Source organism: Arachis hypogaea, chromosome 18 (genome assembly GCF_003086295.3).
Source record: "Arachis hypogaea cultivar Tifrunner chromosome 18, arahy.Tifrunner.gnm2.J5K5, whole genome shotgun sequence".
NCBI classification, from domain to species: domain Eukaryota; kingdom Viridiplantae; phylum Streptophyta; class Magnoliopsida; order Fabales; family Fabaceae; genus Arachis; species Arachis hypogaea.
The window spans coordinates 134,223,961-134,285,735 of NC_092053.1; the positions used below are offsets into that span (position 1 = coordinate 134,223,961).

The 61,775-nt window shown below is 29.9% G+C and overlaps 5 protein-coding genes and 1 long non-coding RNA gene across 7 annotated transcripts; 2 read left to right on the forward strand and 4 right to left on the reverse strand.

Annotated features, from left to right (window-relative positions):
- Positions 1 to 6,689: 6,689 nt before the first annotated feature.
- Positions 6,690 to 13,186, reverse strand: LOC112772171 (omega-hydroxypalmitate O-feruloyl transferase). Its single transcript, XM_025817059.3, has 4 exons — positions 13,121 to 13,186; positions 11,562 to 12,027; positions 8,194 to 8,551; positions 6,690 to 7,469 (listed from the first exon to the last, which is right to left on the reverse strand). Exons 2-4 carry the CDS (start codon positions 12,003 to 12,005, stop codon positions 6,967 to 6,969), a joined length of 1,305 nt encoding a protein of 434 aa, XP_025672844.1. The 5' UTR covers positions 12,006 to 12,027; positions 13,121 to 13,186; the 3' UTR covers positions 6,690 to 6,966.
- A 3,117-nt stretch (positions 13,187 to 16,303) lies between these two features.
- Positions 16,304 to 22,402, reverse strand: LOC112769110 (DEK domain-containing chromatin-associated protein 1). The gene is made up of 11 exons (XM_025813524.3): positions 21,399 to 22,402; positions 21,099 to 21,132; positions 20,440 to 20,519; positions 20,269 to 20,328; positions 19,643 to 19,753; positions 19,457 to 19,537; positions 18,919 to 18,993; positions 17,521 to 17,968; positions 17,040 to 17,137; positions 16,931 to 16,961; positions 16,304 to 16,836 (listed from the first exon to the last, which is right to left on the reverse strand). The coding sequence occupies exons 1-11, from the start codon at positions 22,023 to 22,025 to the stop codon at positions 16,643 to 16,645; spliced, it is 1,839 nt and encodes a 612-aa protein (XP_025669309.1). The 5' UTR covers positions 22,026 to 22,402; the 3' UTR covers positions 16,304 to 16,642.
- A 5,277-nt stretch (positions 22,403 to 27,679) lies between these two features.
- On the forward strand, positions 27,680 to 31,153 carry LOC112770901 (SWI/SNF complex subunit SWI3A). Its single transcript, XM_025815378.3, has 7 exons — positions 27,680 to 27,897; positions 27,991 to 28,568; positions 29,105 to 29,602; positions 29,925 to 30,082; positions 30,203 to 30,249; positions 30,588 to 30,748; positions 30,853 to 31,153. Exons 1-7 carry the CDS (start codon positions 27,807 to 27,809, stop codon positions 31,030 to 31,032), a joined length of 1,713 nt encoding a protein of 570 aa, XP_025671163.1. The 5' UTR covers positions 27,680 to 27,806; the 3' UTR covers positions 31,033 to 31,153.
- A 2,524-nt stretch (positions 31,154 to 33,677) lies between these two features.
- LOC112771952 (uncharacterized) lies at positions 33,678 to 35,315 on the reverse strand. Its single transcript, XR_003187283.2, has 2 exons — positions 35,177 to 35,315; positions 33,678 to 34,120 (listed from the first exon to the last, which is right to left on the reverse strand). It is a non-coding gene; the product is annotated as an uncharacterized lncRNA (long non-coding RNA).
- A 10,578-nt stretch (positions 35,316 to 45,893) lies between these two features.
- LOC112772535 (HVA22-like protein e) lies at positions 45,894 to 48,397 on the reverse strand. The gene is made up of 5 exons (XM_025817505.2): positions 48,012 to 48,397; positions 47,870 to 47,896; positions 47,656 to 47,778; positions 46,702 to 46,954; positions 45,894 to 46,131 (listed from the first exon to the last, which is right to left on the reverse strand). Exons 1-5 carry the CDS (start codon positions 48,062 to 48,064, stop codon positions 46,108 to 46,110), a joined length of 480 nt encoding a protein of 159 aa, XP_025673290.1. The 5' UTR covers positions 48,065 to 48,397; the 3' UTR covers positions 45,894 to 46,107.
- Positions 48,398 to 51,125: 2,728 nt separating this feature from the next.
- Positions 51,126 to 54,351, forward strand: LOC112772986 (ferredoxin-dependent glutamate synthase, chloroplastic-like). Of its 2 annotated transcripts, XM_072224670.1 has the most exons (5): positions 51,126 to 51,359; positions 52,932 to 53,089; positions 53,449 to 53,578; positions 53,883 to 53,930; positions 54,027 to 54,351. In XM_072224670.1, exons 1-5 carry the CDS (start codon positions 51,141 to 51,143, stop codon positions 54,048 to 54,050), a joined length of 579 nt encoding a protein of 192 aa, XP_072080771.1. In that variant the 5' UTR covers positions 51,126 to 51,140; the 3' UTR covers positions 54,051 to 54,351. The 2 variants fall into 2 exon arrangements, with proteins under 2 accessions (XP_072080771.1, XP_025673803.2); XM_025818018.3 differs by lacking the exon at positions 53,883 to 53,930 and having other exon boundaries at positions 51,130 to 51,359.
- Positions 54,352 to 61,775: the final 7,424 nt, after the last annotated feature.

Sequence of the window (61,775 nt, forward strand, 5' to 3'; positions counted from 1 at the left end):
AACTGATAATTTTTTGAAAAGAAATACTATTTGTACACTAAAATCAGCTATTAAATCAGTCATCAATGTATTTATGTATAAATACATGTGTGATTTAATTTATTTTCAATGTATATTTATATTTTAACATGTATTTTATACTAGTGACTGACTTTAGTGGCTAATTTTAATATACACGTAGTATAGAATACGTGACATTTTCATGTCCAGGCCATCCTAATTTTGTTCCAAAATTTTTTTGCCTTATATCATTTGAAACATTTCTTAAAGTTTGAGTTAAGCATGAGATATGTAACATCTAGCTAGGAAAAACATAATAGAAAAATCCCACTTTTCATTCACAATGCTTTAATTAATATCTCAGTACATATTTAAATTGAATACCTTTATTACAACACTTAAATAATAATACTAGTGTTAGACAAAATATTATTTTCATAAGAAAATTATAAAAATAAATAATTAGTTGTTTGGTAATATTCCTATATATAATATTTATATCTATTTTAAATTAAGTTAGATCATTTGATAGTTAGTTATTTATTTAAATTTTGAAATTAACAGCAAGCAAGAAGTGCGGAAACAGCTACAAGAAATTCAAATTTCCTGCAAGTGGTGTACAAAGAGTAACTGCCCATTGAGATTAGGCTAGTCTATAAATAGAGATTTAGGAACACGTTGTAATCAGTTCAGTTCTTCTTGGAAAACACTTAGAGACCCAAAACGCTCTCAGTCCCTTGGCATCACAGAGTAAAATTGGGAATCTTAAGTAATTCCTCTGAACTCAAACACTTGTACTTTGCTTTCTTTCAGTTTTTATTAATAAAATTTCTTTACTTTTACGTCTTTTTCTCTTTTACGTTCATGTTTCTTCTTTCATCTTCTTTTTAATTTCCTGTTTGTTTTAATTTCTGCATTTTACTTTGCCTCCGGCACCTTGTATGTTTTCCTTTTTATCTTTAATTTTACTTTCGAAACTACAATTGAGACTTTGAGACACCCACAAAAGGAGTCGTTTCCGCTCCTTGAATTAAGATTGTGAAACAAAACTCGAAAATTGTTGATTTATTTGTTGTTAACAATGGAACAAAAATTTGAGTAAAACAAATTGGCACGCCCGGTGGGACATTGTCAATAGATTGTAGTTTGTCAAAAGAAAAATCAAGAGTTTTGAATTTGCATGTGGTTGCGCAGTGGTAAATTTGTGCGTCCAGAGCCAAGGAAATCAGCGTCAGTTGACATGTCAAATACTTCTGCAGCATCTTCTTCTACTTCTAGTGATGAGATTAGAGGAAATGAATCCGAGAATTCTCCTGTGATTTCAAATGCAGAGCCTACCTTGATGTCAGTGAGGCATGATGGCGTTGGCCATGCCCATACAGGGTTAAATGCAACTCACATAAATACCATGGGGTGGCCGCCATATGGCTTGCCACCGGGGTATGTCCCCTCCATGGTGACACAAGGATTGCCTGTGCCTCTCTACTCAACTTTTCAAAATCCTCTTTATCAAAATCCATATGGCATGTCAAATGTACCTGTTTTTGGGGTGCCAGGTTCACACGTATCACAACAAAATTTTTCACATGCTATTAATACAGGAAATAACAGTGCATCTAATTCTACTACGTCCACTGTCACTAGGGTAGAAAATTCCAGACCTGTATTTCCTGACATGTCAAGAGCAATGCATGTTAATCAACCTAGTCAAACTGTGGGATCTTTAGCAAATATTAGGCAGCAGATGGATGAAAGCCACCATGATCTAGTAAACATGTTAACTCATCAAATGGTGACAGTTTTAAATCCTCTTCTAGAAAACACAAACACTAGAATTGAACAATTAAATAGGCAAGTCAATAGGATTGCTACTGTGGTAAATTTAGAAGAAAATGATAACTTGGGTTTAAGATTTGATAATGTCAATCAGAACGGTGGAGCAATTCCTAATTATGATGTTCATATGCCTAGACAGGGTCAAAATGCTGATGATATGTTAGAAAGACTTAGACAAAATAACTTAGGGGGCATTATAATCTAGCAAGAAATGTTGAACAAGTTTTAAACCGTTTGGGATTTAATGTTGGTTGCTTGAATAGGCCATATTTTGTGTCTGCTTTTCCTGAGTGTGTCCAACAAGCAGAGCTCCCAAGGGGTTGGAAGATTCCAAAATCCCTTACAAAATTTTCTGGAGAAGAAAATGAATCTACAGTAGAGCATATTGCTCGATATACTGTCGAAATTGGGGAAGCAGCTTCTAATGAATATCTCAAGATGAGATACTTTCCTTCTTCTTTAACAAAAAATGCATTTACATGGTTCTCTAACTTGAGACCAAATTCTATTCATTCTTGGGCGCAGTTGGAGAGAAATTTTCATGATCAGTTTTTCCGAGGTGAATTGAAAGTTAGTCTTACGGATTTATTCTCTGTCAAACGTGCAGAAGGAGAATCCATTGATACCTATTTGGCGCGGTTTAGAAACATGAGGAATAAATGTTTTATTCCGATTCCAGAATCTGAAGTTGTCAAAATGGCCACTAATGGGCTAGAATTCGGAGTTAGGAAGAAACTTGTTAATCAACATACTTTAGATCTTTTCCAATTAGTTGAGAGAGTAAGACAGATAGAACAAATTAAGAAAGAAAAAGAAAATTTTAAAAGGGGTTCAAAAAAGGTTGCATATGTTGATTGTTTTTCCGATAGTAGTGATTCAGATGAAAAAGAGATTTATATTGCGGAATTACGTGGGGGTCCTCCTTATATATGCAAGTCTTTGAAGCCTGTTAAAAGAAAGGAAAAAGTTTCTTCTTATTCTAAAGTTGAAAATAAGACTTATTCTTTTGATATTTCTAAGGCAGATCAAATATTTGAAGTTTTATTAAAAGATAAGCAGCTCATTTTACCGGAAGGAAAAAAGATGCCTACAACTGATGAAATAAAAAATAAGAAATTTTGTAAGTTTCATCAAGTATTTTCTCATACCACTAACAATTGCGTCCGTTTCAGGGATTTGATACAAAAAGCAATTGAGGAGGGAAGACTGAAGTTTGAAGATAAAACTACTATGAAGGTGGACACTGAACCATTTGCTGCTGACTCAAATTATGTTGAGCCATTCGATTTGTCAATCAACATGGTAGAAGTTGATGCCACGATGGTTAGTGCTAAAAATGAAAATAAAGACCTGAGAGTCTTTGAACAAGATAAGAAGCCAGTTTATCCGCATCCTGGTGAGGATTTGTTAGATTTTTTGTTAAGAATTAAAGAATCTGACAGCACCATTGCCATGTGCCCAAAGTGCAATGCTGTTTTTGACAAGGAAGCTGCAAAAGAGTTTGAAAAGTACAAAGTTGAAGAGAAAGAAAAGGCTGAGTTGAGAAAGAAGATTGCTGAAAAAGAGAATGAAACTAACGAGCTAAAGCGGAAGATAGCCGAGGGAAAACAAAAGTTGGGTGGACAAACTCCTTTGAACAAGTGCGTCAACAACACTGGAGTACAACCTGTCAACCAGAAGATGAAGACTGTGGTCATGATTGATGGAAGACCTGATGGATTTTCTCAAAAGACAAGGGTTCCTCCCACCAAAATCTCAAACAATAAATGGGTCCAGAATGTGAGAAATGTGCAGAATCAACCTACTGCTTTTGCAAGAGGAAAAAACAAATGGGTGAAGCCTAGACCTTTCAAGCCCAGGTACTATGAGTCTCAGTTATGGAACATGAACCATGCACAAGACGGAGGTAGTATATATATTCCAAAAAATGCGCCTATTCCCTCTAAGCCAATTTATTCTTGTTATAGTCCTAACATGCAGCAGATTCCTAATTATTCTCCTTGGCCAAATTGTCAAAACATTCCCAAATATTCTCCTTTTACAACTTTTGAGCAGAAAGAGAATATGCCTGAGTATGTTCCTTTGGATCCATACCAGGGACACGGAGTAGATTTTCCTCCTTTGCCAACCATGGCCAAGTCTGTAGAAACAGGCAATTCTTCTAATCACCCTAAGTGCAATAAAAATGTCAAGAAGAATCTTGTTGGAAAGAGGGTGATGGTTGAAAACAAGGGAGAAAATGATGAAGATTTAATTACTGATAATTTTGACACTGGTTTTGATGACAGCTTAGAAGCAATATTTGGTGTTAAGCAACCTATAGCTGTGGTGTCAATACTGCCTGAGGAGTATAGTCAAGTCCAGGAAGTAGAGTCATTAAAAGATGATTGTTATGATGTCTTTCCTGGAAGCGAATGTTTATTGCTAGACGACAATATGTGTGGTGGAGGATTATTTGAGAAGCCTACTGAAAATGATAAGGAACACTTGCGTCCACTGCATATCAAGGCTCGTGTTGACAGAAGGATAGTCAATAAGATTTTGGTTGACGGGGGAGCTGCTGTTAATCTCATGCCTGAAAGAATGATGGGAAGGCTTGGAAAGACTGAAAAAGATCTGATTAAAAGTAGCATTGGGGTGACAGATTTTAATGGAAAGACTTCTTCTGTTAGAGGTGTGGTTCTGCTGTCAATTGAGGTTGGTTCTGTCAATAGGCCAACTCTATTTGTGGTGGTTCCTTCAAAGGCTGGTTTTAACTTGCTTTTGGGACGAGATTGGATTCATGGAATGGGTGCTATTCCATCAACTTTACATCAAAAATTGATTTTCTGGAATGAAGATGGAGGAGTGGAAGAAGTTCCTGCTGATAATAGTACATGTTACTATGATGAGATGCATGTGGAGTTCAGGATGTATAATCCTGGAGTCAAGCCACTAACAGTTGAAACCAAGGCATTTAATCCTGAAAGTATTGAGATGTGTAAAATAGATATGAATGATTTTATTTAAAAAAAAATGCATCAAGTTTAAGATCTTGGACAAAAATAATCTCTCATTGACATTTGGGTATGTACTTCATAAATACAAAAGCCTAATTGACTTAGAAATTCTGTTGAGTCTTTTAGCGCTTGGAGTCAAAACTATTAGAATGTTAGTGTGGAGATTTTATAGGATTAGAAATTTTATCAAATTTAATTGACACCTGGAGTTTAACATATGAAAGAAACGACTTCACGAAGTTAAGATTTTGTTACTTCTGAAGTTAGGAAAATTGTGTCAATTAAAACAATGACAGTGTGTGTAAAAAAAAAAAAAAAAAAACTCTTAATTGAAATATTAAAGGTCAAAACAAAGGTCAATTGATACACATTTAATGTGCCGAAATTAGAACAGATATCATTTGACACACTTAAAAATTTTATACAAAAGAATAGACCCCGTTGACAGTTCAACTATTAATGTAAAAAAATTTTATAGACTTAGAAATTCTGTTAAGTCTATTACTAGTAGGCATTTAATCTGTCAAGCGGATGTGTCTAAAATGTCAATTGAATCTCAATATCAAAAATAAAAAAATGTCAATAAACAACTAAGTTTTCTCACTTTCAATCATTGCATATCTTCAAGTGAGAAATCTTGGGGAGCATCTTGTTAGACAAAATATTATTTTCATAAGAAAATTATAAAAATAAATAATTAGTTGTTTGGTAATATTCCTATATATAATATTTATATCTATTTTAAATTAAGTTAGATCATTTGATAGTTAGTTATTTATTTAAATTTTGAAATTAACAGCAAGCAAGAAGTGCGGGAACAGCTACAAGAAATTCAAATTCCCTGCAAGTGGTGTACAAAGAGTAACTACCCATTGAGATTAGGCTAGTCTATAAATAGAGCTTTAGGAACACGTTGTAATCAGTTCAGGTCTTCTTAGAAAACACTTAGAGACCCAAAACGCTCTCAGTCCCTTGGCATCACAGAGTAAAATTGGGAATCTTAAGTAATTCCTCTGAACTCAAACACTTGTACTTTGCTTTCTTTCAGTTTTTATTAATAAAATTTCTTTACTTTTACGTCTTTTTCTCTTTTACGTTCATGTTTCTTCTTTCATCTTCTTTTTAATTTCCTGTTTGTTTTAATTTTTGCATTTTACTTTGCCTCCGGCACCTTGTATGTTTTCCTTTTTTATCTTTAATTTTACTTTCGAAACTACAATTGAGACTTTGAGACACCCACAAAAGAAGTCGTTTCCGCTCCTTGAATTAAGATTGTGAAACAAAACTCGAAAATTGTTGATTTATTTATTGTTAACAATGGAACAAAAATTTGAGTAAAACAACTAGTAATAAAATATATCATCAAAGGCCTAGTACAATGTGGTAATTTACTACTAATAACCACACATATTTGTATCAGTAAATCTTACATATATGTATTTATCGATATGTCAAATGAAAAATTAATAGATATTTTTTTTTAAACCGCTAAGAATGCGTTTGATTGTATTTTTATTTTTTATCTTTATTTTTAGTATTTTTTATAATTAAAAAAAAATATAATGTAAAACAAAAAATATTTAAAATAAGAGAAAAGATAAATAGATTTTTTACTTTTTAATTCGAAAATATATAAATTATTAACTAATTAAAAATACAAAAATATTTTTTACATTCTAAAATACGAGATATTAAGTCCTTTCGTCCAAAATATATAAGGACAAATCAATCTTTTGAAGAGACTTATATATCTTACATTTTAAAAAATGAAGGACATTTTTGTATTTTTAATGAGAAAGTATAGGAGCCAATGGAATATTTGTACAATATGTACAATTGAGGTTTAGGGAAGTATTAGAGATATAACTATTAGTGTTATTTTTTTTCATTAGCTGAAGTTTTTGGGATAAGTAGTATCATGACATGGTATCAAAACTCTAGATCCAAAAGATCAAGAATTTTGATTCTTGGTAAACCCCAAAATCAACCCATTATACACATTGTACAAATATTCCATTGACTCCCTAACAGAATTCATTTTTACTTAATCGAAAACTTATTTATTTTCGAGATTTACTCTAAAAAAATAAAAATAGAAAACGAAAACACAAATCAAGCGCGCGATATCCGATCAAACTTGGTTAACCAATTCCTGAAAGGTGTTCATGGCAGAAGCAGGCAAACCCAAAAGAACATTAATACTTCTCCTTCCATGGCCATGAGACAAGAACAAAACAACTTCTCTTTCAGGCAAAGTAACAGGACCGGAACACAAAGGATCACCCCAACCAAAATTTGTAGTGTGAAATGACAACTTTGTCCAAGTTGTGATCAATAATGTAGCTGCCAAAGAAGGCCTTGCTCTTGTGACTTCAAAATAATCAATGGCTGATCTCATGTAACTATCATTCACCATTTCAATTGCTTCATGAACCAAACTCACTGAATATGACAAAGGGCTATTCAGTAATTCACCAGCCTTACAAAGAGAGTTTGTTAGAACAATAGCATTCCCAAAGTACCCCTCAGGTATTGGTGGCACAAATTTGGACCTTCCATCAACTGCAAAGAGTAGTTTAGTCTTTTGATCAGGTTTCATTCTTAAGGCTTCAGATCTAGCCCTCCATACAAATCCTGCAGGAAATCGAGATTTTCCGTAAAATTAGAGAAATAAATAAAATATGTAAAAAATAAAATCGTACCAAGATTTAAATCGTAAAATTATCTGATTTAATAAAAATTTTATAGGGTATATAGTTATATTTATTCCTAAAAAATTACTCATTTTCTAAATTTATCTCTAAAAAAATATTTTAATCAAATTCGTCTTTCAAAAATTTTAAATTAATCGCGTTAGTTTTCTATTATTTTTTTGTCGAGGGCGTCAAAATTTGTTAATGTGACACGTTAGGTGATACTACAACACACACAGGAGTCTTAATTGACTATTAACATGATAAATTTATGAAATTATATCAAATCAAAACCTAATTAAGGAGAGAATTTGAAGTATTGGAATCGCTCAATTTTAGATTGATTTGATCTAATTTCATAAACTTATCATGTTAACTGACAAATTGACAATTAGGATTACTAGGTGTGTGTTATAGTGTCATTTAACGTGTCATATCAATAAATTTTAACGATATTAGCAACAGAACTGACAGAATGACTAATTTAAAATCTTTAAAGGATAAATTTGATTATAAAAAATCTTTTTGAGACTAATTTAAAAAATGTGTGATTTTTCGAAGATTAATTTGACTATTTATTCAAATTTTGTGAAATCGACTAACTCATTTAAAATTATAATATCAAAATATTTTAAGAGTTAAAATCGAGATTTTAGCTGTTATGCCTGATAGTGCTTCAAAACTTGTGCATTTCTTCAAAACCCCATCTTGGGTAGCCATTTTCTTGAGGTGTTCAAGCTTGTGAGGGTCAAAGGTGAATGATTTGTAGATCATCTCTTCTTCATAAAGCTTGTTAGTGTTTGATACATCTTCTATCTGCTCAAATTCTGTGTGTTCGAATTCAATCTTGGGAGGGTCGCGCGCTTTGAGCATCGATCGGTCGAGATATGGAGGAACCTTCAAGCTCAAGCCTCTGGCTACATTGCTCCATGCATTCACAAATTCCATGGCACATATTCCATCTTTCATGCAATGGATCATGTTTAGTCCCAAACTGAATCCTCCACATTTGAACTTTGTCACCTGAAACATCATTTTTAATTCAATACCTTTTTTAGGTTTATATTGTTTTATAAGAAATCTACATGTTCAATTCATGAGACCGTTGGAGGAACATAATAACTGAAATCTTTGTTCAAAACAAAGATATAATATAATCGGTCCCGCTACGTTACTAACAGCATTTCTGTCAATTTTTGCCAACTCTTATTTATAACTGTGTTTAATGAAAGTGTCTTCGTGGATGTGTCTAATAAAAATGTCTATTTTATAGATATATATTTTTTGGATATGTCTCTTTATATATGTATTTAAAATACAATAATTAATTATTGTTGACAATAAATTGGCAGATAATATATTAGTATCCTATACTTTTCCTAATATAATATAGTTCATATACGAAAAAATATAAAAAACTAACTTTTACTTAGCCAACTTTATATTTAGGTTTATAATTTGAAATTAAAAATTTATAATTTAAAATTTATAATTTAAAATAAATAAAATAATTTTAAAAAAATTGACTGATATTGACCGAAAAAAAATTAATATAAAAGAAAACTAGTTGGTTGAATATTAGATTTTGTACATTATTTAAAAGAGTAAATTAAAATAGTCTATTTGATATTTCAAAATGTAAATGTATTTTAATTCGGCTTTGAAGTTTTAAAAGCGTTGATATATAATCTGCAAATTTATTTACTTACGTCATTTTAGTCTCTAATAAAATAGCAATTAATCAATTGATGATGTCACAAGTTATGTAAAATTTATTAATAACATGTCACATCATCAATATGTGGAAATGTGCAATATCAAATCACTATTCAGCAATATCATGCATTCATGTGTACTTTAACATGACACAAAATTATTAATAGGATAATTTATATATAAAAAAATATTGGGCTGAGCCATACACATAATGAATTCTATTAGGCACTGTTTGGATTAATAGAAAATGTAAGAAAAGAAAATATAAAGAGGAAAAATAGATGAAAAACTTCATTTTTCATTGATTGGATGACAATGGAAATTGGAAAGAAAGAAAAAAAAATGGTATGGACCTACTCTCAAGTTTTCCTCTCACTCTTGCGATGAAAATGGATGATAATACACAAAGTGAAAGTGAAATTACTATTTTATCCATGGTGTTAAAAAAACAAAAGAAAAATAAAAGGTTTTAATGTAATTTCATTTGGTTATGATTTTCTTTCTCTTTTTTTTTTCTATCTATTTTCTCTTCATTCAAATAACATAAAAAAAAATCAATTTTTCTTTTTATTTTCTTTCTTTTCATTTTCTTTCCTCATATTTTCTTTCCTTCCATTTTCCATCTTCCATCCAAATAAAGTGTTACTTTCGGATTCATTATGTGTAGCCAAAGTGAATTTCTTGTTTTCTTTTTTTTTTATTGTCTTGTTAGTTTGGTTTGTTATGTTAAAAGGATTAGACACTAAAAATAGGTTAAAGAATTAATTTGTGTTGTTTTAGTTATTAATTCATTAGTTTGTTTATGATAGATTAGTCATTGATTTATCAGATTAAAAAATATCGTGAGAACCAAAAGAAATAAGTTTGAAACTCTCACAAAATACAAATAAAATTTTTATAAAACTAATTTTTATTATTATTTAATAAATTTTTTAACAGAAGAATTGTATTGTCTTAAAATAAAAAAATTGATAGTTAAAATATCTTTTTTGTTTTATATAAAAATTACTTTATCTTTCGTGAAAATGAATAAAGACCGAATTGGGTATTTACTCCCAAGGAATGAAAGATGTATTGTGTTTATTCATTCTAAAGTAGTGAGAATTATGTGGGTGAATTGTTGTATATAGTAAGGAGAAAGTGGAGGGGTAAAAAGGAAGAAGAAATTTTTATCAGGAGGGAAGGGATGTGAGAAAAAAATTATGCAAAAGAGTGAGATACAATGGAAAAGAAGAGAAACAAATAGAAAAGTGATAGATATACATATGATTAAGGTATTAAAAAAAATCAAAATTTTAAGTAAAATGAAAAGATTAAATTAAATATATAAAATATAAAATTAAAATATAATTTAAATAATAAAATAGTCTTATTTAATATTTTTTTAGAATCAATTAACTTATTTAATATTGTAATATTCACTCTAATTATCAGATACTTGAACTCAACAAATAATTTATGGAAATGTATGGTTTTTGAAACATTGATTCGATTTTTCATATATGGCTGAATGAATATATTAAAAATAAAAAAAATAATATTTATATCACTTTTTATCAATCGATTTTAATACTAAAAAATAGAAGATATGTAAAAGAGGATAACACAAAAATGGGTATTCATGGGTCGATTGGTTCGATATTAAATTTAATTGATTCGGATTGGTTTTGATTTGTTATTTTTAATGAGTGAATTTAAACCAATTTGAATAGTCACCAAAAAAAAAAACCAATTTGAATCAATTAAATTCGAATTGGATCGAAATAATTATCCGATTTAATATGAAATTTAAAAAAAAAATTAAAAAAAATTAGAAAAAAATCATCTAATACTATAAATATATAATAATAATAATAATATTAAAAAAATAAATCATCGATTCAAACTTAAATATAACTATTATAATTTGAAAGACTTTAGGATTAAGAAATAAATTTGCATATATATTATTAGATTTTATTTATTTTTTTAATTAATATTAAACTAATCGGGTTGATTTAGATTTTGCGATTCCAGAACCAATGTTCAAACCAATTAATATCGGATTTGATTGGGTCTGACCCGATTGTATCGGATTATCTGTCGAGTCCAAAACTAATATAATCAGATTGGATCAAATTTTGGACGGATAATTAAGTTATTTGTACCAAAAACACCCTACACATAATATTTTTTTTAGAAATTTCATTGAAAGCTAAGGAAAATATATAAAGGACCACAAAAACATGCATATTGACATATACTTTTCTAGAAAAATTTGGTGATACTAATTTTGGTGGTAAATAAATTAAATTAAAAAAAAAAAAGTATATCAAACCTGAGCAGTCATAAGAGGCATCTCAAGAATATTGGTTGCACCAGGAACACTATAAACAAGTTTGCCAAGATTATGAGGATCTGGTTTTGTTAAATCTCCAATGTCTTCAATGTTACACTCTGCTTCAGCCTCAACAAACACTGCACCCTCTTCAGTGCAATCCACTATAAGCTTCCCTTCTTTGCTTAGAATCAAGGTACCTGCCATGGGGTAATAAGGGACAAGAATCTTTGAGAGTGAATCTTTGATTACTTGTGGAGCTTCTTCATTCCCCCTTGAACTTGATTTGAAGCAATAAACTGTTTTAACTGGAACAGCAATGTTCTGGTCAAGGTTTGAAAGGAAATAGAGTCCCTTTTGTGTTTCTTCTGAAGGCTTCACTTTTGTTGGTTCTCCTATTTGCCTTACAACAAGTTCAAATTTTGAGCCATGCCCATTTTCCATCTTGAGATAATTAATAACCTTTCTGAAGAAAAAAGGGAAAAAAATGTGTGTGTGAGATTTAAGAAATTATATAAAAAAAAAATAGTTTTGAAAGCATTTAGGCCCGTTTGGGAAGTGTCAAAAATAACTTTTTTAGACTTTTCACTTATGAAAAGTAGTAGTATTAATATCTGGTGCAATTTTCAAAACCAAATTGCAGCTTTCTAAGAAGCTATTTAGGAGCTTATAAAGAAGTTAAAAAAAATGACTTCTCTCGTAATACTGCTATTTTTTATCACATTTTTATAAAATAAGTACTTTTAGAACTAAAAATCCAAACACAAAATAACTTATTATAAACTACTTTTAATATAGTCATTTATTGTTTAAGTTATTTTTTCAAACTGGAATCTGTCGGCCAAAAATCAGCTACTAATTTTTTATTTTGTAAAAATAAGAACATAATATCTAATGATGCATTTAGTTTGTGTTTTTATTTTTTATTTTTAAAAATTTATTAAGCAAAAACAAAAAAAAATTATTATTTTCACTATTTTTTTCATAAAATTCTAAAATAAAAAATAAAAATACAAACTAAACGTAAAATGTATTTATAAAAAAAATTAATAAAATTATATTTTTTGTTTTTTTATAAAATTCTAAAAACAGAAATTACTTTAAAAAAAACACAAAATAAACAAGGCTAATTTTTTTTGGTATGGAAAAAATATTGGTGTTTTTGTTGAAAATGGGAGTATTTAGTGTAATTACAGATGGGTGGATTTTTTGGATGGGAAGCCAACAGGTGGGGGGCGTGTTGCAACACGTGGGGGGCGTGATGGACACGTGGCAGCATTCTGGCCAACACGTGGGGAGCGTGTTGGACACGTGGCAGCTTCTTAGCCAACACGTGGGAGACGTGTTGAATGATTTCCATACTATTGTAATACACTTTAAATATCAATATTCAACCAAAGTCCAAAACACCATCTCTCCTTCCATATTAAAAATAATTTCTGAATAAACAACCCCTAAATAATTCAAATAACTTAGACTTATGGTTCGTTGAATATATACATGTCATAGCAAAAGGAACAGATATGATTGAAATTTGAAAGACAATGTAAGAGTTTTACCGGAATCTTTAATGCAAGCCTTTATGTTGAATGATTTAATGAAGTGAAATTTGTTTTGGACATTTGGTGCATGGTTAGAGAAGTTTATATAATAAGTGCTGAGGGTATTTTGGTCAACATGTTCATTTGAAATTTAATACACTTATGTTTCCGTCCTTTTATTAGTACAGTAGACTTTAAATAAACACTTCAATTAAGGTCGGTTGAATATTCGTTCTATTTTCAAAGTATAACTTTTAATTTTTGGATTTATCTATCATATGTTTTAAGAGTATAAGTTAAAAATTATAAATTAATTTTTTTTATTAAAAATATAAAAAATTTAAGTTTTTAATGTATTTATTTTATATTTATTAAATAAAAAATTTAAAAATAAATTTATCATGTGTTTTAAAGACACATATTAGTTAAATTTTTATTTTTTTATTTTAAGCGTTTTTTTTTTATGAATGGTTAAAATTTTTTTAACATTTTTTTTCTGACTAGTCTAATGATAATAGGAAGATAATTACTATGACATGCATATCACCACCAAACACTATTTTGTTTCATCTTAATTTTTTTCCCATTTTTTCTTAATACACTTATCAAATACTATCTTATGCAATTGAAATTGCACTCATTTCAATTGGAAATGTTTCATTTTTATTTGAGCTATTTTGTTAAAAAAATTGCTAGCTGTTAGTACTTTAAAAGTACTATTTAGGAATTTGAAAAAGAAAAATTTATCATTGAAATGTGAAATAGTGAGACTATTTGATCTATCTTTTTATATTTTAAAAAATAATATAAGATAAACAATATAAAATATTTTTTTTTTCTAAATGCTAAGAACAAAAATATTAAAAAATTTTACTGAATTGTGTCCTGACTCCTAACAAAAATTATAAAAAAAATATTAAAAACTTGTTAAATTTTTTATGTATTTAATATAGGTTTAATTACTCTGTTGTCTCTATAGTTTTGTGAAATTTTTAATTAGATCTCTATACTTTTTTTTTAATTAGGTTTCTGCACTAATTTTTTTTTCAATTAAGTCCCTCTTAGTAGTAATTGGCTTAATTTTATAAGGACCCAACTAAAAAAAAGAATTGATACAAGAACCTAAATAAAAGGAAAAAAATATAGGGACCCAATTAAAAAAAAATTGGTACAGGAGCTCAATTAAAAAAATATATATATAAGGACTTAATTGAAAATTTTGTGAAACTACAGCAGAATAATTAAACCTTTAATATATTAAAAATATAAAAAAATATATTTTTATGATAAATTAATTTATATATTCTTAAAACACAATTAACATGAATAAACCGTACCTACCCTTAAGTTTTCGATATGAAGGCACATAGAGTGAAAATTCAAAAACATAATCTATTTTGTACCATTCTTAATCATTTTATTTTTATTAGGAAAGACCTATATTTGGTTGGACCCCTCATTAAAATATAGGAATTTGGTAGGGACATTAGTGGTATTTTCATGGGTACCAATTTCAAAGTTGATAAGAGCAATTAAATGAACGCAGACATTATGTGCGGCATTGTTTTAATTGATATTCTCAATTTCTTGTCATATAAATTATGATTTCACACTATATAAAATTTAAGATAAAAACATATATATAATATAAGTTCATACTTTATAAAATCATTTGAAAAAAAATCAAGAGTATCAATTTGTAGCATTTTTTAATTTGGAGGCAAAGTTGTAACTGTAGAGAGCAGGAAAACGGGTAATGCTAGGAAGATAAAAAAAACTATCAGAACTTGTCTTATTTAGCATTCATTAATTGTCGTAACAATTAATAAATGTTAAATAAGACAAGTTATGGTTATTTTTGGCTGATTTTTTTTTGTTACCAAATATTTCCGACACACAAAATATTAGATAAGTGGTGTATGGTCTAGGAAGATTGAGTCTTTGACTCTTAATTTTCATATTAATATAGCTACATGTATGGTTTTCAAAATAAATAAATAAATAATCTAGATCTGATTTGTGTAAATGAAGTATATATATATATATATATATATATATATATATATATATATATATATATATATATATATATATATATATATATATATATAGTATTACAGTTAGCATTTATTTGCCCATTTTGGTGTAGCTAGAAATTCAACTTGTTAATTTGTTTCATTTGCCAGCCATACTATCAATTTGTCACATACCCATATCTAACCCAAAGCGTCAAAATCAAGAAATAATTTTATTTTTTTTTATCTATCTATTTTAAAAGCATATTATAAATGGTTAGTTGAAGAGTATTGATCATAAGGTCTCAGTAGCAGAGGATGAGAGTTGAAGTGCACAAATGAATATAAACTTTGTTTATATTTAGACGTCATGGATTTTGTAGTTTGTGGCAAGGCCGCAAGGCACTCATATAAATATTTAATATTTTTTAACCAAAAGAAGAGAGAAATTTTTATTATAAAGTAATTCCAAGACGGTGGATGCATGTGCAAAACTTATGCCTCAATTGCTCAAATGTCTTCAACCGATTGAATAAAAATAAGAATAAAATATGACCCTAGGGAGGTGATCTTTTCTAGTATATATTTTTAGTTCATCTGTTATATCTTTAAACCAAACACTCATCATCTCCTATAAAGAAAAAATTTAAATAAATTACATCTTAATCTATTTTTGATAATCTAAAAGGTGACTTACAAAATATCCCTAAAATGTAAATTTGCTAATCCAACCGACTAAATTAATTGGGGTCACAAGGCCATTAATTAGGCAGATTAGCCCATTGATTGTCCGCTTAAGGTGCAATGGTTTTCCTCCTTTTCTGTTTCTTTTGTGGATAATCTTAATTAGTATCTCACTCATTTTACTTGTTTCTTTTATAAGAAAATCGATCATCGTTTTTTTTTTTGTTTTCGGACATGCCAGTCGATGTTTGACTTATCAAACGGCCCAAGAAACAACAAAAGAAGTCCACTGGTAACAATAATTCAGACAGAAACAAAAGAAATCCTTAATCATTTTAAGTGATTTCACTCCAAATATCAAACCTGCATAAGTGGCCCATTTCGTCCAGCTTATACCACAAGTTTTGAATCCAGAGTTATATTCCAAAATTACGATTATATATGTATGTCTGGGTTAAAAGATTACCATCAATAAAACGAACACATTTCAAGGACCCAAAAATTCAACAAATAAAATTTAAGAACATGACATTGATCTAAATTAGAAGGAAATATAGTTTACAGGCAGGTGAAAAAGAAATTATAAAAAAAAACTATTCAATGAGAAAATAAAATATCACATCAGTAATACAGGGAACTGGGTTAATCTAATATGGTACAAAGTACAAACCTAATTTAGATCATCTATCACAAAATGTCACAACTCAAACCAAATATCTACCATAGCTTAACCTATAGAGACAGCTGATAGGAGAATCATCAAGATAAACTCTAGCTATTGGACTGACCCAATTGCCTCTAATTTCTGCACAGGTCAAATATTATTTATCCCTCTAAAGTTTCAAGCTTCATCATCATCACCCTCATCGTCTTTTGCTCCATCTCCATCTCCATCACCATCACCATCACCATCACCATCATTATCATCATCGTCTTCTCCTTCAACTTCCTCATCAGACATGTTATTAATTACATCTGTAATTATATCCTTCACCTCTGCTTTTCTATGCATTAAATCCAGGCCAAAGTGGGTACCTGCCAACATTACATTAAAGAATATCATTTCAATAATTCATTTCCCTTCTTTCAGGAATGACATGTAATGTATGTCGATGAAAAGAGATCATACCAAGTTGCCTGAGGATATCAGATAGAGTTGCCTGAATCAAAGAAAGTCAAATTAAATCAGAACTTAACATTTGGAAGAAAGATTGATTGCCACAGAAGTCACTACTTACAGTATTAAAATCAACTTCCTTCAGAATATCGACTACAACTGCATGCATGTCCTCCCTGCTAGGTTCCTTCTTGGACTTCTTACTACCTTTTCCTTTCCCTAACAATGGCATTGGAACAGAATAATTTGAGATAGAAAATTTACAAACAGCCACATACTTAAAAAGTACAGAACCATGCTGTGTAACTTGATACGAATTCATATCAACGGTGTGTTTATCAGGATGGTAAAAATGGGGAGGCAAATTTCATGTGAGATCTGTAATTGTCAGCATTTAGCTCATCCATGAAAACTTATGTCCTATTTTTTCCCCCAACCAAACACCTGAGAAGGAAAGTTTCCCGAAACAGTTTGACAGGACTACTTGATCAAGGTTAACAACTTCTAAAACTATTTTGCACAAACAACAGAATGCTAACTGAAATAGAGTAAGCACTACAGATAACATCATGTGTAAATTGGGAAAAATGCAATCAATTCACCTTGATCCTTCACTGAAGCTTTTGACGGCTTCTCTGTTTGTTTTTTGCTTGCAGCCTTTCCCTTAGTATCCGACTTTTCACTAGAGGTTTTCTGCTTCTTGGATGCAGAAGCATTATCCTGGTCAGTCTTTTTTGAAGAGGACTTCTTCGGAGTTTTCTCAACACTCTTAGCAGCCTTCACAGATGTCTTCTTGCCTGAAGTAGATTTCTCTCCTACTTTGCCAGTTGAACCCTCTTTTGCAATCTTTTTAGGAGTGCGCTTTTGGGTGCTTGGTTTTTCTTCCTCTTCCTCTGATTTATTTTCCTCTTCACTTTCATCATTTGGAACTCCAACATCTTCATCATCATGAGATGCCTCTTCAGCATCCGACACTTCCTCTTTATCATCCTCCTCAACATCAGAAGACTGTTTTCTCTTTTTACCAACATCCGAACGTTGCTTTTGCTTCTGGAAATATCAAATATATCAAAGTGATTAAAACCATTGAAGCCTATGTGTAATACTCCTGATGAATAAGCAAGTCACAACCCAAATCCTCCAGATATGCACGGAAGAGAAAAACAAACAAAATTGGTCAATTATGATAAAAAAAAAAAAAATCCAGATGGAAAGTTAAGATGATCATTTGCTTTCATAATTGACAGAATGCAGAAACTTAACAAGAAAGCTAAGTATCTCCAATTATCTAAAGGCAAAATAAGTGCTAAAACCAGACAAAACAACTCAGCAGAAACTGCCAATAGTTAGAAAGCAACTTGGTTGAGCTACTGCATTCACAATTATACCAGATTGCAACACAAAGCACCTGGAACTAAACAAACTCCACAGAGAGGTAATCTTAGATAGAATACAAGCTAAGATAGTTAAGTTTCTGACAGAAAACCCAACACAAAGAAGTTATTGGAACATGTTAAACAAGAGAGTGCAATCACACTAAACAGGCTGATGTGGACTAGCAGCAAAGCAGATGCAATATTTCAACAGGGAATATCAACAATTTTAAGAAGCAAAAAACAATGAACACAGAACAGAACCAGAAAACAAAACAGGTATAAACTATTGCTGTAGGGTTAAAGTGAATATAATCATATTTAAGTCCTATTAGAAGTTCACCTCTACTCTCTCTTGCTCTCTCACACACACAATCAAATGCAGCTAGGATTAAAGTGAATATAATCATATTTAAGTCATATTTAAGTCAAACTCTAGAACTGACCAAATAAGATACATTTAGGAGGAATGGAGGATACTAAATCATCACCAAAGCAATGTCAGTGAGCAAAACTTGAAGAATTTGTAACATAAGTATCAGAATTAGAAGCGATAGATTGCACATCAAAGCTTAGTGATCGACTTATAAGCAGCAGAACAAATATAATTTAGTAATGAAAACACACCTTGGCATGTGTTTCTGTAGATCCTTCCCCAGGGGATTTGTTAGGAGTTGCCTTTCTGGTTCGTTTTTTACCCTTCTGCAAAAAATAGAAGCATATTTCTAAGTTCAAACATCTAAAATACATGAAATCTAAACAAATAAAGATACATATTAGAGTTTAAAGAATGTGCATGGATTCATTGACACAAATAATTAGATGTAGAGGAATTTATTTCCATCAATCCAGCTGTTGAATTATAGTTGCCAACTTGCCATATTGATCATGCATGTCAAATACAACAAATAAGAAAAGTATCGGAGACACATGGTTGATTTTCTTTTAGTTTGAAATGATATAATGTTAATTCCAAGACATCTAGTTGAACTACAAAACAATTTAGAAAGAATCAAAATGAAAAATCAAGAGATACATGAGGAATGTTTTTAACCAAACCGCTCAAACTATAATATGTTGTTATTTCACAAAGTATATTATTTATTTTATAAACAAAAAACTTAATTGATCAAGAACCTTATATAATAATCCAGAGATAACAAACCTGCTCTTTATCAGCAAGAAGAACATCAGTCGTAGCATGTGGGGACTCCAAAAATTCCAACAACTTTATAGACAGTTCTTCCTGAAATCATGTATAATGTGATAACTTAGTTTCAAATCAAAAGATAGCAAAATCCTTTCTAGAAATAAGGGGCTGTGGATCAAGGAGAATTAAATCAGTACTTACCTTCTTCACATTGGCCTTGTTTATTGGAATATTAAGAACATCACAAAAGTCCAACAACTTTTCTTTTACACACTTGTCAATCCTCTCCTTCACCTTTGCCCGTTGTTTTTCCTACAAACAATATTTTAATTGCGGGTCAATCTCAACCTCAGATGCTCAATGTTTGAGAAATGACATAGGACATGAAAAGTGAAAACAGAAAATTCAGCAATATAGTTAATAGAAGACGAACATGGTGAGCTATCCAACAACAAAGTGTTAGGAACAAATTTTATGGGCAGGTCAGGGTAGGAGACACAGGACAAAGGCATGTGACAGGCCTAATTCAGTGAATTGATTACTATGTAATTAGGAGTGGCTAGGGTGAGTATGGCCATTTCAGAGTTGTTAGAACATAAGAAGTTGGAGGGAGAAATACATAGGGAAAGGGAAGCCACAGATACCTTGTCTGACATTTTGTAATTGTTGTGGGACTAACAGTCTAGGAACACCTCAGAGAGAAAGAAATATTAAAAACATCAGAACCATTTAGGGTTCTTGACACTTTGGCAAGGGTTCCAAAGTAATTTACAATTTTCCCTTCAATCCTTACTACTACTAATTATACTTGTGCTAACATAACATACCTCATTTTCAGTCCACACAAAACCAGAAAACTGCCCTATATTTCTCTTTAAATTGTGTGCCTGCAAAACAATCAGGGACAGCCATGTTGTTGATACAAGCAAAAATGTGAACAATAAAATTAATTTTTTAGGAAATGAGAAACAACAAGAACAATTCACCAAAATCACCACCTTAGATTTCTTCCCAAAAAGTATATTATGAAGCAATTGGAGGTTGTCATCAGGTTTTCTCTTGGATAACTTGAAAGCCACTGAAACAGTTTATACATTAACTTCAACACTAACCAGCGAAAAGATAATTAGAAGTTAAAACAAGCTAAAAACTTGGAAATCTGCAAAGATAATATCCTATAGATATCAATACTACAGAAAACAAGAAGATTCAGACCTCCCTAAGAATACCATACTGAATGAAAAACACAAATAAAAGCTCTGCGACTAAGCATCTGAAAATAAATGAATCAGAATTCAGAAACCAATCTAATCACAATAGTACGGAATAGCATCCCAAAATAAAAGAAATGAAGAAGTGCAAAACAACAAATACAGAAGTAATAAAGAAAAATTACCAAACCCTACATAAAATCAATGAAAGCACTTTAACACACTAATGCAAGAACGCCAGTGCTAGTCAAATGGTACCTCAAATAATACCCATAGTCACTTGATCAATAAGCTACCAGCAAGCAACACTTATTATTTCAACCAAAAACAATTCTAGAATAAGGTGCAAATAACAAAATCCAGAAAAGCACAGTGCAGCTATAGATTTTTGTTGTGGCAAAAATAACAGGGTCTAAATGTAAAGCCATTGAACCACTTGAACCTACCATTAGGGATATCCTTAAGCTGCTCACCACGACCCTGAAACCCGAAGAAATTTACACAATCAAATCCAAATTACCAATACTTAATTCCTCAAAAGGACAAAAATAAATTGTTTCTCGAAGAAAATATATATAAAACATGTCTACAGACAAGTTATTCAAATCTATATCTTTCTTAATGGTTTCATCTATAGTTCTGTTTGATCTCGCGCTACCTGAACCTATGGAGCTACATTCCATCTAAAACTATATAGCATAAATCTGAAAAATTGAGTAAGATAGCGTGGAAAGACAGGAGCGTACCTTTGCAATTGCGAGCGCTTTACCAGCTGAGGACCTCGAAGACCTCGCCGGCGATGGCACAGAGTAGCGCTCTACCGTCTTTCTCTCCCTCGTCGGCCGGTCACTTACCGGAGTAATCGGTTCCTTCTTCTCGGGGACTTCTTTCTTACTCGCTTTCTCCTTCTTCGACTTTGCTTCGGTTCCCTTACCCTTCTTCGCCTTCTCAGTACCTTCAGCTTCGTCTTCGTCTTCAGCTTCTTCATCCTCCTCCGCGTCCTCTCCGTCTCCTTCCTCCTCCTCTTCGTCTTTCACTGCATCGTCACCGTCCTTCTCTTCTTCTTGCTCTTCTTTCTCTTCTTCGTCACCACCTTCCTCTTCTCCTTCTTCTACCTTGTTACCCTCTTTCTTCTCCTCCTCCTCTTCTTCTACCTTGGATTCTTGAGCAGCTTCCTTTGACTCGTCTTCCTTCGAATTCCCCTCGTCATGCTCTTCCTCTTCGGGCTTTGCTTCGGGTGGAGCTCCCTGTTGGTCTTGGTTCTCAGGTTCGGGTTTAGGTTCGGATTGAGGGTCGGATTTGGGAGCAGAATCTGCGTCGGGTTTGGGAGGTTCCTGTTGAGGCTTGTTCTCTTCTAGGGTTTCCGTGGCCATGTTGATTGGTGAACCCTAGGAGGGGAAGAAGAAACCCTAGAATTGGGAATGGAAGCGAATCGAACAGATTTGGGAATTTGGAAGAGAGAGATGAATGGGAATCGCGAAATGTGAAATTGGTGTGTGTATTTTGGGAGCGTTAATTTGAGTGAGAGGGCGCGCTCAAAAGAGTGTGTGACTGTGTGAGAAAGAAAGAGAAAGAGAAAAGAGAGAGAGAGAGAGAGAAATGAGAGTGAGTGAGTGTGTGTGTGTGAGTTTGTAAGTGTGGGTTTCAAAATTTTGATGGGAAAATTGTGAGCGGGGGCTTTTGCAATTTTGGCAATCCTAAACCCTCCCTCGCCTTCTTTGTTTTTGCTTTTCACACTCCCGGCAAAACTATTGCAGCAACGTGGAGAGAAAAATAAATAAATTTTTGGTTAATTAAAAATAGGAAACTAATATGGAATCAATAGATGATCAGTTAAAAAGTAAATAATTTAACTAATTTATAATTATATTTAATTAATTTTATTTTTTTTAATTTATAATAATTGATATTAATTATTTCTCACCTCAAATTAAAATTATGAATGATACGTTGGAGAAATAGGGGCAGGGATTACGGAACTTCCAACGATCCTGATTCTTAATATATAAAATATATAAAAGAACATCAATTTAGTATGAAAAAGAAACATTATAATACTTAATAGAAGAAACATCTTAATGTCTAGCATAAGTACCATTCAAGTAGAGATTTTGGATTTACACAAAGGTATTTGGCTAGTTTTTTGCTCGTACCCTCTTAATTCCCTAGCATTGTTGTTTAAAATATAAAAATTATGTTTATATTTTAAAATGTGAGATATCTAAAAATTTTTTAAAAATTAATTTATTTTTATATATTTTGGACAAAAAAATTTAAATATTTTGTATTTTAAAAGGTCAAAAATATTTTTGTATTTTTAATTAATCAAATATTTATATATCTTTGAATTAAAAAATTAAGAACTTGTTTTTTTTTTAAGATAATGGAAAATTAGAATTATAGATATCTATTAGCCTATTAGGTATAAATTAATTTTAATCCATTCTCACAGTAAATAATTATAATTTATACGTATATACATAATGATAAATTAGTAAAAATAATTATATTTTATATTAATTATGTAAATAATTATTAAAAAATTATATATAATTAAATGATTATGTCTAATATTTTATATTATTATTATACAACTATTTTTTAAGTTTTATAATCACTTAATTAATTATTTAGGATTTAATTTAAATATAATAATTTATAGTCAAATAAAATTTGTAAAAGAAATTATAATTATATGCTAATTACGTATATAATTAGGTTTATTATACAATAACATAAAAAATTACCCTCTAATTTCTAAAGATACCGGAATAATGACTGTGTATTTAACACAATATTTTAAACTCAAATAGAATATATTATCCAATTATAAAAACTTAATTGTAAACTCAATTAAATATGACAGATGTTTCATTTTTCATATTTCTTTAACATTATTTGTATTTTTGTTACTATATAATAAAAGATGAGATAACGATTATTTGTATTTATTTTAAACTTATATAATAAGTTAAAACATATCCTTGATAATTGTATAAGTTTTTATATATCTATATAATCTATATAATAATTATATAAAGTATGAGATCTGTTTGATGCAGATCTTGCGCCCAATTTAATAAAGAAAAAAATTATATTTATTGTAAACTTAATCGGTGGCTGGTTTTTTGGTCATTTTAGGGGATTGCTATGAGATCTATACCAATCACTATCACTATTCCGATTGAGATATTCTTAAACAAATTTGTGAAGATTTTAAGTGTCTTTGTTAAAAAAGCACTTACTACTTCTTCCTAGGGTGAGCACGGGTAACAGGTACTCGATTACCTGTCCGAATTCGAATCAAACCAATTAAATTGATTCTGGAATCAACGGATAATCGGGTCTAACTCGAACTAAACCAATGGCTTTTGTTAGTAATTGGTTTGGGTATCGGTTCTGGGGTGCGGAACCCAAACCAACCCGTGAACCCGATTATATATTAATTAAATAAAAAAAATAAAAAAATATATATGGTTTTTAGTGTTTTTTAGTGAGATTATTCACTATTAATATGTTTGAATTTTAATGAGTTTAGTTTTTAATGTATTTGGTATTAACATGTTTAGATTATTTATATTGATGTTACATATTTATTGTACTTGTTGAATTTTTAAGATAAAATTTGATTTTTTTTATGAATTTTAAATTTATCGGGTACCCAATTACCTGAACCGAACCAATTCGTTCTTAATCGGTTTGGTTTAGTTTGGATACATACACAAAAAAATACAAATTCAAATCAAACCGAACCAATTACATTTTGATCAGTTCGATTCTAATTTCACCTTAAACCCGAACCAAACCGACCCGTGCTCACCCCTACTTCTTACTGGTATGGTGTTCTGTCCCTCCAAATATTTTTAAAATAATTTGTTAGTAATATATGTAATATATATATTGATAATTAATTAGTATATATTGGTATATTATACATAAAAATTTATATTTAAATAACTCATTATGTATAATGTGTGTTATAATATATCAATAGGAGGTAATGTTTAAAATAATAATGATAATAATAATAATAATAATATAGAATAACTATATTCAGTATAAATATATAATAAATTTATTAAAAAAATGGTCTAAATAAAAATAATAAGTTAACCTATTTAAAAATTAAGATGATTCAAACAAATTAAAGTTGTATTTATTTTTAATAAAATTTTATTCTTTCAATTTTTTTCTTATGCATTCTATGTAAAAAAGGATTTACAACTTTTTACTTTCATATGACAACACAATAATTGAATGTATTAAGATTATTAAAACAAGATTTTTTAAACAAAGATGAAATACAAATTTTAACAAAATAATATAATTGTATATATTAAAAAAATTAAAAAATTCAATTTAGATATGATAACATAAAGTATTATTAAAAAAATTTAAAAATACTAAAATCTTAAAGTATATTATTGAATATAATTTGTATATAATATAATTGATTTGATATACATGTTAAAATTTACTGAAATATTAGTATATTGATATACTTAAAAAATTTTTTATAAATTATAATTTGTTAATTTTTTATTATATTAGATTATATATTTAATTTAGTCCCTTTCATATAAAATTTTTGGTTCCACTACTACATGTGTAAAATTTTGTTACTAACTTAGTGTTGTGATATGTGTGAATCTGTGCAGCATGCAAACGGTGCTGTGAATGTGTTAAGTGTGAAGAATAAATGGTATTTATTTTTTTATTTTTTTGGTTTCTTTTCTTTTTATTTTTGGTTTTTCACAAGACTAATTCTAAGAGGAAGAGGTTTTGTCATGCATATAACGAAGAAGAAGGCTTAATTTTATTTTAAAAATTAATAAAAATAAAATAAGATATTTTATCATTTTATATAATGGTCATTCAATCACTCATTAAAAAACTTTTTTTTCTCTTGACTGTTTTGACTATCCACTATAGTATGCATTTTCTGACAATATGTTTCAATTTCACAAATTATTAGGAATTCGAATTTTATTTAAAAATTTGTTATTGAATCAATAAATTATCAGCACAAGAAATAAAATTTAAATATTAAATATTTATTTAGATATATAAGTGAGTTGATTATTTAACTATATTGATTAATTCCTTTTTTTTCTAATGAGTTGATATTATTAATTAGATTTTATTTGGATAAAATATATTTTTTATCTTTAAAATTTGTTAAAGGTTTAAAAATATTTTTACATTTTATTTTATTTTAAAGTTGTCATTATAAAATTATTATTAAATTAGTTCTAAATTTTTGAAAAATTAACTGTAGATATATATTTAATACAAATAAAAAATTTCTAAAATAAAATTAAAATATAAAAATATTTTTAAAATGGATAAAGTATATTTTTTGTCTCTAAAGTTTGGCAAAGGTTTAAAAAATATCTCTAAATTTTATTTTGTTTCAATTTTGTCCCAAACGTTTTCGATTTGTATCAAATATGCAAATTTTTAAAAAATTTAAGACCAATCTAGCAATAATGCATGAAAATTATGCTTGATTTGCTTGTGTTGATGGTTGTTTTTATGAAATTGTTGTTGAATTGGTCTTAAATTTTTTGAAAAATTAGCCGTCAGGGATATATTTGATGCAAATCGAAAACTTTTTGAACAAAACTAAAACAAAATAAAACTTAGAGATATTTTTTAAAATTTTGTCAAACTTTAAAAATAAAAAATATACTTTACCCTTTTAAAATTTTTAATAAATTTTAAGACAAAAATATATACTTTAGGCGATTTCTCATCTTTGAGTGAGTAAGATGAGCCCTATACACCTTGTTTGATTGTTTGGATTTTGAAGAAACTAGACAAAAAAATATTTCTCATATATGAAGAAACTAAATTCTAAAATCGAAAATAAAAGAAAAAGTGTGATATTGATCTTTCTATTTTATTAAAAAAATATTTATTTATTTTATTATTTGAAATAATTTAGTTTAAGTTGGATTTCTTAAAAAAAAATATATATTAAATATATACTAAAATTAACTACTAATATAAAAATGTTACATAACTCACAAGTTCACATACCCCACGCCAACTCCACCGTATCAATAGCAAATATGAAAAACACTAATCATGTTAATTTCATAAATTTTTTGTTTGTTTTTTTTTTATTTATGAAATTGAAATCTTCTTATTAATATGGTTTTTGTTTGTCAAAAAATAAATAAATATGTTCTTTATGTTTAATTGTTATTTTTATCGTATTTGATTATAACTAAATTTTGTTATACAATTTAAAGCATATTTGATTATAATATAATTTTAAAATTTTGATTTGGACTATTATAACTAAGTTTTGAAATATGATTTAAAGCATGTGTTTGATTATATTATGGTTTTTTAATCTATAGGTAGATTTTTAACTAAATTTTGAAGTATAATCTTGATTTTTGAATTTGATTACAAGATATAATATGTTTGATTATAATTAAATTTTAAAGTATGATACAAAATCTGTTTGATTATATAATTTTAAATTTTAAAAATTTATTGTTTAAAATTATATCATTTTTTATTTATATGTCAATAAAGTGTAAAGAGATATCCACCATGTAAATAATAAAATATATGAATAATTTCGTTTTGTTTCGCATTATTTATTGACAGAAGGATATATATGTACATCGTTTACTATTTTGGAGGACTTAATTGGTATTTTTCTTTTTTTTCAAGAACTAATTATTCCAAGATCAACATCTTTAAAAATCTAATTATCACTTTAATCTATAAAATATAGAAAAGCTTTCAAGTATACCGATACATCAATATTTCAGTAAATTTTAATCGTTGATCTTAATTATATATATTTTTTATAATTAAGATCAACGGTTAAAAATCACTGAAATATTAGTATATCGATATACTTAAATTTTTTTCTAAAATATATTATAATTGATTTTAGTATACAAATAATATTTTTTTTTAAATTCCATTTGAATTTTATTTTAAGCGAGTTTTTAAAAATTAAAAAAATAGTAAAATGAAAATAACGAAAATAAATAGAGGAGCCAAACTACATCGTTTAGAAGAAGAAAACCCTTTAACACGGTAATTTGTAGCTGACTTGAACACCGCCAATATAAATCTGAATAACACCGGAGAAGTAATAGCTGAAGCGCCGGAAACCCCGCCACAAAATGGAGCTCTCAAAAGACCCGAATTCCAACCCGGGTCGAACCGAAGACTCCGATTCGGAGCTCGAACTCTACACTATCCCAAGCTCTTCAAGTAAGCAACAACGAAACACACACACTCACTCTCTTCTCTGAAAACCCTAATTTACTTTGAACCTAAAACGACGTCGTTTTTGCGGTGCTGCAGGGTGGTTCGCATGGGACGAAATCCACGAGACAGAGAGAACAACGCTGAGAGAATTCTTCGATGGAACATCCATGTCGCGCTCACCCAAGATCTACAAGGAGTACAGAGACTTCGTCATCAACAAGTACAGGGAAGATCCTACGAGGAAGCTCCTCTTCACCGACGTCAGAAAATCACTCGTCGGCGACGTCACGCTCCTCCGCAAGGTCTTCACGGCGCTCGAAGGTTGGGGTTTGATCAACTACGGCGCAACCTCAGGGGACACCGACGCGGAAGGTTGTGGTGGTGGTGCTGAGGACGAAGGGTGGAGGGTTAGGGTTGAGGAAGGTGCGCCCAATGGGATAAGGGTAGTTGCGACACCGAACTCGCTGAAGCCGATTACACTGCCACGTGGCGCAAAGACGACTAAGGATGGTTCGGGTTCGGGTTCGGGTTCGGGTTTTAGTTCGGATTGTGTGAAATTGCCGCCGCTGGCGAGTTACTCGGATGTGTATGGGGATTTGATGAAGCAGAAGGAGGAGATGAATTGTGGGCTCTGTGGTGATAAAATTGGTTCTGGACATTACCGAAGTACCAAGGTATTTTATTTATTAAGTAAAGTTCTTGTTCTTGTTCTTGTGGTTCTGTTCTGTAGTTAAAGAATATTATGTTTAAATTATCTATAAAATCACCTCATTGTTGTTCTTTCTGTTGAAAATTTAATGCTCCTATATTTTCATCTTCACTGGATATCGATGTGCTATAACTAACATGCGTTTGGGATTAAATTGTTTCATTGTGGAAGAAACCCAAATCAGCTGGTGAAAAGAGGTGGTGGTGGAGAGCACTGTTTGTAACAAAGTAAATTGTAAATCTATGTAACATTTCTGTTTTGAATATGTTTGTGGCAAGGTTTATTATCCCTTGCTTATCAAGAGAACAATTTCAGTATGGTAAGAATTTTGGATATTGAAGGGGTTTTGAGTATTGGCTCGCTGATGAACAGAGTTACAACTTTTTCCTGCCACTGCATGCTAATTTTATTATGTCCTAGGTGATTAATCTTTCAATATGCAATATTTCTTAAACTGATAGTGATATGATTTGCTGTCCTATTGTGTTCGTAATGTCACAGGATAATTTCATGATTTGTGCAAAATGTTTCACAAATAAAAATTATGGAGATAATAGGTCTGCGGAGGATTTCACATTAACAGAGTCCGGTGAAAATAGTGGCGAACAGGGAGCTGTGTGGACTGAGGGAGAAACACTTCTCCTTTTAGAATCTGTTATGAAGCATGGAGATAACTGGGACCTAGTTGCTCAAAGTGTTCAAACAAAGAGTAAACTTGATTGCATCTCAAAACTCATTGAGCTGCCCTTTGGGGAGCTCATGTTGGGCTCTGCTCACCGAAATGGTAACAGTAATAGTGTTAATGGCTACGTGAACAATGTGAAACAAGTTCAGTCATCATCATCATCGTCTAACCATCAAGAAACTTCAAAGGCGCAGGATCAGTCTCACGATCTTAGGAATGAAAACGAGCAGAATGGAGATGCTGTTGAGGAAAGTCCTTCAAAAAGACAACGCGTTGCTCCTCTTTCAGATACCAGCAGTTCACTATTGATGCAGGTAAGGTCTAGGTGTAATCCTGAATTTTGTATTCCTATGTTGTGTCAGGAACTTTCCAGAACCTGGTTGAACTTCTCCTGTTGCTAGGGTGCTTTTATGAGCATAACATTCACAGAATTTTTGAAAGACTTGTTTATTGGTTAATGAGGTATACAGCTCAGCTCTAGTATATATTAGCCAGAGCCCAGAAGAATGAACTGTATTTATTTAATTTGGATCTCAAGTGATATTTGTATTCTTTTTAATTTGTTTCACATTCAGTTACTTACATTCCATTTCTCATGTATAAGTATAAAAATTAGTTAATGATATTTTGGATTAGGTGGGGCTTATTGCTAGTGTGGTTGATCCTCATATCACAGCGGCTGCAGCTGATGCTGCTACTATGGCACTTTGTGATGAGAACCTGTGTCCAAGGGAGATATTTGATGTTGAAGAGGATTATGCTCTTAGCGTGAACTCTGCAAATAATTCAGCAAGGTTTTCTACACATAAAAATCACTTGGTTTTATTATCATTTGGGTTGTGCTAGATGGTAACATGCTCTTAAGTTGTGCCTTCAGTTTATTAAATCCTTTTATTTTGTGTGTTTTTGTTCAGAGCCCATGGGGATGAAGGTGTAGAGATGAAGTCGTCCAATCAATCAGGTATTTTACTGTTTTTACTTGAAGATGATATTCTGATATGCCTTTATTCAAACAAATAGCCTATCTGTTAAGTATGTGTCAGTGCCTCCTGTAAGTCTGTAACTGCAGTAAGATTCTGTCTTAGTTTCTACTTTGAGTCCTTTCTCCATCTGGGGATGTTCAGTTCAAGCTTTCTTATCATGATAAATAAATAGTTTTTATTTATTTACTTCTTGAAAAATTACACACGCATGAATGGTAATTTCTCATATTTTCTGGCGCCTTGTATCACACCATTAGTTACGATTCTTTGAACTATTGCTGCATTTCGCCTTTAACAAGAGAGCTTATTCCTGCAGAAATAGACGACAGAGGCCAAAAGGATGGCATACCCTTGACACTGCGTGTAAGAGCCGCCATTGCAACTGCTCTCGGAGCTGCTGCTGCACGAGCAAAGTTATTAGCTGACCAGGAAGACAGAGAGGTTGAACTTTTAGTAGCTACTATAATTGACGCACAGGTTGCTACTACCTCAAAAGAATTCATCCCTGCAAACTTTTTTCACTTGATTTCCAATTCTTTATTTCAAATTTCATTTTAATGATTATCTTTTATGCTTTCTAGGTTAAGAAATTGCAACACAAGGTTAGACATTTTGATGATCTGGAGCTGTTGATGGAAAAGGAACATGCTGAAATAGAGGAGCTAAAAGATTCTATCTTAACTGAACGGATTGATGTTTTAAGGAGGACATTTAGATCTGGAATCACTAGACGGAAAGATTATTCTTATGTCAAATCTTAGACCAGATTGTTTGTATCTGTTTGATTTTGGTGCTCTATGGCTTATCATTATTGGACTATTGATATTACCAGTTTACCACACCATAAAGCACAGAAGTAAATTTGTTAACCACTTTCAGAAAGCTCTTTCTATTATGCTTTGTTAATTTTTGTTTGACACTTATGGTATGTTTGATTGCTTGGTAAAAGTGGAGGTAATTCATACCCAAATAAATTTCATGTACAGTTTCAATATTTAAGTATAGGAGAGTTAATTTGGTTGAGTTTAGAATTAGTCCAAACGGACAATGGTTTAAAGCTAAGATAATTAGATAAACAATTTAAAACTGTAAGACATGACTTAACATAAAGATTCTATATTATTTGAGTAAAATTTATAAAATAAAATAAATTATTATGAATTACTTTATTACTTGTTGGGTGTATTAACAACTAATAATCCTTCAAAGTTCAAACGCGAGAGATATGTCTAAGTTTAGAATATGATATCACAATATTTTTATTTTTATTTAAAATAAAAGAATTCTAATTTATTTAAGGGCAATTTACGCATCTAAATTGTTTGACCTTCAATATTACGCAAATACATTGTTTCTAAATTTAATACGCAAATGCATTGTTTCACTAGCGGTTTACAGGTGTGCATAAACCGCTACAACCAGCCGCGGTTTATGTGTGTGAGTGTGTGAGTGTTTACGTGCATGTGTGTGTGAGTGTAAACCGCTACTGCCAGTAGCGGTTTACGTGTATGTGTGTATACTATTTAAATAATATTATAAATAAAAAATTTAATTTATCATTTCACAATATAATTTAAAAAATATAAATATGCATGTAATAAATTTTTTATTTGTATTTATTATTAAAATGAGATTAAATAGCAAATCAAAGAGTGAGTACTTACAGAATACTAAAATATATAAACCAAGACTAATTTTTTTTTATCTTCATCCCTTCTAAAACTCATGAATGATAAAATAATTTATTTTTAGTAAAAAATTCACTAAAACATACACTTTTTCTTTAAAAATTACTTCATTTTTTATCCATATAAATCATATGATTGCAAAAAATATATACTCCATTTTCGTTCTCTCAATTTTTTTGTAACTTAATTTAGCGGTTTCTGTGTTCCTCTAGCGGTTTACGTTGATTAGAAAAAATGTTTGTTTATGCTAAATTAAGTTACAAAAAAATTGAGAGAAAGAAAACGGAGTATATATTTTTTGCAATCATATGATTTATATGGATAAAAAATGAAGTAATTTTAAAGAAAAAGTGTATGCTTTAGTGAATTTTTTACTAAAAATAAATTATATTATCATTCATGAGTTTTAGAAGGGATGAAGATAAAAAAAAATTTAGTCTTAGTTTATATATTTTAGTACTCTGTGAACACTCACTCTTTGATTTGCTATTTAATCTCATTTTAATAATAAATACAAATAAAAAATTATTACATGTATATTTATATTTTTTATTTTATTCATCAAAATTATGATGCTATCACTATTATTTATCTAATTAATCAACTATAAAATACAAATAATTTTTATTTTTTGGTATAAGACAACAAAGTTACACAAATAAAAAAAATCATTTAGCTAGAACCTCAAATGCAAATCAGCAGCAAAGAACACAACCTATTTTCCAAACTCTCCAATCTCCTTTGTATGGTTGATATAAATAAAAGAGAATGAAGTGATTTTTAAAGAGTAAAATATATAATTTAGTAAACTTTTGGCTAAAAATAAATTATTTTATTATTTATAAATTTTAAAAGAGATGAGAATAAAAAAAATTAGTCTTGCTTTATATAATTCAATACTTTGAAGACTGTATTTTTTTATTTGTAATTTGGTCTCACTTCTAATAATAAATACAAATAAAAAATTTATTACATGCATATTTATATTTTTTAAATTATATTGTGAAATGATAAATTAAATTTTTTATTTATAATATTATTTAAATAGTATACACACGCACGTAAACTGCTACTGCCAGTAGCGGTTTACACTCACATACACACGCACGTAAACCGCTGCTGGCAGCAGCGGTTTACACTCACACATTCACACACATAAACCGCAGCTGGTTGTAGCGGTTTATGCACATCTGTAAACCGCTACTGCCAGTAGCGGTTTACATAAAATAGTGAAACAATGCATTTGCGTATTAAATTTGGAAACAATGTATTTGCGTAATATTGGAGGTGAAACAATTTAGATGCGTAAATTGCCCTTTATTTTAAGTTATTCTAATCTGTTCTTGGAAATGATCGTACAGGAATATAATATCTTTTGTTTGATTCGGGTTTTAAATTTTAATTCTCAAACAAATTATATTATCATAATTATTGACATTTTATACCCAACAACACACAGCATAAATACTTACTATTTCCATGTAAAGAGTGAATATAAGTTAGCTTCTAAATATATATTATAAAGCAAAAGTAATTGTAATTTATTTTTGAAAACATTTAAAACAACTTTGGACAATTTTTTTTTTTTTTTTGGTGACTAACTTTGGACAATTTATAATATTAAAAAGACGAGTTTGATATATAAAATTCTCTCACAAAATATTCTCAATTTTTTTAACCTTAAACCAAGCACACCAATAATTAACAACATCACCACCTTAAAAATAAAACGGATTGATTATTTATAGTAAAAAGAATGAAAGAATAACAATAAGGAGAGAGAGAAAGTGTATGTGTTCAATGATGATAAATGATAGTAATTAATTACAATTTGAAACACTGTACTATTCTCAATCAAAGCAAACACACTTATTAGGTGTAGATGTTGTACATTCTGCACTCTTAAACTTTTCCTTCAGAATTTTCTTGCATTCTACAGTGCAATTTGGAGCGGTGCAAGGGCTTAGAGGAGTGGCAAATGCTGATTCAACAACAACTGCTGGTTGTAGCTCCAACACCAACATGCTTAGGATTATGATCAAAACAGTGGTTCTAAGAATGGAAGCCATTGATGATTTGCTTATTATTGTTATTGTTGTTGCCTTAGTTTTCTGATGATTTTTTATTGTGCTCCTTTCTAAGAAACTAATTTTCACCACACCTGAGATAGACAAGAAAAACAAATTATTGGTCATTAAGCAAGTTAATCAGATGCTACGTGTACACTAAAAATTAATATATTCAGAAAATTAAACTAGTCAATAACTAGTATAATTAGAAATTTAAAAATTAAATCGAGATTTAACCAAAATTTAATCGAATATAATAAAATAATATATTTATATATAGTATAGGAAATATTTCAAGTGCACCGAGAGTACTGGTGTTCCAGTTGTTTTAACCGTTAATTTGAATTATAAAAAATATATATAATATATATTAATTAAAATCAACGGTTAAAACAACTGGTGCACCGATACTCTCCGGTGCACTTGAAATGTTTCCTATAGTATATAGTATATATACTATATTATGGTTGGCCTAATTTATAGTGTGTATATAGAGTATTTTTTAGGGAAAAAAAAAACTAATGGGTTAATCTTCAAGATTTTAAAATATCCTTACATATCAATCTAATTGATGCCCATTCTTCACAATATCCAACAATAACAAACTAATTTAGTGAGAAATAACAAGAGCATGCATAATCACAAACTTCATACCACAGCAATGCAGCATCATTAATTTCCTAAAAAAATAAATTTTAACATAATAACTTGAAACAAATGAAATAAATTAAAGAAATTATCACATTAGTTACAAGGTAAAAAAGAAAAAAAAAAAAGCAAAAATATTTAATTATTTTGTCAGTCCTTATAGTTTTACTGAATTTTCAATTAGGTCCTTATATCATATAGATTTTGTAATTAAGTATCTGCAATTACAAAAATATTAGAATTAACAAAATATTCTATTTTGTTTAACAGAATATTCAGTTGATTATAACATTTTTGTATTAACAGGGACTTAGTTGCAAAATTTGATATCGTATAAAAACTCAATCAATTAAAAAAAATAAATATGATGACCTGAAAATTTATTAAAATTATACGAATCAAACAGAGTAATTAAACCAAAGAAAAAATTAAATCCATTATAAATTAAATTAATGATGAATGACAGAATGAGATGGAGTCGTTAGGAAAAGAAGAAAAACCTCTTAATTTCCACTTTAATAATTTAATTTTCCCTTGCAGGATAGCAGCAACAATGAACAATAATTAACGAATCATTGATGAATGGCTTTGGAGCACAATAATAACCAAACCACCTTCTCTTTTATTTGGAGTTGGAAGAAGAGAGGTTTGAATTTCTGAAAAGCAAAATTGGCCATTTTTAAAGGAAATCAGTGAGATAATTTTTCGGGTGGAATGAGTAAAACAACATGTAATAATCTATCTGTTTGTTTAGAAGAAATTAATAACCTAATAAATTAAAATCAAGTCAACTTAGATTGCCGTTAAACTCGGTCATATAACTGCTTTTCTTTGAATTTCACTTTACAATGTCAGCTGTTTCTTGTAATTAAAATTATAGAAAAATAACAATACAAATCTGTTTGACAGATAACTAACTCTCAAAACAGTTTTTTAATAATTAAAAAAAAATTGTTTGGCAATAATGTTATTCTTTTTTACTCCGTCCAAAGTATTCATTATTGAATAAAGTCACTAATCATTCCTTAAGGCTGCGTTTATTTTTGGAGACAGAACATGACATGACACTAAGATAGAGAGACAATAGAACAGAAATACTAAAAATTTTTTTTTATGTATTGTGTTTGGATAAAATGGACAAGACACTAAGATAATGTCATGTATTATGTTTGGATAGACATAGATAAAACTAAGATATTATGCGAAATGACTAAAATAGCCATATAATTTCAAATTTTTTACATCAAGTACAAATTAATTTAATAAAAAATAAGAGTATGTAGGAGTATAGAAAATTACAAGAAGAATTGGTTTATGAACCAATAAGATAAAAATAGTATTAAAGTAACAAAATTAAGAATAAATAAAGTAACATAAAGTAGAAAAGTGAATTAAGTCTCCATTAATACAGCATGCCATAGAGAAGAGAATGAACGATAAAAAAAAAATTAATTATATAGTTAAGTAAGAAATTCTACCCAAAAAAATACAGAGAAAGAAGAACTACGATATAAAGAAGAAGCCAAAATTAAGAAAAATGAGAAGAGATAATAAGAATAATAAAAAATATCTATGGATAGAAAGGGAAAAAATTTTGATAAGAAAGTCTGTGTCCACCTTTTCAAATCCCGTGTCCATCATTATCCTTCGTAAAAGAATGGACACAAAAATATAAAATAGTGTCATGGAGACAATGTGTTCGGTGTCTATATCTCTGCTTTCAAACACGTTTTAAATATTTATTATCCATGACTTTGTATTCTGTCTCCCAAAACAAACGCTACATAATTTACATGTATTTGGAGAAGTGATTTCGATATTAAAATTTCTGCAAACGAAAGATCTAAAATTCAATCATTGTTGTTCTCCGAAAAAAATAATATAAAACAAATAAAAAAAATTTATACAAAAAATTCAGACAAATCCAAAAAAAAAAAATCCTACATTTTGTTATTGGGTTAAATTAAAAAAAATAATTAAACATTTTGAAAATCACCATAGTACAACAACACTTTTAACTGTTTTGTGTTACCATTACTTTGGATCACGTAATAAGAATATAAGATTAGAAATTTTGAGGAATACTAATGAAACTTTAAGTAAAATAAAGAATGTCTTAGAAAAGTTATTAGAAGTAACAAACAAATTAAGGTGGACCTTTACTTTCTTTTCATTTTCGCAAAAGCATAAGTAGCTCAATTTTTTTTGGAGTTGTAGTTCACTTGATTTAGCAAGTTATCCTAAACAAAGTAATATATATGTGTGTATGAATACAAAATTACCTAAGTAATTAATAAAAGAATAATTTAAAAAAATTATATTATTGTTATAGGAGTAAATAGTCAAATTAGTTTCGAAAAGATTATTCATTTTTTAAATTAGTTTTCAAAAGATTTTTTTAATCAAATTCGTCTTTTAAATATTTTAAATTAGTCATGTTAGTCCTTCCGTCATTTTGTTTGTTGATGATGTCAAAATTTGCTAATGTGACACATTAAGTGACACTCTAACACACACCTAAGAGCCTTAATTGACTATTAATATAATAAGTTTATGAAACTAGATAAAATAAAAACCTAATTGTGGGGAGAACTTGAGGCATTGACACCCCTAAATGTGGAGTTAATTTTATTTAATTTCATAAACTAATTATGTTAATAGTCAATTAAAACTTCTAGGTGTGTGTTGAGGTGTCACTTAATGTGTCACATTAGCAAATTTTGACACCATCAACAAATAAAATGACGGAAGGGCTAACATGACTAATTTAAAATCATTAAAGGATGAATTTGATTGAAAAAAATTTTTTAAGAACCAATTTAAAAAATAAGTAATTTTTCAGGGACTAATTTGACTATTTACTCATTGTTATTGACATTAGACATTATTAAAAGTACACATGATTATAATTTAAGACAGAGCTGAAAAATATAATTTTTATATTAGATCATTTGATACAACAAAGAATATTTATTTATACTAATATTTAGGAATAAGTATTATTTTGGTCTCTAAAATTTGAGATCAAAATCAAAATGAGCCACAATATTATATTTAGTATTAAAATGATCCTTTTTAACATAATAATTTTTTTAAATGACATAATACCTTTTTGTCACCACCGTCACACGACTGTATTTTTTTCTATGGACACGAGTCACCACCACTAATAATACCACATTTTAAATCTTTTAAATTCAATAATATTAAACTTTAAATCCTTCAAATTCAACAATAACAACAACAAACAGAGAGAGTCTAACTTCAAAAATCATTGAACCCTAATTTAAAATCATTGAAGATCTTAATTTAAAATTCTTGAACCCTAATTTCAGAAAATTAGGAACCTAAATCTTAACATGCCTATAATGACGGCAATAGTAAAGCTGCATGGTGGTGGTGGCAGTGCATGTGAACGGTGACGGCACTGCATAGAAAAGATGCAGCAGCAGAGGACAACATAGAGGCGCATGCAGGAATGGAGGGGGATGTGCGGGCAATGATGCTGGAAACTTGAAGAGAGATGCAGTGGTGTGATAGGGAAGAAGACGAAGGCCAAGTCGCGTCGTCGGTGGTGTAACCACGGAGAAGACGAATAGCCAAATCATGTTGTTGGTAGTGTGACAGGAGAGAAGACGGAGAGGCAAACCACGTGAAGGGAGCTGACTAAAGAGAGGGAGAAAAAACTGCTTTGGAGTAGCTCTGATGATAAAAGATAGTGACTTGGGAAGGGTGAAAACGGGAGAAAAAGATGGGAAGGAGGAAGGAGAGTATAGAGGAGAGTGTTTTTATTTTGGTGATCAAATTATATAAAGGGTAAAGTTGTCATCAAAATGATGATTTTAATACTAAATGTAACGTTGGTAAATGATGATTTTGATTTTGTCGCTAAACTTTAAGAACCAAAACAATACTTATCCCTAATATTTACAACAACTTTCATAATATTCTAATTCTCAACTACTTTACTAAACTTTCGACTACTCTACTAATCATATTATACATTTATACCCTTCTCAATTACTCCACTAATCATATTATACTCAAATATTACCCGTCAAACTCAAGTATAAGCTAAGAAAATCATCTTTGGTTTGGATACTAGATTCTAAAAATGAGTAAGATAACGAGTCTATCTTTGTAAATATGTTAATTATCTGATCCATAGTCCCAATAGCAATTAGACGAATATAATTAGTGGAATAGTTGAAAAGAGTATAATATGATTAGTGGAGCAGTTGAGAGTTTAGTGGAATAATTGAGAAATAGAATATTATAAAGGTTGTTGTAAATATTAGTATAAATATATCTTTTTTGTTATATCAAATGATCCAATACAACAATAAGGTGGCCAAAAGAAGAAGAAAATTAAACGAAAGAGTGTTGATTCTTTATTAGAAAAAAATTAACTAAGCTCTGATATTATGTTACAATCTAAGATAGAGCTCAAAAAAATATAATCTTTGTATTGGATCACTTGATACAACAAAGGAGACTTATTTATACTACTATTTATAACAATCTTTATAATATTCTAATTCTCAACTACTCATCTAAAGTGTCAACTACTCCATTAATCATATTATATTCTTATCAATAACTTCAGTAATTATATTAGGTGCCGTCTATAGTGGCTCTTAATGTTTGGTGGCTAAGCTGGCTACACATGACCCACCTATCATACATTGACACGCAAAAAAAAAATTATCCAGTTGACCCAATTAATGATTTTTCAAGAACTTTAATATGGTGCGATAATTTTCATAACAAGGTGCAGTAATTTTCTTCCTTTGTTTAATTACTTCCATAAAAAAAAGAATAAAATAATAAAAAAATAAAAACCACAGATTTCTTCTTCTCGAAAGATTGAATGTGTAATATTTGAAAAAACAATTAGGATTTGATCCCGCTTTAGGGTAGTGGAGAACTTGTGATGGAGGTGTGAAAGACCCTTTTTGTTAGTATTATGCGTTCCCAACTTCCCATCAAATTTTGGTTGGGCTAGTGAAGTTAGACTTGGCAACTGAGTTGGGGAGCAAGTTTCCAGATTTGCCGTCACTTTCACTACCCTAGAGGTTCAGGAAAAAGAAAACATCACCCACCACCTCGACGTTGGAAGGATGGTGGTCTTTAGCGACTTGACTCCATAAAAAGGGAGAATAAGAAGAAGATATCACCCCTACTCGCTTTCTTTAATTCTATGATTCTCTGATTTCTTGCTTTAGTTAAAGAAAAAGATTTTTTTTTGGGCTTCATTCCAGCCAAGAATAAAAAAAAGAAAGAGAACAACTTAATTTTATTTAAAGAAATGGACATTAAAAATTATACTTACACTTTTTATTTTCTTAAATTTCACTTTTGTCTATACAGTAAAATTTTAAATTACCAACACAGAATTAATGATAAGCAGCATTTCATGTATACGGTAAAAATTAATTATAATTTGACATAAGACAAGTGTCACTTCTTCATTTAATGGTCAATCTTAATCACTTATAGCCACCGTTTTCAAAATCACCAGAGACATGGCCATTATATTATACTCTAATATCCCCCTAAAATTTAAGTAAGAGTTAAGGATACAATATTGAGTTTGAATACTAGATTCTGAAAACTAATAAGATAGTAAATCTTGGTAAAGATATTAGCTATGATCTATAGTCTCAACAATAATTAGACGAATGTGATTAGTTGAGTAGTCGAGAAGAGTAGTATAATATGATTAGTGAAGTAGTTGAGAATTAACATATTACGAAGGTTATTGTAAATATTAATATAAATAAGTCTCTTTTGTTGTATCAGATGATCTAATATAATAATAGAAAGGTAGTTGAAAAAGAAAAAAATTTAAATGGGAGAGTGTTGATTCTTCGTCAAAAAAAAAAAAACTCCGATACCATGTTACAATTTAAGATAGAGTTGAAGAAAATGTAATCTTTATATTAGATTACTTAATATAATAAAAGAGACTTATTAGATCACCTAATATAATAAAAATTTATTAACACTTTCATAATATTCTAATTCTCAACTACTTTATTAGACTTTTAACTATGTCTTCTCAACTGCTCCATTAATCATATTATATTGTAATATCTATTTCAAATTCAAATGGGAATTAACGAGACCATCTTAAATTTGGACATTAGATTACAAAAACTAATAGACTAATGAATATTAGTAAAGATATCAGTTATTTGATCTATAATTTCAACAACAATTAAACGAAAGTGATTAGTTAAGTAGTTGAGAAGAGTATAATATAATTAGTGGAATAGTCGAGAGTTTAATAAAGTAGAGTAATTGAGAGTTTAGTGGAGGAGACGAGAATTATAATATTATAAAGGTTGTTGTAAATATTAGTAAAAATAAGTTTCTTCTATATTAGATAATCCAATACAACATTAGAAATGTGGGCGAAAAAAAAAAGAAAACTAAATAAGTAAGCGTTAATTTTTTATCAAAAAAAAAACTAACCAAACTCTGATACCATATTACAATTTAAAATAGAGCTTAAGAAAATATAATATTTATATTAGATCATTCGATATAATTAGCGTTGTCAATTGAACCCAAGGCCTCAGGACTGACCCTAAACCCTTCAAATTAGTTTTAACCCACAATTTTAATATTAATTATGTACGATATCTAACTTGATAAAAAAATATTGGATAATAACAAAATATTAATAATAATTTTAAATTTATCGTACATAACAATAATTTATTACTTAACTCACTTATTTATATAATTATATGAAAGCTTAAAATAAAAATTATTATCATCCATGCTTAAAGAAATTCATGTCAATCTAAATTTTTTTTTTAATTAAATAAATGTATTTAAGATTTAAAATAAAATTATCAGAATCAAATTTATTCAATTAAATAATTAGTTATATAGGATATCCTATAAATTAATGTCATTCTTGAGCCTCAAACTTTTATTTCTTGTCCCTTCTCTTTTTTTTTTAAAGATTATTAAAAAAAATTATTCTAAAATATTTTATATAATTATTTAATTATATATATTTTTAATAATTATTTACATGTGAAAGATAACTTTTTGAAATAAATATTATTTTTGAACCAGCCATAATCAGCACATGTCACGGTGTAACTAGCACGAAGAAACAGTCAACCACTGTTTACTTACCTGTATTCACTCAAGACAGATTTGGAATCTAGCCCAAATCCCAGCAGCTGATCCAGAAGAAGAAAACAACAATAATCTGTTTCGCAAATGGTGGAAGATGATACTTGACAGAACAAACAGCGATAGCCACCGAAGGAAACGAATAAGCTTGGTAGCGTGCTTGATCTGAAACATATGGACTAGCCACAACAAATAGATTTTTGAAGGTAAGGTATTGATACCAGAAGAGATTTGGAAAGTAGCTAAATATTCAATTGAGGAATTCTTGCAAAAAATTTCTGAACCCTAATTTCTCGCTTAGTTCTTACTCTTCCTTAATTGAGTTTCAATTATAATTGGGAAGACATCCCTCTTTTGCTTGTGACTGTCCAATTTTAGACGTTTGTATTTCTTTCCTTTATTTGAATGAAATGCATCTATTGTCTTGGAAAAAAATATTATTTTAATCTTTCAATTTGGGATCAAATTGATATTGTTCCTAATTTTTGTTGGGTATAAAATGGTTTTAAACGTTACATTTAATATTAAAATCATTCTTTTGACAAATTTATCCTTTATAAAATTTGATAATTAAAAAAAAAATCTTATCATCTTCAATTAGATGAAAGTCCTCATTTTCCATCATCAATCTTCTCGTCACCATCAAATAAAATTCCTCATCTTTCCACCATCATTGTCTTCTATCATCTTCAATGATCAGCCTCCATCATCTTTCATTATTCAAATCACCTCTTTCTCACATCTTTTTCTAATTTTCGCTCCATTCATCTGTCTGATCGTAATCTTATTTTCATCTCCATCAACTTAATCAGATTAACCATCACACGAACATTCAGATGAAAAAAAAAGAGGGTAAATAAAAATTTAGTGTAAAAAGAAGAAGAAGATGCTATCAACATAGAACTGCTCAAACGCCCAAACGTGTTCATATCAATCTGCGAGAATTACTCCAAAAGTCGGTCAAATCATGAACCTAATAGAAACTCTACAATAGCCGACAGCAGAGGTCGTGAACCGTTTCCGTCGCTGTCGTCATAGTATAACTCGAAGGCAACACCTCTTTCACGATTGGTGTCATCACAAAGGCTACCAAAAAAAGGGAAGAGGAAGCAGATTGTCTCTTTGCCTCACATTCTCGTTCTCTTGTCTTTCTCTCCAGCGGCAGCCATGACTCTTTTCTATGCCAGCGCCGTACTATCCTTCTCGTCCTTTACTTTCCCCCCCCCCTCCAATCACTCCCTCTCTTTTCTGTTTCTGTCCTAATTTTTTTTCTTTTCTTTCGAAAAAAATATATGAATGTTGTGTATTATTTTTGTTCTTGAATTTAAATGATGTATTATTATTGGTGATAGATGAAATTGATGATTTTTTAATTTAAATGAATTGTTGTTGTTGAATGTTATATTCTTAAATTTGATTGTTGGTATTTGATGGGAGTAAGAAAATGTACCGATGGTGGTGGTAAGGATATGGTGGATAGTAAGAATGAAAGCAAAACAAATGTAAGGGTATTTTTATCCTAAAAAATGAAAAGGATGATTTTAAGACCAAATAAAACGTTGAAGACGATTTTCAATTAAACAAAATTAAGGACAAATTTGATTTTGATCCAAGATATTAGGGATCAAAATTAGTAGACTAATAAATATTGGTAAAAATATCAGTTATTTGATCCATACACCCAACAATAACTAGACGAAAATAATTAATTGAGTAGTTGGGAAGAGTATAATATGATTAATGGAATAGTTGAGAGTTTAGTGAAGTAGAGTAGTTGAGAATTTAGTGGAATAGTTGAGAATTATAATACTATAAAAGTTATTGTAAATATTAGTAAAAATAAGCCTCTTTTGTGTATTAGATGATCCAATCATCCAATACAAAAAGGTGGCCAAAAAAGAAAGAAAACTAAATAAGAGAGTGTTGATTCTTTATCAGAGAAAAATTAACCAAGCTCTGATACTATATTACAATTTAAAATAGAGCTGAAAAAAATATAATATTTATATTGGATCATTTGATATAATTAGCACTATCAATTAGAATAAGTATTGTTCTAGTTCCTAAAAAATCGAGATCGTCCCTAATTTTTTTTGGTATAAAATGGTTCCAACGTTAATTTAATATTAAAATCATTCTTTTGACAAATTTACTGTCTATAAAATTTGATAATTAAAAAAAAAATCTTATCATCTTCAATCAGTTGAAAGCCCTCATTTTTCATCATCAATCTTCCCACCGTCACTGTCAGATGAAAGCCCTCATCTTTCTACCATCATTATCTTCCATCATCAGCCTCCATTATCTTCCATTATCTCAAATCACCTCTTTCTCACCTCTTACCCCAATTTTTGCTCCTCTCATCTCTCTGATCCTAATCTTATTTTTATCTCCATCAACCTAATCAGATTAACCATCATATACACATTCAAATGAAAAAAAAGAAGGTGAATATGAATTTGGTGTAAAAAAAAAGCTGTCAACAGAGAACTGCTCAAACACCCAAACGCGTTCGTATTGATCTGCAAAAACTGCTCTAAAAGTCGGTCAAGTCACGAACCTAATAGAAATTCTGCAATAGTCGACAGCAGAGACTGTGAATCGCTTCCGTCGCTGTCATCGTAGTATAGCTTGGAAGTAACACCTCTTTTATGATTGGTGTCATCGTTAAGGCCATCAGAAAAAGGGAAGAGAAAACTCTCTCTCTCTTTCTCTTTTCAGTGGCGGTGATGACTCTTCCCTACGCTAACGTCGTGCTATCATTCTCCTCCTTCTTTTTTCTCTCTTTTCTCTCTTTGTCTTAATTTTTTTCTTTCTTTCTTTAAGAAAAAATAAATAGTACGTGTTGTTTTTGTTATTGAATTTGATATTGTTATTGTTTTTGAATTTAAATTATGTGTTATTTTTGGTGATGGATAAAATTGATAATTTATAAATTTAAATGTATTATTGTTGTTGAATGTTATGTTTTTAAATTTGATTATTGGTATTTTATTGAAGTAAAAAAATGTGATGATAATAATGATAAAATGGTAATGGTAGATGGTAGATGGTGAGATTGAAGGCATCATAAATATAAAAATATTTTTATTCTATAAAATAGAAATGACGATTTTAATATCAAATAAAACGTTGACGATTTTCAATTAAAAAAATAGAGACGAATTTGATTTTGACTCAAAATTTTAGAAATAAAAATAGTACTTATTCCTAATATTTTTACTAACATAATATACATAATTAGATACCGTATAAATTTTTTATAGTAACAATATATTAAAATTACATTTAATAAACAAATCTAAACATTCTGAAGTTGCACCTTGTAAAATCCAACTATATACTCAATTCAATATATAGCCAAGGGAATTATTCGGTGATCATTACTGGTGCTTACCCTAAATCAAAGCTCAATATAAACATGAATTAGGTTTTACTTCAGCCTTATGCCAAGTTGAAGTTACAGCACATATGAGAAACAGAAAATGTGAATTCAAGTAAGGAACCACATATTAAGTGAAAATTACATCACATATTATATACACACACATTTTTTTTATGTATAAATGATCAAATTTATTTTTAAAAAATTATTTATTTTAAAATTCTTTTTAAATTTAATTAATCACACTAATCTTTCCATATTTTTGTTATTTCCAATACTTTTTATTACAATACACACTTAAAAATTTTAATTAATTCCTAATATAATAAATTTATAAAATTAGACCAAATTAATCTAAACTATTGAAAAAAAATTAAAATATTAAAATTTTTAATTTAAAATTAATTTAATCTAATTTTATAAATTTATAATATTAAAAATCAATTAAAATAATCAAGTGTATATTATAATGTCATTTAACACATCATACAAATAAATCTTAATACTATCAACAAAAAAAATAATAAAAAAATTAATACGATTAATTTTAAATTTTTACACGATAAATTTAATTAAAAAATATTTCAAAAATTAATTTGAAAAACAAATTACTTTTTAAAAACGACTTTAATCAGTTTTTTTATAATACAAATATCCATAACCGGAATTAACTAATATCTTCAAAATGAAAACTTCGTTAACGGAGTATATCTTTAGTATGAAACACACTACACACACAACAGTCAAAGATTTAAACTTTTGCCACGGTATCTATGATTCTAATTACTAACTAATATATATACATAGATGGAAACATGAAATTAAACCAACTAACGAAAAAAAAAAAAAAAAAAACCCCCTTTAATTGTTCATCGCCGATCTTCTATTATTTCAATAGGCCTCTTGATTATCACCCTGTACCAATCCAAGACAATAGCAACCACAATTTTATTAGAATTTGATGTTAAAAATATATAGAGAAAGACAAACACAAAAAAAAAAAAAAAAAAAAATCCAAATATCCAGATTTGATATAATTTTTCGAACATATTTAAAAAATAAGAGATTTTTATATTTAATAACTTTATGCCAATTAATTTTTTTGCAAATCTTTTCGGAAATACCTTTGAATTTCTAAAGATAAAAATTCATGAACTTTCTCAACATTTTATCCTAACGTTCCACAAAAATGTAGTTCAAATATACAACTTAAATACAAATTATTTACTACTTAAAATAATATTTCGTTAATTTTTATTGTATTTTCAAATCTTTCAAAAGGAGTGGTTATTCTTATTTTGATCAGAAATATGAATTTTTTTCACCATTTTAATAATTTACCCTATGCCAAAATCTTCTTAGATTAATAAACAAATAAAAGTACTGTTTACATTAAAAAATTAATTATTTTTAGCCATAACTTTTACCTTCTTTAATAAAATTTGCTTTTTTGGTCAGTAGAAAAAAATTGTTTAGTGAACTTACTTTCTTGGGTATGATAAAGTCAACAAACTTCTTCCTGGGCTTGGACCCAGTGGGAGATTTCTTGGTTTGTTGCTTGTGAATCTTGGGCTGGGCCTGGATCAAACTGGGATGGTTGTGGGCCTGGCCCCTTCCAGTAACATATCTTCGTATGTGCTCTCTGACGAACCTCTCATACAAGAAAGCAGCACCCATGAATTGTGGCAATACCAACCATGCCACAAATAATAACTTCACGTCATACCAAATTATAACCCTGCAAATTCAATTCCCCAATCTTATTTCATCTCATTCCATTATTCATAAATGAATAAAAGATCCAGTAAAGTATATTTTTTTGTTTGGTAGAAACTCAATTTCAGTCAATTTCACGTTAAGTTAATAATTAAGAGTCGTTAGATAAAAATTTAGTCAAACTATTTAACAGCTCTCAATTATGAACTCCACCTGAAGTTGACTGCATCTCACTTTTTTATTTCTAAAGTTTGTTAAAATTATAAAAATATTCTTAAATTTTATTTTGTTTCAATTTTGTCTCTTAAATTTTTAATTTATATCAAATATATTCATAATAATTAATTTTTTAAAAATTTAGAATCAACTTAATAATAATTTTCAAAAAATACCCTTCAACACATACAAATCAGACATAATTATTATATATTATTGCTGAATTAATCTTAAATTTTCTAAAAATCTAAAAATCAGATATATATTTAATACAAATAAAAAATTTTAAATATAAAATTAAAATAAAATAAAACATAAAAGTGTTCTTAAAATTTTTAAGAAATTTCAGTGACAAAAAAATTTCTTCACTCAAGATTTAATTTCATAGACGAATTTTTCTCTTATAGATAAAACACCAACTTAGAAAGAAAAAAATATATATAAAAATTGTAAAACCATAATTATCATAATCGAACCAGATTAGAGCAAGGTATATTGAAAACTGACCACTCTAAAAGAGATTCAAGAACAATTTCCGCAAGTGTGAGAAACGAATAGATGATCCAATAAGCAAGCCACTGTTGATCATCTACCTTTGATGGAGATTCTATGGCTACCACCGATGCATACCTATCAAATCATAACAATAATAATAATAATAATATTATGAATACCCTTTTTTTTTCTCTTAATAAAAAAATGAATTAATTTTGATACTTACAAAGGGTACACTAGCGTCAAAACCGGCCTGCAAGAAAATAATAATACATGATGCATGAATTAATTAGTAATTAGTAATAATTATTCAAGATATGAAGCCATAAAATTTAAATAACACAAAATTTTGAGCTAAGAATTATTACCCAGCAAGGGAATGAAGGTGTGTGAGCAAAGTCCACAACTTATTGCCAGCCATATATGTTATTTTCAAAAGAGAAGAATTGAAGATGAAACTAATAGAAGCTTATTAATTAGTTTATGGAAGAGAAGATTTTGAGGAAGAAGAAGAAGAAGAAGAGAAAGATATTGGAAAAGGAAAGTGATGTGTTTGTTTGATTGATGATGAGGTTTGGCCAATTGTCCAAAACTATGAATGTGTGAAAGTGAAGTCACAAAATCTTCAACTTTCTTGTTTATAAAGAAAATCATATTACTACTTGCAAGGATCCTTGGGCCCTCATCGGAAAGATACACAAAAGAATGTAAACATAGATAGATATCACAATTTTTCTTTTATTCCTTTTTAATTATTGTATTTTAGGTAGGGGTGGTAATATGTATTCTATCTGCGGGTACCTAATTCAACTCCACTCGATTGGGTAGGGTTGCCAACCCGATCTGCAACGAGTAGGGTAGGATGCGGGTAGGGTTCTCGTGCGGGTCAGGTACGGTGCGAGTTGAGTCTCAATCCTACTCGACCAACCCGCACTCTATATATGTTTATGTTATATATTTATATAAAAATATGTTTTAAGTGGATGTTGAATCAAATATCTCTCATTAAATGCAAAAGATCCTTAACAACTAAAAGAAAATTATTAATTGATAATTTAATTTTTTTTTACATGAAAATCAGTTCTATTTTAAATTATCATCAAGTTATATAATAATATTATATATTTTTTGTAACCCGCAGGTAAAGTCGGGTACCCACAGATTAAGAGCGGATAAGGTTAAGATTGGGATATTCTCAATCCAAGAGTAGGATATGGTTGAGTTTATATAAAAATTTCAACTTACAGGTAGGATTAGGGTTGGTTCCAAACCTTACCCTACCCTACCCATTGCCACCCTTAATTTTAGGTGATATATGTATGTGTATAATATTTTGATATACAATTTTTTTTGTCCGTTTTAAAGAGATTTTAGTCTATCAATTTTTTTTTAATATTTTTAAATTATAAATTGTTAGTTTTAAAAGTTATTTCTCTGATTAACTTATTGTTTTGTATAAAAATAATAATTTAAATATTTAATTAAACTATTTAATATAATATATTAATATTTAAACTATTAGTTTTATATAAATAATAAAGGTTAAATATGTGATATTAGTAGAATGAAATGTAAGAAATATACATGTTGAGCAAGTAGGACAAGATTAGTTAGATTTACAATTATGGTCAATGTTGAATATGTGATATTATTAGAACGAAATTTAAGTAGCGTTTCTTTTTATATACTGGAACTGAAATTGAAAATTGAGATTTAAGATTGTATTTATTAGTTATAATCTAAAATTAAAAATACAGAAAATTAAAATTTTAATAATATTTTAAAAAAATATTTTTATTTAACTTCTTAAATTTATTATAAATTTTATATTTATTTTAAATTAAATATAATATTAAAATATAATAATATATTTTATATTAATATAATATAAAATTTTAATTTAGTCTTTGTCTTTTAATTTTTTTATTTATCTCAGTTTCTTAATTTTACTTCTTTTTTAATACAACTTTAAAAAATATCCATGTTAACCAAGTTTGATCAGATTAGTTAGATAAAATGTGAATATATATATATATATAAACTATTATTTTTATATAAATAATAAAGGTGATAATTTATATAGGCGCCAAGTGGGAGAGAAGAGGAAGTATCGGATTCTCAGTTTCTGACTTTAACGTGTCACAATAATTATAGCACCGTCCAAGACTAGAGAATTGAGATGCTTCATGTGATAATAAAAAAAATTGTTCTTTGTATATTAAAATTAATTATTAATATATTTGTATATAAATATATATAATTTAATTTATTTTTAATATATATTTATTTTAATATATATTTTATATTAATAATTAATTTTAGTAATTAAATTTAATATACACGTAATATAATTATAATTAAAATCATCAATTTATGGCGATTTTGTTAGTTCAATAATAATAATGTCACCTGAGATGGTTTGTGCTCAAAACACAAGCCACGTGTGCACGTCTTTTCCAGGAAAAGAAGGTCGGCAACACGTGTCATTTTGATAGTACCTCTTGAATCTTGATGACTGACTCATCACGTAATCTTTGAGGTTGAAAGTTGAATAATTGAAATGGATAATACTAAAATTACTATTCAATATATCAAATATATTTGAGATTCGTATAAAAATATGAATTTTATTAATTAATTGTGTATTTAATTTTTTTAATTATGTTCTGGTCCAGCCTAATAAAAACTGGGATTCTATTTTTTTGTTGCAGATTACTAATTCGACTAACTTGACAGATCATTGACCCGTATAAATTAAAATAATCTGCGCGTCACATTATCTTTTAAAAAGACTTAGACAGCTGATGAAAATTTTTAAATGGACGAATTTAAACAAGAAAATCTATTTGAATACAAGGTATAAATGAAGAAGAATCTAATTTTTTTAAGATACGTCATTTTTATCCTAATTAATCGTTTCATCATACGAGTATTTATTTTAATATTAGAGTATCTTTGTAAGTGGTTCTACTCACTGACTTACTAACAATAATAGTAGTGCTTCTCCTTGCAAAATTCTCGTCCAGGTCTAGATACCTCAATCCGAGTTGTTCTCGATAAACTGTCCGACATCTAATCCTAACGAGCAACTGAACAAATTAATAAAATAAAAAATTAATGTTTAATTATTAAAATATATTTATATTAAAATAATATTTATTATAAACATGGAACCAATGAGAAAATATAGAGTGGCAAAGGAAGGTTGGTTTTTTATTTGCGAATGATATATCAGGTTTTTCATGTAGCTGTAATTGAGATAAGCCTCAATGTAGTCCCTGAAGTTGCACTTGAACCTCATAGTAGTCCCTGAACTTAAAAGTTCCTCAAAGTCATCCCCAAACTTGCACTTTGGGACTCAAAGTTGTCTTTCCGACAATTTCTAGACACCTGGCACAACCGGAAAGCTGAGCTGGCAGCCTTCATGACACGTGGGCCTTATTGAAACGACGCTGTTTTAACTGTGGCGCCAAAATGAGATGAAACGACGTCGTTTCATGCTGAAAGCCTCCTTCCTCCTTCCTCCTTCCTCCCTCCTCTCAAAACACAAAACAAACACAACAGAGAGAGTGAGGTTTCTTCTTCTCCGAGACAGTCACCAATGTCGCATGTGCGATTGCATTAACCGCACCGATTTCAGTCGAAAACTCAGGCCCTGGAGCATCGCTGTTGTCATCTCCTTCACAGAATTGGGAAGGCTAATTTCTCTGACACAGGTAAGCCGAAAATGAAAAAAATATGTGCTTTCTCTGTGTTTTGATGTTGTTGTTATTTAACATTCACCAAAGTTCAGGCCGTTTCTTTCAAATGTAATCTGTGGCTATGAACGCCTCTATTTTGGGCTCTGTGCTAGGATTTGATCAGTTACTAGGTTTGTTACGGTGGGAAAAAAAAAAGAAAAAATTCAAATCAGAAATGATACCTGATGTTATTTCTCAGTCTTCTGCAGTGCAGCTCATTGAAACTTTCATCAATTTTCCTTTTTTCTCGTTTTTATTCTGATTACTGTTGATTTGTGCTGGTTTTGTTTCTTAATTGTAGAAGTTTACCTGATTCTTTAATCAAATTGATGCTCGTACTTGTTGCTATGTTTTGAAGATTTGTTTAATGGAAAAAATTATTGGTGAGAAACTGTCTGAATTTTACTGATGTTCTCATGCCTTTACTTCGAAAGAGCAATTTGATGGGTTGTCGTGATCAAGCCATTTGTGTATTATTAAGTTCTATTTAAATCATACAAACGGTTAAATCGGATCCTTAAAGGTCATCAGATGGATGAAATCTTTAACTTGTATTTACTTATAATGGATATCATTTTTGTTTCTTACTTATCCTCACATTTTTCGTCATCCGCATTGCATTCAAGACATCTTTTAAGTTAGGATTAGCTAATGATCTCCAATGTGAGCACTTCATGATGTTTCTAATTTCAATCCATCTAATAGTGTTTTTATGCTTCTACCTAATTGGATATATCAATATCATAGTGCTTAAGGATGGATTGAAGTGATGATTTGAGTCATTTTTTATTAGATAATCCTTAAATGCGATACACTTTTGTCTGCATCAATAATAGATAGTCCTCATTTCTTAGTGTTTGGAGACTTTGTCTGCTTCTGGTTACAATCCTATCAGTTGGTTGTCTTTTTAGAAATCTTAATTTAATTTTAAATTTAAATCTGTTGAATGAATGAATAACCCAGTCTTATGTAAATTGATAGAAGTGTATTGTCTAAGAAGCACTCTGGAGATCTTAATTGTGATGGTATAAATAGGCTCAAGCCAATAATTTCTGAAACTACTTGTTTTACCAAAGACACTCCTGGAAAGATAACCATGTGCTGAACTTAAGACTGGTTGGAAGTAAATCTAGTGACACATATCTTCCTGTAAAAATGTGAGAATTTCTCTCCAACAAAAGACACCATATGGAGAAAATGAAGTACAGTGCCCCAACTTCTGCTTTTATACTTTGGCCAAAACCTGAGAGACTAATCACAGGAAAATATTTCAATTGATCTCCCTTTTCTGTAACTCCCCTCTGCTTAAAAATTTGAACAGTAATTTGACTTTGGAAAATGAAGTTTTACTTGAGACGATGAAGGGAACTGAATATTATATTATGGTATCAATAAATACAATATTATTTCTAAATTTTGCATTTATAATAACAGTGAAGAATTTTTGTGAATAACTATCAATAATTTTCGATGATCCTTTTTTAATATTTTTTTTCTGTCTAATTTGTCATGATGAATTTCCCCTCTTTTGTCTTTGTTTAACTCCAGGAACCAACACATCCTGCAATTCCAATACTTCTTGCTGTTGGGACAGTTCATCAGCATCTAATCCAAAATGGCCTGCGGATGTTAGCTTCAATTGTAGCAGACATTGCTCAGTGCTTTAGCACTCATCAGTTTGCGTGCTTAATAGGATATGGTGCAAGGTTGTTTACTGTCTCCACTAAAGCTTTTTTGATGATTTTTAAGTCTCCTGTTTCCATATTGCTTTTTTTTTTTTATCTTAAATTGGACTAGTGTTCTATTATCTATTTTTCATTTTTTGTCTTAGCTTATTAGTTTGCCAATTATAACACAGTTGTATTCTCACCCTTGTCAAGAAGCCAATTCTCATTTAAACTAGAACAAAACTGAGTTTTTGGTTTTCTCATGAACCACTGTTTGCTGGTGTGACTATAGATAGGTCCACCTTGCGTGAGTTGTTGGGAGCAGTGGAAACTGTGAACCATTTCGCTTGCCTCTATCTTATTTAGCACTTCATGATGTTTTTAATTTCATTTTTTAGTGCTGTCTGTCCATACTTGGCATTAGAGACATGTCGACAGTGGCGTTTGAGTAACAAAACTGTAAACCTGATGAGGAATGGAAAGATGCCTATTGCCTCAATTGAGCAGGCCCAGAATAATTACACCAAGGTTAGTGATCATCTTCAAACTGAAAGACTACTTAAGATATGATGTGGGTTGATACAACATTGTCCTAAGACACTTATATATACCAATAATCTAGGTCAAGTATAGTACCAACTGCCATTAGTCAGTCAAGGCTGCTAACATAATGAGTCTCAAAAAACAAGAATATCAAAATTCTAACCTTGATGTTTAAGAGAAGAAATTTTGTTCCGCTTCATGGTGACATTTCCTTCTTTCTGTTAATTAGTTCTTAATAAAAGAATGTGATCTCTGATAGCAAATTATCTTGCATTTGTATGAATTTTAGGCTGTAAAAGCGGGTCTTCTTAAAGAGCTGAAGGGTCCAAAGAAAATAGTATTTTCTTGTGTTTTGATTCTTTTCCTTCCTTAAGGATGTCATGCTTATGCTTTTTTTGACAAGTCAATTTGTTAATTACTTCCATGTATGTAGTTACTGCGGTGCACAGATTTTTGAAATCTATGGATTAGAAAAGGAAGTTTGTCGATCTTGCATTCAGAGGAAGTATGTCAAAAATTGGGGGATTAAATGGCACTTCTTCAGTCTGGAAAAGAAGATATGTAGGCAGATAGCTATTGAAGATACAAAAGCTAACTTTGCTCCATTGAAAGGCTTTACATTCTATATTCTGTGAAAAGCATGGTTTCCTCAAGATCTATGTTTAACGCAATGCCATATACTAACATCATTAGGCACCCTTTTAAGAGTTACAGTGGAAAAATAAATAAATTACTCGAGTGGTTTTCAGCTTTGTTCATTGAAGTTCCTCTGCTACATAATTACATAATTTTTGTATCGTGGCACTATTTCTATCCAATATACACTGCCTAGTTTCAAAACAATTGGGTAGATTCTATGCCACAATTGTGTGATATCTATGTACTTATGCCATAGCTCGTGGTTGCCATAACCGTCGGGCTTTAAAGATGGAGAAGACAAGAACACAGAACCGAGGAGAAGAGAACAGAGTGAGCACTGTGGCCTTCAAATTTGGGGATTAGGGTTTTAACTTCAACTGAGGGACCAAATTGATGCGAGAGAGTTTACTCTGCCACATCAGCTAACCGTTGTAAAGCCCACGTGTCATGAAGGCTGCCAGCTCAGCTTTCCGGTTGTGCCAGGTATCCAGAAATTGCCGGAAGGACAATTTTGAGTCCCGAAGTGCAAGTTTGGGGATGACTTTGAGGAACTTTTAAGTTTAGGGACTACTATGAGGCTCAAGTGCAACTTCAGGGACTACATTGAGACTTATCTCAGCTGTAATTGTTGTCTTAGTTGTAGGGCAAAATTTCGGGTTAAATGAAATGAGCTCGATTAACCTGTCCGGAAAAAAAAAAAAAAACTGACGGGTTAAATATATTAGCCTATAGGTTAAACAAATTGTTTGTTTAATTTTTATTTATATTTTTAAAAGATTAGTATTTTTTTATTATCTAAATAAAAAAATTCAACCTATCAATTTAAAAAAAATATTTATTTAAAGTTTTTAATCTAAACATAATATTTTTTAAAAATAAAATAAAAAAATAAACGAGTTCATCCGTTTAATTTATTAGATTAACCATAAATATAAATGGCCTAAACTGAAAAATTATAACCAATAAATAAAACAAACTTAAATGGTCAGTCCGTTTAACTCATAAACTTAAATGGATTGGGCATAAATAAGTCAGACTGGTCTATTTAGCTGCCCTACTTTTTCATAAATAAAATATTTAATTAATTTAAATTAAAAAATCCTGAAATTATGCTGTTAAAGATTTTTCTATTTTTAATAATGGGCCTTGAGTTTTTTATGAGAAAAAAAAAAGGTTAGAGCAGGGGCATTTAAAGTCATACCAAACATCCAAGACCAAAAAAAGAAACAGAAATACTAAACATTATCTAACCTAAAAAAACTAATACCAAACATTTATGAAGCCACAATACAATATTCTTCATTTTACTGGGTAAAATAAAATAGAAACAAAAAATGTTAAAATGGTGTCAGAAAAGACAAGGATTGACAGGGTTTAGGTACTGTTTTTTTTTTTTTTTGTTTACACGTACTATTTTTTTTTCGAAAAAAATACTAAAACGGCCCCTGACAATAACATAAAAAGACAACGAGGCTCCTAGAAAAAAAAAATCCCTATCCGGCCCCTATTTTTTAACTCCGTTAGACAAATTAGCCCATCCGTTAATAATTTGTCTCTAGAGCTGATTCACCATGCCTACGTGGCACGTTAAGTTAATGACGTGACAGTTAAATGCCAACTTGGATGGGCAGATTAATGGGCCATCCAACCCGACCCCTAACAATTCCATTTAAGATAAACAAATTTCATACGTGCTGACAAAGAACTCTTCTACTCTCCAGAATTACAAAAAACCCTAATGCTCTCCCTTCCAAAATTCGTTGAAGACGCTTGACTTGGAGGAAGACATTGATCCCGACGGAGCTATTAACGGCGCCGTGACGAAAAATTGCATAGTTGAGAGGTAAGCTTTGTTACTCACTCTCTCTGCCATTGCATGTGTATGATCAAGTTGAAGGTGGTTTTATTCACAATCTCTGTCATTGAACATGTTTTGAAACCTATAATTTGGAGTATTGTTTATATTCAAATTTTGCATGAAGGGTTGAATTAGAACATGGCTTAGGATTCAATAACAACAAATATGCTCTGTATATTTTGACTGAAAAGCTTATGTATTTACAAAAGAAAATCGTTCAGTGCTCCTACTCCCTCTGAATTTTCAATGGATTCGCACTTGTTGTCAACTGGTGTAAGTTACAAGTAATGTAATTAGAGGCTGCTAAAAATTGTGTGCTTTGAGTTGGGATCCTGAATTTGTGTGCCGCTAACACTTAGTAGTTCCTTAAATTGACCATCAATATTTAACAACCCAGGGTCATAGCTACTGCATATAGCACATGAAATCAAGAAGTAACTTTTGGTTGGTTACTTTCCGATCAAACTCTTTTCCTGCATTATTATTTGAAAATTAAATCTAATATTCAGCTTAAGCCACATAGAAGACTGTTAAGTGTAAAGCATTGTTGAAAACTAAATTATCATTGAATCTGTAGCTCTAGCTCTGTGATTTCCAAGAATTTATATGTAGATGTAACATAATATAGATAGATTGAATTTGAAAAATTATAGAAGAGCATAAAAATATGTCATCAGGTCCTACATATATATCATGTAGTAATAAGCCACTACTACCTATACCTTCTAACCTAAAGGTGCGACTTCACTTTAGCCTGATAGTGACGAAGACAGAATGAAGTTGAGGACACATACTAATAAGAAGACTGCTGATGAGAAAGATGATTGTGATCAAGGGAAGGGTGGTGCTGACGGGAAGGCTGCTAGAAATATGAATACGGACAAGAAGAGGGCTAATTCAAGGAAGTATGCAGGGAAAAGAAAGAAACATTCTTGGCCCAACTTTAGTCCTAGTGGAAGGGGTAATGTTAGATTTGGATCAGGGGGCAATATAGGTGGACAACATACTGGGCTTAGTGGTTCTAAAGCCCAACCTGGTTCTAGACAAGATAAAAGTGGGTCAAGTCACACTAAGGGTGTTGAGCCCATTATAGAAGAAGTTGATTCTGAAGAAGAGAAGAAGTATGTTTATGAGAGTGAAGCATTTGTGTCCCCTATTTCATCCGATGATGAAGGAGGTAATAAACACGAATGGCCGGAGCACAATACCGGTTATGGCTATGGAGAAGTGTACTTTGAGTTGGGCATGGAGTTTGACACAATGGCTGAGTTCAAGGAGTGCTTGAAGGATTACTTCGTTTATGAGGGAAAGGAATGCCGATATATTAGGAATGAACCAAAAAGAATTAGGGCGACGTGTGCTGACGAAGGATGTCCGTGGTTAATCTATACCTCATACAATTCTAGAGATTGTTGCTATCAGATCAAAACCTTTGTAGATAATCATACATGTGGGAGGGATTTTGTTTCTAATCTGGCTGACTACAAGTGGGTTGCAAGCAAGTTGGTTAAGGTGTAATGTGCAACTGCATTACAAGATGGTCGCAAGAGGCTTGAAGGCTGCAAGGGAACAAATAATTGGAAAGGAAGGAGAACAATACGGTAAACTACAATACTACTTGAATGAGCTGTTAAGGAGCAACCCAGGTTCCACTGCAATGATGTGGACAATACCTCAACCAGAGGGCCTGCCACTATTTGATAGACTTTACATCTCGCTTGAGGCTTGTATGCTTGGGTTCAAGGTTGGCTGCAGGCGGTTGATTGGCCTTGACGGATGCTTTCTGAAAGGATATTATGGTGGACAACTCCTATCCGCAATAGCACAAGACGGAAACAATCATTTCTTTGTTATATCTTATGCGGTGGTGGACAGTGAAAACACTGAGACATAGAAGTGGTTTCTAACAAGGTTGAAAGAAGACTTGGGTGATGTTTGCAATGAAGAACTAAATTTTATCTTGGACCAACAAAAAGTAAGCATTCTATAACATAAATTTTATTATTAGAGTTATGATTTCATTTCATTATGATGTTATGATTTTCCTGAAGTCTGGTTAGGACTTTATTTCTGAAGTTTATCTACTTTCATTATGGTTTTGCTGAATTCTAGTATAAGAGTTTATCAGTGAAGGATATTAGTGGATGTTAGGGTCAATGCATTTAGTATATTTGTATAAGGTAATTTAATTTATAGTGTTGTTTGTTAGTTTATTTTATGAGTGAATACCCGGTCCGACACCTGACAATTTTTGCGAAAGACAATGAGGCCCCTAGGAAAAAAAACTACATTCCGGCCCTTGAAATTTTTTTCGTTAGACAAATTAGCCCCTACGTCAATAATTTATTTTTGGAGTTAACAGAACGTGAATACGTGACAAGTTAAGATGGTGATGTGTCCGTTAAGTGCCAGCGTGGATTGGCATATTAATGAATCACCCAACCCGGTCCCTGACAATTTTTTGAAAATATAATTTTGTGTTTTATCTGCGCTTCACAGAACATGATGAGCCCTAAACGCCTCTTCCTCCTTCCTTCTTGTGTAGAACCCTAACTGTCTACCACCATGAGCCATGAAGATCATTCTTCGGAAACTAAGAGTCGCAACATGCGTGGTTATAGTGTTGGCGAAGAGAGTAAGTGCTGCACCTTTTCTTCTGGAAGAGTTGGGTAGCCAAGAAAGAAGAAATTCATATCTCCAAAATGTCACTGTGGATCCTATGCAATTCTATTCCAATCTTGCACAGAACTTAATCCATATAGGTTTTTCTTGGAATGCCCTAATTACAATGTAAGTATTGATTTTTTTTGTATATTTCTTAAATTTGAAAAATTTATGTAATTTTAGTTTTTTTTTAACAATCAAATTTTTATATTTTCAGGCACCCATCCCACATTGCAAGTATTTCAAGTGGCTAGATGTATTAGTTCATGAAAATATGGATGAGGACATTACTTCTAACAATGCTATTTTAATGGAAAGGAGATTGAAGGAGGTATAACATAGAATGAAGGAGCTAGAGATGGAATTGAATTTGAAAAATCAAAACGAAATTGAATCTCAAGGTGGTAGATATTACTTCAGATGTTTTAGGCTTATAATTTTGGGTATAATTAGTATCATAATTGCCGTATTCTTTAGGACATGTCTTAAGTAATTGTCACAACCTTAGCTGTGATATTTTGTGATAATTATGTTGCGTTGTAATACTTTCAAGATGTAACTGAATTTGTGTAATATTATGTTTTATGTTAATAAATTTGCTATCACTTTAATCTGAGATGATATTGTATTGAAAGAAATTATATTATATTACAAATGTGTAATCACATATTTTGATGGATGAAGATATAAAAATCTGAGTATGCAATGATTGTAAGCTAAATATATGTTTCATCAAATTAAAAAAAGTCTGTGCAATATGATTTTTATATGTGCTATATGATAACAAAGATGGAACTATAAACACAATCCAAAATAGCAACATAATGTATTATAATAAACTTAGCACCAAAGTATGATTGTTTGTGCTGTGCAATAGCAAAATAATATGGCTTTAAATTGCCGATTGTCTAACTTATATACAAGCAAATTCATTTACAACTATTAGGAAACCAAAAGATAATTAATTGAGTTCATAAGAAACATATGACTCTTCACTTATAGACCAACAAAATACATGAGTCTTCACTTGGTGCTTTTAATCCATTAATGAATCTTCTCAAGTGTTAGTTGGAGGCCTAAAACCAGGTGTTGGCACGAAGGTAAATAAGCTGCCGGATGTCCCTGAGGTTGCTGGTCCAAGTGGCTCTAAATGGTTTTGAGTGGGTGGTATTGGTGGCCTCACAATGGTTTGCTTCATTCGAAACCCAACAGGAGGTTCAGGAATTTGCTGTGTTGCCTGCACAAGAAAGAAGAACCATTTCAGCACAAAAAATGAGTAAGACAAAAGCCACCAAATACAATCCTATACTCACAGGTCCATCATTAGGAGGTGCAGATTGAGATAAATCAATCTCTTCACCAAAATCTACATTGAGCGAGGCTTTCAATTTTGGCATCTTCTTCTTATTCTTTTTTGCCTTTGCCTGGTAATGATGATGCAAATATAACATATAGATTCAGCAATTTGCAATCAACAACATATGAGCTCAATTTCAGACTTAAGCTCGGCTTACTAGTTCACGAGTTCAACTTATCAAGTTTAAGCTTCTTGAGGAACTCGTGAGTTTGTGAGCTGAGCTTAAGTCTGAAATTGAGTTCATAAATTAAATGAATCAAGTTTGAACTTAAAAAAAAAATCCAGAAAGAAATAATCTAAAAGGGTGTGTGAAATTATAAAAATTGAAATAAACAAAGCTAGTAGAATGAATTTCAGAATTTAAAATTAATAAAAACTTAGAAAATATAATTTGAATTTTTTGAATTTAAAACTATTAGTAATTAACGTTGCATAATATATTTTAAAATAAATCATTCTAATTAAACAAGTTAAACAAAGGCACTACTAATGTTTAAGGATTTCTTTATTCCGTATTATTTTTTATTTTGGATTGAGTGTTTAGAGTTTGTAATTTAGGATTATAGTTTAGAATTAGGTTAGGGTTAGGGTATTTTAGATTTGGAATTTGGATTTAGACTTTAAAGTATGTTTTTGAGAGTTTAGTATTTAGAAATTAGGATTTAGAGGTTAAGAGTGTAAGGGTTAAGGGTGTAGGGTAAAATTGACAAATATTTTGTATATATTTTTGAGAATTTAGAATTTTAAGAGTTTAGGGTTTGTAAATTAATTTGATTTTATAAAAATATTTTTATTTTTATTTTAAAATTTTTTATAAAAACATAAAAGCAATGAAAATTAAGCCTAATATTTATTAGTGTAAAAATATAAAATTTAAAATAAATAAATGCAGCAGAATGAATTTTAGAAGTTGAGATTATATTAATAATTTGATAAAAATTCCTATGTCTCTCTCTCTCCGGCGCTTCAATTAATAATACCCTTTCACTTGCTTCTATTATTATTATTATTATTATTATTATTATTATTATTATTATTATTATTATTATTATAAAATGGACTAGTTATGACTATGTTCAGAACCCAGCCCAACCATTAAGAGTTTCCAAAAATTTATTCGTCAACTCCAAAAAAGTCCAACAACTAATCACTATATTAATTTTTCAATTAATTTAATATTAACGACTTCCATGAACTGAACAATCTCTATGGCAGCTCTGCATCTTCACAGACCATGTCTGACACAGGACACCTAACTTTTTTTTTTTTTTTGGTTTCCCACGGTATCCCCCAACCCGACAGGTCAAGGACTAATCCGTTGCGGTAATGAGCTCCATTTAAGGGTTTGCCGCTGGCCAATGGGTTGCTGCATGCACAAGGCGGGATTCGAACCCCCGACACTTGCTTAAGCGGACTAGTGAGCTAACCACTAGACCAACCCAACTTGGTTAGGACACCTAACTTAATACGCGTAAAATTCATCCTTTACTACCTAACTTAATACGCGTAAAATTCATCCTTTACTACCTCTCTTCAGCATCTGCTGAAAAAAAAAAAAAAAAAAAACCTCTTTCGCACCATAGCACTGCCGAAAAAACTAATACCAAACATTTATGAAGCCACAATACAATAATCTTCATTTTACTGGGTCAAATAAAATAGAA

What these genes read in the sequence shown, in the direction of transcription:
- LOC112772171 (XM_025817059.3), bottom strand. Translation starts at nt 12,005, where the DNA reads ATGGAAAATGGGCATGGCTCAAAATTTGAACTTGTTGTAAGGCAAATA. An exon ending in TGCCTCTTATGACTGCTCAG is followed by an intron (nt 8,552 to 11,561) that starts GTTTGATATACT and finishes ATGATGTTTCAG; the next exon opens with GTGACAAAGTTCAAATGTGG. An exon ending in AAGTTTTGAAGCACTATCAG is followed by an intron (nt 7,470 to 8,193) that starts GCATAACAGCTA and finishes GATTTCCTGCAG; the next exon opens with GATTTGTATGGAGGGCTAGA.
- LOC112769110 (XM_025813524.3), bottom strand. Translation starts at nt 22,025, where the DNA reads ATGGCCACGGAAACCCTAGAAGAGAACAAGCCTCAACAGGAACCTCCC. An exon ending in TTTTTGGGAAGAAATCTAAG is followed by an intron (nt 20,329 to 20,439) that starts GTGGTGATTTTG and finishes ATTGTTTTGCAG; the next exon opens with GCACACAATTTAAAGAGAAA. An exon ending in ACAAGGCCAATGTGAAGAAG is followed by an intron (nt 19,538 to 19,642) that starts GTAAGTACTGAT and finishes ACATGATTTCAG; the next exon opens with GAAGAACTGTCTATAAAGTT.
- LOC112770901 (XM_025815378.3), top strand. Translation starts at nt 27,807, where the DNA reads ATGGAGCTCTCAAAAGACCCGAATTCCAACCCGGGTCGAACCGAAGAC. An exon ending in CACTATCCCAAGCTCTTCAA is followed by an intron (nt 27,898 to 27,990) that starts GTAAGCAACAAC and finishes GCGGTGCTGCAG; the next exon opens with GGTGGTTCGCATGGGACGAA. An exon ending in GAAGTCGTCCAATCAATCAG is followed by an intron (nt 30,250 to 30,587) that starts GTATTTTACTGT and finishes TTATTCCTGCAG; the next exon opens with AAATAGACGACAGAGGCCAA.
- LOC112772535 (XM_025817505.2), bottom strand. Translation starts at nt 48,064, where the DNA reads ATGGCTGGCAATAAGTTGTGGACTTTGCTCACACACCTTCATTCCCTT. An exon ending in TTGACGCTAGTGTACCCTTT is followed by an intron (nt 47,779 to 47,869) that starts GTAAGTATCAAA and finishes ATGATTTGATAG; the next exon opens with GTATGCATCGGTGGTAGCCA. An exon ending in ACTTTATCATACCCAAGAAA is followed by an intron (nt 46,132 to 46,701) that starts GTAAGTTCACTA and finishes GGATTGGTACAG; the next exon opens with GGTGATAATCAAGAGGCCTA.
- LOC112772986 (XM_072224670.1), top strand. Translation starts at nt 51,141, where the DNA reads ATGCTGAAAGCCTCCTTCCTCCTTCCTCCTTCCTCCCTCCTCTCAAAA. An exon ending in GGCTAATTTCTCTGACACAG is followed by an intron (nt 51,360 to 52,931) that starts GTAAGCCGAAAA and finishes GTTTAACTCCAG; the next exon opens with GAACCAACACATCCTGCAAT. An exon ending in TTAATAGGATATGGTGCAAG is followed by an intron (nt 53,090 to 53,448) that starts GTTGTTTACTGT and finishes TTCATTTTTTAG; the next exon opens with TGCTGTCTGTCCATACTTGG.